This window comes from Pan paniscus, chromosome 12 (assembly GCF_029289425.2).
Source record: "Pan paniscus chromosome 12, NHGRI_mPanPan1-v2.0_pri, whole genome shotgun sequence".
NCBI lineage: Eukaryota > Metazoa > Chordata > Mammalia > Primates > Hominidae > Pan > Pan paniscus.
In genome coordinates this window covers 19,909,322-19,981,410 of record NC_073261.2, presented here as the reverse complement: position 1 = coordinate 19,981,410, position 72,089 = coordinate 19,909,322, and the positions used below count along the sequence as shown (strand labels likewise).

Genomic DNA, 72,089 nt, shown 5'->3' with positions numbered 1-72,089 from the left:
CTATTTTCCTTTCCTTTTATATTCAGCTCTGCTCTGGAATTCCCCAAGTGTTACTCCCCCCTCCAGTAAACCCCATGCAGAGCAATGGCACACAGGAGGCATTCTCAGCTTCACATTTGGAATGAGCCAGTCTAAGAGATCATCTTCTTAGGAAGGGACAGAAAGATTCTCCCTGAGGTTATGCCAACACAGAGATATTTATCAACTAGTTCTTACCACTAGAATTGGAAATTATATCAGAGCAGTTTCCTGAAGCTGTGTCTAACATGTGTAGTCACTGAACAAAACTTTGTTGACTACATGACTGGCTACTGAATGTATATATAAATAGGCATGGTAAATTTTACAACTTAACATAAACAAATGTAGACTACTTGTAGTCATGCCATCTGAAAAGGGTGAGCAGCTTTTCAAAGATTCCATCAAATCTCAGGAAAGCAAAAGCCTCACATTCCTTTTTCTCTATCCCCAGGGACTTGCTTGGATTTCTCCAAATCCATCGTTTGTGTTGTGCCAGGCCATGACTATTTCTCTCTGTGATAAGTACTTAATGCAAATGGCAAGCCATCCTGAGGGAGGCTGGCATCCGTACCTACTGAGAAGGCCAGCAAACAGTGTGTGAAGCACCGACGTCAAAGGCCATTAACGCAAATGCAAATTAACATTTTTCATCAAGGTCTAACAGTACACCAACAGGTAGGCCAACCACTGTGCTGCCTGTTTACAGAAACACGTTGCTAATCAGTCAGCACAATCCACTCAATACCAGTATTCCTCCACATTTGCTTCTTAAGCCTTTTGAGAGCATTAAATTAGTTTCAATTAGTAAAGCCAATGTGTGCAGAAATATTGAACATTTTAATTTAATGGAAAACACCCTGCTGGGTGAGAAATTTCATTTCTATCTGGAGCCCATTTTTGTAGCACAAGCCGCTGGCTGCATATCTTGAAAGGTTAACCACAGGTTCATTACAATCCAAAACACTGATGTTGACATTGTTTTGCATTTCTTACAGATCATTAAAAAGCTCGATATTCATTTCTTCAGTGATGAGGTTCATCTGGAAGTTAAGGATTTAATTTGTGGTTTTGAATTTTACCTTTTTCCTGTTAGAGCACAAAAGAAAAACTATTGCATCATGAAAGTTCTCTATCATGTGAATCATTTCCATACACATACAACAGTGAAATATTGCCAAGCAGCAATAATGGAACAGTCACCCTTTTCCTCATGATAGCCATATACATTCTCAGCTCTCCAATTTGTTGCCACCATTAGCTCTGTTTTATTTATTGTGCCTGAAGCCTGATTTCCAATGGGAGGCCTTGTATAATGGAATGCCAGTAGACTTCTAGCTCCCTGTGATTTAGATGCCAGCTTTATTCTCCATAATAAAAGGAGAGAACTAGACACGCATGAGAAAATACATTTTATCTACTGGCTGATGTTCACATGTTGAATGTTAGAAGGACTTTGGTTTTCAGCCATCACTAAATTTCACAGAGTTGCTGACATAATTTCACACCTTCCTGTGGACCATAATAATGACAGGAGAATTTTAAATGTGGGATTTGACATGGAGAAATACATGTAAAGTTTACTACAGCCACCAAAGAACGTTATCTCAGTGATCAAATACAAAACAAAAATTAAATACAGCATGATACAGAAGTAGTTATTTATCCTCACCCATCATATTGTGAAGGAAATTACTGTATCAATAAAAATGAAACAAAAAATAGTCTGGTGTTATAGCTGAAGGGGAAGAGTGAAGGTGGAGGGAGGGTGGGAATGAGAGACAGGGAGAAAAGATACTAGAGTGTCCCATGGAATTCAGAGTTTCTACTTTGAAAATAGAGAAATCTGAAAGTCTTGACACTGATTTGTGGTTGGGTTTGGACCATGGAGAGCAGCAGAAGGAGATCACAAGGAAGGAAAAGGGATGAGTGACCAACATGCCAAACAGCAGAACCAACTCTGAGATTTCACTTTTCACCATCCCCCAGGGGACCAGTCAGCCACATGGTGGCTGCTGAACATATTATACCCAAATCCTTGCACTTCATGGGTAGGCACATACTTGACTTAGAGATTTGATTTTCCTACCTGCAGTTCTTCTTTCACAACTACTATTCCTGGACTTACAGAATGCCATATTCATTGACACACAATGTTGCCTCTGCCCAAGAGATGTATTTTACGGCAAAGGAAGTGTAGTAATGGGCTTGCAACCTTGAGGTTCATGGGTTCTTACCAAGATCCTCATGCCTCAGAAGCATCTGGCCTGATGGAATAGTGAATGGCTTGCTGAAGTTTCAAACATGGCCCTAGTTAGAGCCCACACCTCATGATGTGGGACTACATTCTTATATGTGTTGCATATGCCTTTAACCAGTAGAGAATACATGGTGTTATGTCTATCATTAACACAATGCTCAGATCTGGTAACTAAGGAGAAGTGCAAATGGTCTCTTTCAGTATTCTTCCTGTTAACCTACTTGAATTTTTTTCCTTCTGTTCCCATAACCTAGGCCTTGTGTATTTAGAAGGCCTAATAACTAAGGAGTGAGTGCTTCCATCCAGTAATATTATCATCCTTCCATTGAGCTGGAAGCTGAGATTGCCACTTGCCATTTTGGCTTCCTCAGGCTATAAAACAAATAGATACAGATGTCACTGTGGTGGCTGTAGGGATTGATCTCAATTACCAAAGTAAATTTAGCTTGCTGTTATACAGTGGGGATAAGGGAGACTATGCCTGGGTCAGAGGATTTACTGGGGAGTCTCCTATTACCCTCTTGTCAAAAAGTACTGGCCAGTAAAATTATTCAACAACCCCCCAAAACAAACAAAAAAACAAACAAAAAAACCTACCACCACCAACAGGCCACCAAGGAATCAAATCCCAGTGAAACAAAAGTTTGATTCATTCCACTAAGTAAACAACCTCTGCAACTGCAATACAGCAGAAGGAGAGGGACAAAGAGGAGGTAGTGGAATATGCAGCTGCAATGACCACCAATTTAGGCTGCATGAGCAGCTGTAGGACTGGGGCTCCAAGAGCTGTTTCCTGTTAATGAACTTTTTCTGTTTTCCTTTCTAACAGTAGTGGCTTTGAGATTTCAAGTGTCGAATGACAGCATTGACATTACCTATCAACATTCCCCTTGATTGTTGCTGGCTCCAGAGTCCTTGTGGTTTTCCTACATTCTGCACACATCTTTGTGAATAGTCACTTATTTAAACTATCCTAAAATTATCCAGTTAATGTGCAGTCTCTTTCCTGCCTGAACTTTAAATAATATACCCCTTAAACAAGTATTTCAAGATTCTCTTTTAAATTTTTTGATAAATATTTTATAACAATTATATTCAATATTTGTATAATTATTTGTTATGTGAACTTCTTTTATACACATTATCTCATATATGACACTCATACCAATATTCGGAGAAATATATTAATGTTTCCACCTCATAGATAAGGAAAATAAGAATAGAACTGTCAAAATGTCCAGATTCGTAAACGTGAAGCAACAGAGCTGAAATTGATTTTTTTTCTTCTGGATCCTTTCCATTATACAGTAGCTGTTTTATAGACAATAGCTCGAGTGCTTTTTTTATTGTACACAATAACATTCACTTCTTCTGATATACAGTTTTATGAGCTTTAATACCTGCATAGAGCTATTTAGCCTCCACCGCAATGAGAACACAGAAAATCACATCATCTCCCCAAATTGTCTCATGCTATTTCTTTGCCATCCGTGTTCCCATTGTTCCAGCACCATTTCTTGAGAAGATTATCTTTATCCATTCAATTATTTTTTGTAAATTTATTAGACAACAATCGACCATATTACTGTGGATCTATTTCTGGACTCTATTTGGTATCTATATTTTTGCTCATAATGTCGACTATTGAAGTTTTGTATCTGGTGATGTGAGTCCTCCAACATTATTCTACTTTTTGAAAACATTTTGGCTATTCTATTTTTTTTTTGCTTTTCTATGTCATTTTAAAATCAGTTTATCTATATCTACAAAAATACTGCTTAGACTTTTATTGTAATCGAGATAACCTAGTATAAATTTGGTGAAGAGTTGTTAAATAAACTATATTAATTTTTCTGATCCATTAACACAGCATGTCCCTCCATTTATTTAGGTCTTTGATTTCTTTAATCAGTATGTATTAATTTTCAGCATGTAGATCTTGCTCATACAAGGGGTCTTCAAAAGGTTAATGAAAAATGCATCTTATCAATTTTTTTGCACCAAAATAAACTCTTATTAATGTAATATAGCATTTTTGAACATGATCTAGTTTGAGACACTAAGAAGGACAAGAACAACTTTCCTATGGAAAGCATTCTTATCAGAACAACATGAATTCTGCTAAAATTGAAGCAAGAAAAAATGTCAAATTTGTGGTGAAGATTGGATGAAAGAATGTGGAAATCATTGTTGCTTTATAGAAAGTTTATAGGCACAATGACCCCTCAAAAATCAGCAGTTTATATACGGTTAACTCATTTTAAGAAGTGACAAGATGATTTTGAAGATGAAGTTCACAGCAGCAGACAATCTACATTCACATTAGCTTGTAAGAAAAAAAGTTATCTTGTTTATGCTGTAATTGAAAAGCACCAAAGACTGGCAGGTGAAACAACAGCCAACGCCAAAAACATCTCAACTGGTTCACTGTACACAATTCTAACTATAAAACTGAAGTTGAACAAACATTCCACTTGATAGAGCATATGCCTTTAACCAGTGGAGAATACATGGTGTTATGTCTATCATTAACACAATGCTCAGATCTGGTAACTAAGGAGAAGTGCAAATGGTCTCCTTCAGTATTCTTCCTGTTAACCTACTTGAATGCCAAATGGTGCCAAAACCACTGGACCCACATCAGCTGCAGACAAGAGCAGAGCTTTCTATGGAAATTTTAAACACGTGGGATCAAGATATTGAAGCATTGCTTCAGAGAATTTTCAAGGGAGATGGAATGTGGCTTTATCAGTATGATCCTGAAGACAAAGCACAGTCAAAACAATGGCTACCAAGAGGAGGAAGTGGTTCAGTCAAAGCAACAGTGGACCAGTCAAAAGCAAAGTTTATGACAACACATTTTTGGCTTGCTCAAGATATTTTTTTTGCTGCATATCTGGAAGGTCAAAGGGCAATAACATCTCCTTATTATTAATAAGCTTTGAGACAGTTAGCCAACACATTAGCAGAAAAGCACCTGAAGAAGCTTCACCAGAGAGTGCTTCCCTATCACAACAATGCTTCTGCTCATTCCTCTCATTAAATAAGGTCAGTTTTGCAAGAGTTTTGGTGGACAATTATTAGGCATTCACTTACAGTCCTGATTTGGCTTTTGTGGACTTCTTTTTGTTTCCCAAATATTAAAACATCTGTCAAGGGCATCCATTTTTCTTCAGTTAATAATGTAAAAAAGACAGCACAGACATGGTTAAATTTCCAGGACCCTCATTTCTTTAGGAATGAAGTAATTGGTTGGTATAATCATTAACAAGTATCTTGATGTTCATGGAGCATATGTAGAGAAATAAAGTTTATATTTTATTTTTATCTTTTGATTTTATTTTTCTACGAACATTTTGAAGTCCCCTTGAGTGTTGTTGTATTTACACCTAACTAATTTTGAGCTATAATAAATGGTACTGTTTTACTAATTTTAGTTTACAATTTTTCAATTTAGAATTAAGTATATGGGAATATAAGCAAGCATTATAAGTTGACTTTGTATTCTGAAGCCATGCTAAATTCAATTATTTGTTCTAGAATGGTTTTTTTGGTAGATTCCTTGAACATTTCTACATGAATAATTATGTTGTCTGTGAATAGGAAAAATTGCATTTTTTCCATTTTGTATACATTTTATTGGTCTTGCTTTGTTGTATTGGCCAGAACTCATGATGTTGAATAGAAGTATAAAAAGTAAACATGCTTGCTTGCTCCTCAACTTAAGGGAAGAGCATTAAGTTCGATGTCATCTATATGAATTTTTGAGTTTCCTTTTATCAGATTAAGGCAATTCTCTCTTATTTGTAGTCTGCTGGGAGTTTTTATTATATAAATCTATTAGTCTTTTTCAAATGTATTTATACATCTGTTGAGATACTTATGTGGTTTTTCTTTTCAATCTGTTAATATAGTGAGTTACATTGATTGCTTTTCTTGGGAAATTGACCCTTTATCATTATGTAATGTCTCTTGTTTTCCTTAGCAGTTTTTCTACTTCTTAAGTCTACTTTTTTTGGTGTTAATATAACTACCCTAGTTTTATTTGATTTAGTGTTTTAATTGCATCTCTTTTTGTTCTGTTTTTACAATATATCTATATCATAATACTTAAAGAAGGCCTCTGATAGGATTTCTTGAATATAGTGGATGGTTTTCTTTGTTTGTTTTGGTTTAAATTCAATATAGTTGATGTGTTTAAACTCTTTATTTATGTTAAGTATAATTATTAGCACTGTTAAATTTTGTTCTAATATTTTATTATTTATTTTGTTTGATTTCTTTTTCTTTCATCTATTTTTCTTTCCATTATGTCATTTGTATTTCTTGAATATTATGCACTATTCCATTTAAATTTATCTGTTGGCTATTTGTATCTTTTTGTACAATATTTTTAGTGGTTGATTACAATTTGCAACTTAACTTTTCAAAGTTTGCCTAGAAGTAATATTTACTGCTTCAAGTGCAATGCAGAACCTTGAAAACATATGGGTACTTTCATTTTCTCCCTTTATGCTATAATTGCTATATGCATTATATCCACACACATTGGAACTTCTATTAAACAATGGTATAAATTGCCAACTGTCATATACATTTTTTAAAACTTAGAAAAATAAATATCTTTTACTATATTGATTCAGATATTTACCATTTACTATGCTCTTCATTCTTAAAGTATTAGATTTCTCTGGTATTATGTACTAGTCCATTTTCATACTGCTGATAAAGACATACTCGAGACTGGGCAATTTAAAAAAGAAAGAGTTTTATTGGACTTACAGCTCCACATGGTTGGGGAGGCCTCACAATTTTGACAGAGGTCAAGGAGGAGAAAGTCACTTCTTACGTGGATGGCAGCAGGCAAAGAGAGAGCTTGTGCAGATAAATTCCCATTTTTAAAACCATCAGATCTTGTGAGACCCATTCACTATCAAGATAAAAGCATAGGAAAGACCCACCACCGTGATTCAATCATCACTCACCAGATCCCTTACACAACATGTGGGAATTATGGGAGCTACAAGATGAGATTTGGGTTGGGACACAGAGCCAAACCATATATTATTTTCCTATTCCCTGAAGAGTTTCCTTTATCATTTTTCCCTTTTCTAAAGAGATGAGGTCTATGTTGCTCTGGCTGGTCTCAAAGTCTTGAACTCAAGCCATTCTCAGCTTCCCAAGATGTGGAACTACAGGTGCACACCACCATATCTGGCTAGCATTTCTTTTAGTGCAATCACTCACAACACATCTTCTTAATTTGCTTTCATTGAGATTGTCTTTATTTTGCATACATTCTTGAAGAGTATTTTTATTGGACATAGAATTCTAGGTTGACAGGTCTTTTCTTTCAGAGCACTTTTTATTTTTAATTTTACTGTTTTCTGACCTCCCTGATATCTTATGAGAAATATATATTCGTTCATTTTATTTTTCCCCATATTTAATGTGTCACTTTTAGTGAGCTCTTTTCAAGAATTTTTATTCAACTTTGTTTTTTTTCAGTAGTTTGATTATGATGTTATAGGGCATGAAACATTTTTAGTGAAAAAAACTTAAATCAGTGGTGAATTCTTTTTCCTTGTCAACCATGTCTTCTTGTAGACTCTTCAGTGTTTCTTCATGGCATCTCAATTTACTACGTAGTAGACTAGACATGTGAGTATCATTTCTGATGCCTTTCTTTTTCTCCCATTCTCATTTAGTTTTTTTCTCAAGCCTGCCTGTATTTTCATCGCAATTTCTGTCTATTAAATCCCTTCCACCTATTCATTCTATAGGTACATGAACATTTTTTGAGCTCTCATAATGTGCCTGGCATTGGGTTAGGTATTAATGCTACAAAGTTGAGTATGGCATTACATAAGTCAAAATTCAAACAGGAAAACAGAGCTACTCTGAGTATTAAAAATTAAGGGACTTTCATGCAGGAGCTGATTAAAGAGATGATGGAAGAACTGAATATTTAAACAGAAGACAGTGAATTGAACAGAGATTAGCAAATGCCAGATGCTACTGCAACCTATAGGTAGGAGATAATGTCATCAGACCTTTGAGGTGGGATCATCAATGGAACCTGACCACCTGTTCAAGAGAAAAGGAGCCATGAAGGAAGCACAGGTGTGACTGAAGATTCTACTAGAGGAAGAAAGTCATGGTAAGTACTCCGTACTCCTCCTACCAGGGAAAGGTGGTAAATGGATCTACAAGAAAGAAGCCTGGGACTTACACAGACATTGAACCTTGTTCATGAGAAACTTTCAGAGCAGTATAGGATGTAGACAGCTAAACAGGTAAGGTGTGATTCAGACCCCAAAATACACTGAAAAAAAAATTGTACATACAACTGAGGAGCTGATTCTGCAAGGGAGGTTCAGGGTAATGTTTTAGCAATATTTAAAGTATGAATATGTTTGATGTCAAAGAAAGAGACAAGCCATCCCTAGAAATGGGGATAGTGTATGAAATGCACAGAAGCCTAAAACAGCAGGCTGTGTTTGGGGATCTGCCAAGCTTTAGGACTGCTGTCTGGTGAAGTTTGAGGTCATCAGTGATGCGGAGGGGTGTTGGCTGGGGGCAGAAAATGGTGGATTTTCTAAAACGTAAAAAACTACTTGGGTGTTTATAATCAGGAGATTTGGAGCTTTCAGGCAATTTGAAGCAGATGAATGACATCACTGGCTCTAAATTTTGGAAAGCTCTTTTTGATAAGAATCTAGAGTATAGATCCGAAAAGTTAAGACTTAAGAAAATGGCCCAGGTGTATAATGATGAGACATGGAATTAAGTCAATGGCACTGGGAATGGAGAGAAAGAACAGCTGAGGAGAGAGGACAGAAATAACAGAAGGGCCTGGTGATCATGCACATGTGAGATAGTTTTGGTGCCTGCAGGGACATTGGTGCCACAAATTAAGAAAGAATATCCAGGAAGAAGTGTATGCTTGAGTAGGAGGAGTAACACATGAGTTCTGTTTCAAATGGGCAGTAATTAAAATATCTGCAAAAAGTTCACTGAAGCTGGAACAATCAATGATAAATCTGGCTTAAAAATAAGGATTTGAACCAACCTTGCATCCTGGGAATGAAGCCTACTTGATCATGGTGGATAAGCTTTTTGATGTGCTGTTGGATTCAGTTTGCCAGTATTTTGTTGAGGATATTTGCATTGATTTACATCAAAGATATTGGCCTGAAGTTTTTTTTTGTTTGCTTTTGTTTTGTTTTGTGTGTGTGTGTGTGTGTGTGTGTGTGTGTGTGTGTGTATTTCTGCCAGGTTTTGGTATCAGGATCATGCTGGCCTCATAGAATGAGTTAAGGAGGAGTCCTTCTTTTTCACTTTTTTTTTGAAATAGTTTTAGTAGGAATGATACTAGCTATTCTTTGTACACCTGGTAGAATTCAGCTGTGAATCCATCTGATCCTGAGATTTTTTGGTTGGTAGGCTATTTATTACTGCCTCAATTTTAGAACTCATTATTGATCAGTTCAGGGATTCAATGTCTTCCTGGTTCAGTCTTGGGAGGATGTGTGTGTCCAGGAATTTATATAATTTCTTCTAGCTTTTCTAGTTTATATGCATAGAGATGTTAATAATATTCTCTGATGGTTGTTTATATTTCTACAGGGTCAGTGGTAATATCCCCATTACCATTTCTGATTGTGTTAATTTGACTCTCTTCTCTTTTCTTCTTTATTAGTCTAGCAAGAGGTAAATCTATTTTATTAATTTTTTTTCAAAAAACCAGCTCCTGGATTCTTTGATCTTTTCAATGTTTTTTTTATGTGTCTCTGTCTCCTTCAGTTCAGCTCTGATTCTGGTTCTTTCTTCCGATATCTTTGGGGTTTGGCTGCTCTTGGTTCTTTAGTTCTTTAGTTTTGATGTTAGGTTGTTGCCTTGAGATCTTTCTTGCTTTTTGATGAGGGCATTTAGTGCTATACATTTCCCTCTTAACGCTACCTGAGATGTGTCCCAGAGATTCTGATACATTGTATGTTTGCTGTCATTAATTTCAAAGAACCTCTTGATTTCTGTCTTGATATCATTATTTACCCAAAAGTCATTCAGGAGCAGGTCATTCAATTTCCATGGAATTGTATGGTTATGAGTGAATTTTGTAGCCATGATTTCTAATTTGATTGCACTGTGGTCCAAGAGACTATTTGCAGATTGGCTTAACATATATAAATCAATAAATGTGATTCATCACATAAACATAACTAAAGACAAAAACTACTTGATTATCTCAATAGACATAGAAAAGGCCTTTGACAAAATTCAACATCTTTTCATGTTAAAAACTCCCAATAAACTAGATATTGAAAGAACAAAACTCAAAATAATAAGAGCTATATATGACAAACCCATAGCCAATATTGTTCTGAATGAGCTAAAGCTAGAAGCATTCCCCTTGAAAACCAGCACAAGACAAGGATGCCCACTCTCACCACTTCTATTCAACATAGTATTAGAAGTTCTGGCCAGGGCAATCAGGCAAGAGAAGGAAATAAAGGGTATTCAAATAGGAAAAGAGGGAGTCAAATTATCTTTATTTGCAGAAGACATGATCCTATATCTGGAAAACCCCATTGTCTCAGCCCAAAAGCTTCTTAAGCTGATAAGCAACTTCAGCAAAGTCTCGGGATATAATATAAATGTGCAAAAAGTGCTAGCATGCCTGCACACCAAAAGCAGTCAAGCTGAGAGCCATATCACAAATAAACTCATATTCACAATTGTCACAAAAAGAATAAAATACCTAGGAATACAGCTAAAAAGGGAAGTGAAGAAATTCTACAAGGACAACTACAAACCGCTGCTCAAATAAATAAAAGATGACACAGACCAGTGGAAAAACATGCTATGCTCACAAATAGTAAGAATCAATATTGTGAAATGGCCATACTGCCCAAAGGAATTCATAGATTCAATGCTAGTCCCATTAAACTACCATTGACATTCTTCACAGAACTAGACAAAACTATTTTAAAATTTATATGGGACCAAAAAAGAGCCCAATAGCCAAGGAAATCCTAAGCAAAAAGAACAAAGCTAGAGGCATCATGCTACCTGACTTCAAACTGTACTACAAGACTACAGTAACCAAAATAACATGGCACTGGTATAAGAACAGAAACATAAACCAATGGAACAGAATAGAGAACCCGACATAAAGCCACACATCTACAACTATCAGATCTTTTACAAACCTGACAAAAACAAGCAATAGGGAAAGGATTCTCTATTTAATAAATGGTACTGGGATAACTGGCTAGCTCTATGAAGAAAATTGAAACTGGACCCCTTCCTTACACCATATACAAAAATCTACTCAAAATGGATTCAAGATCTAAATGTAAAACTCAAAACTATAAAAATCCTGGAAGGCATACTAGGCAATACTACTCAGGATATAGGCATAGGCAAATATTTCATAATGAAGACACCAGAAGCAATTGCAACAAAAGCAAAAATTGGCAAATGGGATCTAATTAAATTAAAAAGCTTCTGCACAGCAAAAGAAACTATCAACAGAGTAATCAGACAACCTACAGAATAGGAGAAAATTTTTGCAAACTATGCATCTGACAAAGGTCTTATATCCAGCATCTTTAAGAGTCAAACCTATGAAAAAAAAAAGCTCAACATCACGGATCATTAGAGAAATGCAAATAAAAACCATATCATATCACACCAGTCAGAATGGCAATTATTAAAATAAAAAAATAACCTGCTGGTGATGCTGTGGAGAAAAAGGAACACATTTGTACTGTTGGTGGGAGGGCAAATTATTTCAACCACTGTGGAAGACAGTGTGGTTGTTTCTCAGAGACCTAAAGACAGAAATACCATTCAACCCAGCAATCCCATTATTTGGTATATACCCAAAGGAATATAAATCAGTCTATTATAAAGACACATGCACGTTTACATTCATTGCAGCACTATTCACAATAGCAAAGACATGGAACCAACCTAAATGTCCGTCAATGATAGACTGGATAAAAAAATGTGGTACATAAACAGAACGAAATACTATGCAGTTACAAAAAAGAATGAGATCATGTCCTTTGCAGGTACATGGATGGAGCTCGAGGCCATTATCCTTAGCAGACTAACACAGGAACAGAAAACTAAATACTGCATGTTTTCGCTTATAAGTGGGACCTGAATGATGATAACACGTGGACACTTTGGAGGCAAGAACACACACTGGCCCTACCAGAGGGCCAAGAGTGGGAGGAGGGAGAGAATCAGGAATAGTAACTAATGGATACTAGGCTTAATACCTGGGTGATGAAATAATCTGTACAACAAATCCCCATGACACATGTTTACCCATGTAACAAGCCTGCACATCCAGCTCATGCACCCTTGAATTTAGAATAAATCTTAAAAAAAAAAAGGGATTTGAAGAATATGGTGGTGTAGGTCATTGTAAACTCCCAAAAGGTGGATGGAATCACACAGTGAGGATATTTATGAGGAAAAGGGCCAATGGCAAAATTTTGTGATCAAGAAGTAGTGAGAGGAAGGGACTCTAGCAAAAAAGGGGCCCACAGCATAGAGTATGGGGTGTTCAGAAAACCTGGAAGATGGCGTTTAAGGTCAGTTTCATTTTAAAAGCTCCTCTAGAGAGTCTAATATGCAGTTACATTTGAGAACCACTGGACTAAAATGGTAGAGCTCAAACTTTGGTGTTTGTGAGGACTATCCAGGGAGCTGCATAAAATGCAGGTTGTGTTTCATTAGGTCTAGGAAAGGCTCAAGATTCTTCACTTGGACCAAGTTCTGTAAAGCTCCTGGTTTAAGGGCCACATTTTGAAACACAAGAGTTTACTAGACAATCATGTAATGTCTTCCACCATACCCTTAGGTTGTGGTATTTTATCTACCTTAAAGAATGTCTTCCTTGGCACCTGTCCCAGTAGATGGGTGTGACTTGTCACCAGGACCTAGCATCTCCTGATGTGGCCTCAAGACAAGGTTATGCTTTGTCCCTACATGCTGCCCTCATTTGGTCTCTAGCCTAGGCATCAGGCTTCTCTGGTTCTCAGAAACACTGCCCATAAAGATGAACTTATTCTTGAGAAGCCAGTGGGAGAAAAAGTTCTGGAATATCCTTTTATTTTTTCTATGATTGAGTTTCTTCCCCATTACTGGTCCTTTTGCCCTAAGTATTATAGGCATGAAGGTCATGATAGAATTTTCTTCTGCAGGTAAAGCTACTTTGGTCTTTCCTCTGGTTCTAGACAACAACCAAAAATGAGTTTTGTCTCTGCCTTGGACAAAATGCAGAATTGAGCCCTGCTGCCAGGGGGCATCCTTGTACAGCACATCTAACTGGATCCAAGACCTCTCTTCATCTGACTCTCACCCACCTCTATCTATGGTACTATCAAAAACAAAACAAAACAAAACAAAACAAAAAACAAAAAAAATAAAAACAGAGGAAAAACCAAAAACACCTTTCCCATTAACTGTCCATGGCTTAAGTCAGGGTATAGGCACACACTAGCAAGGCCTGCCTCAAGGAGCTAAAGGCAGCAAACTTCATGCTTTCCACTTCGTTGCAGAGAGTCTGCCCTTGAACTTTGATGTACATGATACTCAGGGTAGGGAAGCTGCTGTCCTGTGCTTCTGGAGTCCAAAGCAAAGATTCTGGAGGCATGCAAGTTTTAATTTTCCTGTGTTTGTTCCTAGAAAACATGTAGCATCCAGCTCACTGAGACCTTTTAGTCACACAATGCATACATAGCACATGTGCCCCTTGAGGACTGGGATTCCTGAGGGTTGGCTCTGCATGGGCTAGAATTGAAGCTGTTTGGCACCTCCAAGCAGGAAGGTGAAGATCCATGTAACCTGCCTCGTAGACCCCCAGGGCCCCAGTTCATGCTATCAATTGTTAACCAAGAGTAGGAGAGACAAACTGTATTATTGATTACCTGTGTACTGGTTGAGATGGGTTTTAGCCAAGTTGGAACGTATTAGGTTGGTGAGATTTTGACTCACAAAGGATTTTCTATAGGCACTGGCTATATGCTAGTAAGGTAGTGAGTAGGCACTTAAAATTTCAGAGAAGACTCTAAGTAATGCCGCCAGGAACTCAGCAATGTGGCTGTGGATGTTCTTGGAGTCACAGCCATGGGTGAGAACAGTCAGAGGTAGTCCTGGTCTGTGTGCTAAAGAGAAAAAGGGATCCGAAGTCTGTCTGAGACTTGGCCAGCTGCAGCTCTAAAGAGCCCAAGTATGAAAACTCAGGGAGTTTATCCAAGTGCCAGGGTGGACCCAAGAAAAATGAGATGGGGCACGAGCCTGCAGAAGAATGGGGGAATTTCTTGGGGTCATGGAAAGAGGTGGGGATGCACCTTCTGAGAGGTCATAGTTTGGAAACTACAGGAATCTTATGGGCTGCTGCCCACGGCCGATTTGTACAGCGACCTTACCATGCACTGGGTGCCGACTCCTGAGGCTCCATCCTGGTGCCCTCATTTCCCAGCTGTGTGGCCTCGGGGAATTCCTTTAAGCTCACTGCCCTCCAGAGTCTCATCTGGAATATGGGTTACAGGGGAGTGTTTAAGAAGTTAGGGATATGTGAAGGATGGAGCAGTGTCCCGCATAGTGTGATTGCTTAATAGATACTGCTTGTTTTTATTATCGTGGGTTGTTATTCCTTACAAAAGATAAATAATAGCTATGATTGGCTATAATAGTGAATTATTATCTTGCTTCATAAAATTCCATACCCCTCAGTGTACCAGTGGAAGTGGTACACTTCCTCCTGGCAGGAATGGGCAGTTGGATGATAGATAGAACTGTCCCCAACATCTCTTACCCCTGAGCTCACCTCTTCTATCACTCAGACCCCAGGAAGACGTAGTATAGGGACGTTTCCTGTACGATCTACCTCTGAGACAAGAGCGGATCCAAAAGTTCTCCGCTCTTACAGCAGAAACAGTAGAACCTATGAAACTTCACCTATAGAATAATAAAGGGGAGATAGATCATGAATGTAAAAAAACACAGATATCTTAAAAATATAATTTCCCTTCTGAAACTTATGGGTCTCCATTTTGAGTGAAGTCTCCACCATGTTAAGTCAGCTCTCAGAACAAACGAGATCTTTGTGCCCACTCCTTATGGGTGCCCTGCCTCCAATGCCTTTTTGATTTCTCATCTCTCCAAAGTCCCTTCAAAGATATCTCTAGGAAGTCCTCCACCCACCTGCACCCTTCTCTCCCGATTTCCCCTTTTTATTCTGAGCTATTTTTCATGCAAGTGACCTCTACTAAAATATAATGAGGGCATTCTCCTGTACACTCCAAAACAACTGTGTCAGAATGTGTCTGGGATTAGCGAGTTCTTTGTCTGACTTCAGGAACGAAGCCACAGACCCTCATGGTGAGTGTTACAGTTCTTAAAGATAGTGTGTCTGAAGTTTGTTCCTTGTGGTTTTCGGATGTGTTCGGAGTTTCTTCCTTCTGGTGGGTTCGTGGTCTCACTGGCTTCAGGAGTGAAGCTGCAGACCTTCACGGTGAATGTTACAGCTCTTAAGGAGGCACATCTGGAGTTGTTCATTCCTCCCAGTGGGTTTGTGGTCTCGCTGGCCTCAGGAGTGAAGCTGCAGACCTTCGTGGTGAGTGTTACAGCTCACAAAGGCAGTGTGGACCCAAAGAGCGATCAAGAGCAAGACTTATCGCAAAGAGCAAAATAACAAAGCTCCCACATCATGGAAAGAAACCCATGCGGGTTGCCGCTACTGGCTGGGCAGCCTGCTTTTATTCCCTTTTCTGACTCCCACCCACATCCTGCTGATTGGCCCATTTTACAGAGAACCGATTGGTCCATTTTACAGAGAACTGATTGGTCCGTTTTACAGAGAGCTGATTGGTCTGTCTTGACAGGGTGCTGATTGGTGCATTTACAATGCCTGAGCTAGACACCAAGTGCTGATTGGTGTATTTACAATCCTCTAGCTAGACATAAAAGTTCTCCAAGTCCCCACCAGATTAGCTAGATGCACAGCACTGATTGGTGTGTTTACAAACTTTGAGCTAGACACAGAGTGCTGATTGGTGTGTTTACAAACCTTGAGCTACTTTGTGCCAGGCATTGTGTGAGAAAGTGGGTAATGGAGAGGACATCAGTCAGACCTTTGTGGCTGCCCCACATCTTTTGCAAATTACCTGTCCATTTGACAGTCTCTCCACCTCACCCTGTGGAAATCCAACCCATAATACAGAAAATATGTTTTCTAGCCTTCTTGTGAGCACACACCTCCTTTTAGACTTTCCTGGGAGAATCGGGGGCTTGTCCTCTTCACACACATGGAGTATTTCCCATTTCCGTCTTCCAGGGGTGCTGACACAAAGCCTGACAGGCCTCTTGGAATTGGGATCAGGGGACCCTTGAGCCCCTTAGGCTTCTCATACCTAAAATATCATTCCCCTGGGGTTTTGTGCTTCCTCCACCAAATTCCTTCTTCTATTCTGTGCAGTTTAAGTATATTTCATTTATCTTGTAATCTGTTGTAATCCTTTACATTTTCAGAAAATTAACCCTGGTTGTTATTTAAAGACCCTATATTCTTTTTGGTTTTCTAGATTGGAAGCTCCCTGTTCACCCACACCTCATGTTGTAAGGCCTAGAGAATCCATTAGGATTATCCCACTCTGCATCTCCACTTTAAAACATTATCCTTCCTCTTCAAAGCATTCTTTCTCTTTGAAGATCAAAGCCTTCCTCTTATCATCATTCTTGTTGCAAAAACTGACAAAAACTTCCTCTGACTCGCCCTCATTCATTAAGGACTTTGGCAATAGGCTTTCAATCTTTCTCCAATGAACCAATGTGTAACTTCATTTTAACTTTACATAATTTCAGCTTCCTGCTTTCATGGCTACATTCTGGATTTGTAATGGCCCAGAACTTTGGCACAACTTTTTAGCCTAGACATTTACACTGAAATGTTGCAGGACCATATTGTTTTTTCTAAATGTCAACCGTTTTGGCCATCTGTCTGGGAACTATTAGTCTACAATCACTGTGCAAACTTACATGAACCAAGATAACATCTCCAAAATATAATTAGCCTCAATGTTTTATTTAAAAATAAAAGTAATATGTTTTTCATAAACAAAGTGGGCTTATTTTTACGGCTAGTTTCCAAAGAAAGTCATACTTTAAGGCTTACTGCCAATATTTATGTATCATAATTTTGCTTTCTATTTTATATACTGATATTATAGGCTGTAGTGTAGAAAATAAAACAACACATCTGTTGTTTTCTTTCTTTCTGCCTCTTGCCTTTGGGATTAATATACATGCTGAAAGGTAACAGTCAGCACATGCAGAGCGTGAGAGCAATTTGAATGTGTTTGCACAGGCATACATCTTCATGCCTAACAAAAGATTCCCTCTGGAGTGCGTGCGTGTGTGTGTGTGTGCATGTGTGCATGCATGTGTGTAGACAGTCTTATAAAAATATATTCTGCAGAAGAAATTACATTTTGAAGAGAACCATTCTTTTCATTGCCCTGGAGGAGGATCAGGGTTCAAAATGTATCCAGATAAAGAAGGCTGACTTCTTCCCTTGAGCCATTTGCCATCTCTATGCTAAGCTCCCTTAGTATTTGACGCTGTTTTGGGCAAATGCAGCCTTAGCCTCACTCAGCCCTGCTCTGTTGCCCCTACCTCCTGGGCAGCAGTCACCCATGATTTTGGCCTTCATCCTGGGAAGTTATACGAGAAAAGAAATGTGTCCATGTGACAGCTCTGCCATTTATTTGTCTGTCCCTAGGCCGGTGTTTAGCCTCTGCAAGAGATGAGCCTATTAAGAATATACTCTTTCAATGTCCCCCAAGAAACATTTTTCTATCTCTTTGCCATTCTCTGTTAAGTATATAAGCGTTAAACAGTTCATATTTAGCCAAGCTTCTAGTTGTGTGTTCAGTGGTGTCCTTTTATTTTTCTTTAAGCCTACACACCAGCTCACGTTGGTGAAGGTGCCCTTTAGTAAGTACAGTCATTAGTGCATTACTGGAGCCTGTTGGTTTAGTGAGTGATTCACACAGGCACTTGGGTCCTTGGGCTGACTTACTTCAGGGTGAACCAAAAAAAAAAAAAAATTCAAGAAACTGCAAAGGCCCCTAGTTCGGAAAATACTTGGAGGTGGAAGACATCGACTCCAAAGCCTTAAGTTAGGGCTGGGGCTATTTATGGATTTTAATTTGCTGTTAATATCTCCTGCCTCCTTGCCATTTTGGTGTTTAATGCCGTGGCAGAGTTCCAGGCGTTATAGGAGGTACACTGCTGTTGGAACCCCAGAAAGCCGTATGCTATGAGTTTCAGCAACAGTATTACTTCAGATTTTCTGAAATGTGTCAAGTGTCAAAAAAATACATACCATATTAACATAATGCAAAATTGGCCACAGAAGCAGGTAGATCTTTAATGTTTTCTCCTTTAGGCTAAAGTTTCAGTTTCTCAATAAATTACCCTTGTGGAAGAAAATATATTGCCAGTGTCTCTATTTTGATTCATTGTCAATAAGCTAAGAGCCCGAGATGGATAAATAATTACAGGAGTACCTCTGTATCTTTATCTTTTTGCATTACTGAGAAAATATGAAACTATAACAGTTTTCTATACACATATATTGAAATAACCACAATTTTATATTTATATAAATTATATTTCTGTGCCTTTAGGTTGCAATTATACTAGCAGAAGCATATGTGTGCAATTTTTATAACAAGTATTACATAACAAGAGAGTGAGACTTTAATACAGTAGAAAATTAATAGAGGACTAAAAATTAAGATTATTCAGGACGAAAGTGGCTGATAGAATTAAAAAGAAACTTGCAACTTCTATTTGTCAAATGATAATCGGCCTTACAATCTCATCCTTTCTGTAAATTGAACAAAAATGTTCCAGCAAGAAATAACATCTGAATTAAAGGGTGTTTGTAAGCCCAGAGCGCTGGTATCTACTTCAGGGTTCCATTTCAGTAGAGTAGGTTATTAAATTTGAAGAACTAGCCAGCAGGAAGCTACAGTATTTTCTGAAGAGTTAACTGAAGAGTCAAGTTTTTTTTTTTTAATTTTGCACAAAATTATGACCTATAGGTCTATCTAGCATTTACTGGAGGTGAGCAAGCCTGATTGATAGGCTCGTTTAAAAGGGAGTTTCATAACCTGTTGGTGAATGGAACCAGCAGCAGGAGGCTGGGGGAAGGACTTGGGGCAGGTTTGTCTTCCAGGACTCAAAAATAATTTCCTTCTTGAATCATTTAAAAATATATTTAACTATTAACTGAATTAAATTACCTAGATACAGCCGGCCCTCTGTATCTTTAGTACTGCAACCTCCTGTTTCATATCTGTGGATTCCACATACTAATGAAAACAATAAAAAATAATAATACGAGAAAAAACAATACAGATTAAAAACAATACAGTATTACAACTATTTACATAGTATTTATGTTGTATTAGATATTTTGGGCTATTTAGAGATGATTACATAGGTTATATGCAGATACTACATCATTTTAGATCAGGGACTTGGATTTTACTATCGTGGGGGTCCTAGAAGCTGATCCCACATGGATACCAAGGGACAGCTGTATTTAATCTTAAGGTTACTTCTCCAGTGGTATTAAGTCCATTTACTTTCGATAGTGAATTTAGGGAGCTTTATATTAAAAAGGGCTGAGTACCCAGGAGGTGCTTTCAAAGCACCACCTTCCCTGGAGGATGCAACAGCTATGAGCCACCCCCAGCACCTCTGCAAAACCATGATATATCTACAGACTTGCCTATCATCACAATATAATTTTAGATCATTTTAATCACTTCAAAAAGACAACTGTGCTCAGCTACAGTAGGCCCTCACTGCCATTCCCAGGCCCAGACAATCACCAGTCTACTTTCTAATGTACATTTGACTTTCTGCATACAATTACTATAAATCAAAGTACACAGTGCTTTATTTTTTAATATGGATGATAGATTATTATTATTGTGGATGTATATTACATGTTTTTATATGTGATACAGCTCTTAGTAAATAAATACAAAAACCATAAAAATAAAACAGTCATGTGTTTATGAGTTGAAATTTTCAATTGTTAATTATTTTTAGTAATTTTTTTCAAATTTGCTTCAATAATTCCCACTGGTAATGAATGCACTATGCACAAAGCAACTCACAACCTCTTAGTTTTGTCTGTAAAATGGGATGCTGTGAAGATTAATAAAAATAGTGCTATGTACAAAGGACATTGCAAACAGTAAAGAATCATTATGACAAGGCTGTTGTATTGCTTCTATATTTTTTCATCGACAAGGCCAATTTTCAAACTAGAAGGTTGGAATAACATGATTAAGAGAGATGTGGAAACCAGGAACTAATCATAGAAGAGTATCCATCTCTTTTAAAAGAATTATAACTCAGGAGGCTAAAAAACAAACATGTGATCAAAGACTGTGGTCAGGCTCTACCCTACAAAACACTGTTACTCTGCATTTGAATGAAGAGACACAGGAGGTATTTTACCTAATTAAATTGAGCCCTGAAACTGACATTACATTTCAGGGTCATGTTTTTATCTTTCCTTTTATGAATCTAATTAACAGAAAATAATCACTCATTTGCTGACTGTTCAAGCCTTGCTCATGGAGACCTGGGAATATGGGTATGTAATAAATATCTTTGGTGATTCTGGTTATTAGAGACATTTGGGACATGACGCCTAAGTCGTATTTGTAAGGTGAATTTGCTGACTGGGGGAAAAAAAAAACAGCACTCTAATTATGACTCATTCCAAGAGTCAAAGCATTATATTGCAGTAAAAAGGAAACACAGGTATTTGGAAAGTGTCTCAAAGAAAATGCTGAGTCTGCTACTTAAAACTTTTGTGTGGTTGGGAATGGTACCTTCACTCCCTCAGCTATTTAACAAAGGTGGATACTATTAACTCTCTCTGCCAGCCTCCTCAAAGTTATGAAGGTAGATACTTGGCAAAGACACAGTGAGATCAGCATTTATTTGATTATTAAAATGACAGTTTGCTTGTGGTATAGATGTGATTGGATTGTATGTACAGCAGAAAGGTCACGGACCAGAGAATGTAACTATGTTAGATTGAGCCAGATTTGGTAGTGCCTTTGGAGTTGACAATTATTACTTGTCAGAAGAACAGAAATATAAGCTTGTTTCTGTTGCAAATGTTCTGCGGTTTTTGAGGCATCTCCAATCCTTTCCTCATTGATGGGGCCCAAGGCTGCTGCTCAGTTGAGTGAGGAGACAGGCTCCACTTGGGAGTCACTGCATAGTCTGAGGCCTGGGTCTCTTGCAAAGGACTGATCATGGTTTTGCAGAGGTGCTGGGGATGGCTCACAGCTGTTGCATCCTCCAGGGAAGGTGGTGCTTTGAAAGCACCTCCTGGATAGTCAGCCCTTTTTAGTATAAAACTCCCTAAATTCACTATAGAAAGTAAATGGACTTAACTAAATACCACTGGAGAAGTAACCCTAATATTCAATACAGCTGTCCCTTGGTATCCATGGGGGATCAGATAGTAAAATCCAAGTCCCTGATCTAAAATGATGTAGTATCTGCGTATAACCTATGTAATCATCTCTAAATAGCCCAAAATATATAATTAAAATAAAAATCATTGAATTGTACAATTCAATGTACAATTCAAAACAACACTCTTGGGAAGCAGAGTGGAAAAATTGGGAAAATTAGTAGTCCAATACCATGTCAGCACTGGAGAGGCTGATGATGGAAATCAGCCTCAATTAACGATTAAATGAAGGAAAATTTTGAAATTATTATAGCAAGGAAAATAATTTGAAAATGTTAACAAATTCTCTGAATGAGTAGCAGATTAACAAAAAGTTTTCAAGAAAGGACATTTTTAAAACTTCTAACTCACATCTCCTTGAATGGTATTATATGCTCTATTTATAAACACAATAATTGTTTATAATCCTCTTACTTAGCAATAGGTAAGAATTTTTTTTTTTTTTTAGACGGAGTCTTGCTCTGTGACCAGGCTGGAGTGCGATGGCGTGATCTTGGCTCACTGCAACCTCCGCCTCTTGGGTTCTAGGACTCTCCTGCCTCAGCATCCTGAGTAGCTGGGATTACAGGCACGTGCCACCACGCCCGGCTAAGTTTTTTTTGTATTTTTAGTAGAGACGGGGTTTCACTGTGTTAGCCAGGATGGTCTCGATCTCCTGACCTCGTCATCAGCCTGCCTCAGCCTCCCAAAGTGCTGGGATTACAGGCTTGAGCCACCACGCCCAGCCTAGGTCAGAAATTTTAGCAGTCACTGTAATGAACATCCAAGTCACAATAGTTTCTCTACAGCTTTAGCCTTTCTATGCATCACAAAACTATTTAAAGAAAAAAGCCCCCCAGAAGTGTGCCTCACACTTATAATTCCAGAACTTTGGGAGGCCTAGGCCTGCGGATCGCCTGAACACAGGAGTCAAGACCAGCCTGGGCAACATAGTGGGATCTTGTCTCTAATTTAAAAAAAAAGAGAGAGAGAAAGAAAAGCTAAATTACATAGTCTTATTTTAAAACTATATTTTAATAAAATTATTTTTCTCAATTAAGCAGCTCTTATTTTTTTCTAATGATGTAAACTAATCTGTTGGTGAAATTGTACCTATCATTGCTTCCGAATGAATACTATTTAAACAAGCATAAATGTATATATTAAAAGTCACTGAAGAAGGTAATACATTATAAAACCTTAATTGATAAAGTGCTTGAGGCAATGCAGGGAGTAAATGGTAAAATTAGTCATTTTGTTCAGAATATTTTTTTTAGTATGTTTTATTAAATAAAATCAGAATGTGTTTCCCAAAAAATAAGAACTCTCTCTTTCACAACAAATACTGTTGGAAATATTACTATTGCTTGATCTTTGATTTCCACCAGTACCTAATAAAGTTGTTTTTCAGATTCATAAAACTTAATAAATGATTCTCTTTCAATCCCAGAAATACTCTTGCCAGCCTTAGGGGCTTTCTTGCTTGGTTAACCAAGTATGGCGTGTGTTTGTTGGAAAGTACCTGGACGCATGTTGCCAGCCTATGAGCTTACTAATATCTCATTGAGGAAAGCTATCTGAGGTCCTTGAATCTCTACACATCTCAACGTTTTCTAATGACTGTGTTAATATGAGCAAAGGTACAGGGGCTGGCTTCTGTTCACATTTGTCTCTGTATGATCAAGAACCAGTGGAGAAAACATGTTCAGTTTCATTTCTTCTTACTTCTAATTGGCTGAAACATCTCTAGTAAGCAACTATATTCATTTCTTCTTAGTTCCAATTGGCTGAAACATCTCTGGTAAACAACTATAAAGACAAAGGCAGGGAATCCTATGCATTGCCTCCATCTTCTTATTACATTTTTGACGCATTTAAAAGGATCACAAATTAGGACACTTCCCCTGAATTATTTGAAGGTTTCTATACAATCTGTCTGAAATCAACAGCCTTTTACTATGGGCAAGGGGCCAGACAAGATAAGTAACCTCCAAATAAATGATGGATGAGTTCATGTGCTTATTGAGGCTGTTCCCTTGGTGAGGAGGGAGGATTAATGTACAGAATATGGAATTCTATAACTGTATGGGTGAGGACAGTAGTCAGTCTTGGATAAGCAATGCCTTTTACCTGGAAAGTTAAAAGCATTCCTCTAATTTGTTTTCATCATTCTAATTTATTTTGTTAATTGTTTGGATTTTGTAACCATTTCTAAAATATGGTTTTAGAAAATGTGAGAAAGTTGTACTCTAGAACATTAGCAGAATTGACATGCCCAAGTATTGGGAAAGTAGGTTTTGACACAAATGGAAGTGGGCTTTTTTGTAGGCTTACCACTTTCATCCTACTGATCCGGGGTACTGGATGAAGATACGGGGTTGAGGCAGACTTGAGATTACAGAATCCTTTCAACCTAAGGAAAAATAGGCAAGACAGGTTTGCAAAGAAATCCTGGTCAGATAATTTGAAAGGAATATGTGGAGTGGAATATAATTGTCTCTTTGGGTAAATAGTAAAAATGCAATTGCTGGAACTTTTTTTTTTTTAACCAGAATTATGGAAAAGGAAGGTATAATTTGCACTTCGTATGTAAATAAAATTTTTATTTAAAGTTTATGGGAAATGCAGATTTTATTCAATAAAGTCAATATGCAGGAACTATGTTGAATAGTAGGAACTGTTTAATATTTGAGTAAGCTGACTCAAGGTGGTGTGTATCCTTGACTGGTATGCTCCAATGTGAACTGGAGGACACTTGGAAAGAGGGACTAGGCAAGAATTACTTAGGAGTCTAAACGGTCATAGCTTTAAGTGACCTCCTTCAGGGTCCCAGTGGACCTCTTCCTGGGGATAGACTTAGAAGAGGAAAGTCCCCATCACTGAACCCAGTATCAGGGTCAAAACTAATACTCATTGTTTTCCTTCTCTGCTGTCCATTATAAATTCGCTTCATCCTCAGCTAGCAACTCTGCTGGCTTTGGTGGAAAACTTTGTGAGGTACCCAGACTCTCATCCCTGAGGGGGTCTAAGGAGACTGCCACATCCTTTTCAGGCTGGTGTGTTGCATCTGCCCATGTGTTTTCACAAGTAAGCAAGCGAGTACCAAAGACATTAAAGGAATCACTTTGGTTCCAAATGTATTTATCTCTGTTCCCACTGAGTAACAGCAAACCCACCTCCTTCTGATGACCAGGGTCAGAAACCCCAGTTAGGATGGTGATTCCTCTTCCTGCCTGGGATGACTTGGATAATGGGAGCTCAAAGTGTCCAAGTGGCAGTGTGGCTATTCGTCCGATGAAACTCTTGGGAAGAAGAGTGGAAAATTTTGAAAAATTAGTAGCCCGACACCATGTCAGCACTGAAGAGGCTGATGATGGACTGGCTGGGATCTTGTCCACTCCATCCTTATGGTACAGTGTGGCAGCAGCCTCTCCAGTGATGGAAGCACTCTCCTGGGATACAGGGTGTTACACCTTGGCAAAGATTCCTGAAGATGATGTATACTCACTGCTAGGACAGCTCCTAGAAACATGAAAATGTTTTGGCCCAGCTCAGTGAAGTTGAAGACACCAGAATTGTCATGTCAGACAATGAAGGAAGGGGCCAAAACACTCGGAGTAGAGGGCTTGCTGGAGTGGACATGCCAAATCGTGCTGGAAGAGCACTATATGGTGTCTCACGGAAGGTTCAGAGGATCACAACTATAAAGAGTGTGCTGGTGAGAGAGTTACCAGCACCATTAAGAAATTTAGTGATGATTTTCTTTGTATGACAAGGAGGGTGGTAGCAAGAGCCCACTAGTAAGCAGTAAGGTTGATAGGACACCAAAACAGTAGAGTCCAGGTGGAGATGCTCAACTATCAGAAGGCAGGAGACACAATTATTGCAATAAGCAGCTGTATCAGTGGCAGTGAATGGCTGTTTCACTTGAAGAAAGGCATGGAGGTGGTTTCTGGAACAGTGTTCCTGTGTGCTGGATGCTCCATGGATGATGGAGGAGAAAAAAAAAAATGATCTTGCTTTGTTTATAGAGGAGAAGGAGGAAGCTGTGCTCCTCACCTCTTGAGTCTCCTTGGAAACGTAATGGGTATAGGTCCTAATTTCAACCCTTTAGTATTTAAATAAAATCTCTCTAAAATTCAGATATACTGGTGTGCCTTGGCTTTTCTGACCTAGAGGTGCCTCAGATTTCTGGAACTTTATAAGTGTGTAGGAAGGTAACACTCCAGTCTCCCTGACACGCTCGAGTGTACATTAGAGCCCTTGCTGGGCTGTGGTCATTTGACATTCTCAGGGGAATGAGATAAGCTTTATTATACTTTCAGATCAGATCAAATAACTGGAAACATGGTTCCAGAGCTAATTATCATGCTATGTGGCATCTTAGAACACTAGGTCTCTTATAAGAACTTTCTCCAGGGAAGCTGGTTCCCCAGAGTTCTATGCAATTAGATCACATGTATAAATTTCTATAACCACCAGTAACAGTCAAGATACAGAACAGATTCATCACAAGTTTCTCACCAGCATTTCCCTCCAGGGTATTCTTCGTCAAGACTGCTTTAACTATTTCAGTGCCTGTGTTCACTTGTGGGTCACTTGAACATTTTTAGAGTTATTTTTTGACTTGCTTATGGTGTTCTTGAGTACATCAATTTGTAGAGTTTTCTAAGTGGTGTTCTAGGTGTTATAATATACATATACCTCATGAGTGTGATTCCAGAGCTTTGGGAGGCCAAGGCAGGAGGATGGCTTGAGCCCAGGAGTTTGAGACCAGACTGGGCAACACAGTGAGATTTGTCTCTACAAAAAAAAAAAAAAAAAGTTATCCAGGCATGATGGCACAAACCTGTGGTCACAGATACTCAGGAGGCTGAGGTAGGAGAATCGCTTGAGCCCTGGAGGTTGAGGCTACAATGAAGAGTAATGAAACCACTGCACCCCAGCATGGGCAACTTGAGTGAGACCTTGTCTCAAAAAAAAAAAAAAACCCAAAAAGCAAAACAACAAACAATATACATATGGATTTCATCAGTACACAGGTGTTGACATTTTATGACATAGAGTGAAATAGGTAGAAAACTTACCTCTATTTAGAACCCCTTACCCTCCACATATTAAATATGTAGTTTTCTTAAACTATTCCCTCTACACATGGTGGGCACTTTATTAGATGACTTACAATTTTTGCTTTAAACAATCAAATGAAGAACACTTCATTTGAGAATGTTTTTATTTCCTCATCATTAGTAAAGAATATTCTCCAGGTATATAGGTCAAGGTTGACACCTGTTTTTTTTTTCTAGCACTTGAAACATGTAGTGTCATTTTCTTCTGGCCTCCATGCCTCCAGGTGAGAAATCAACCGCTATTTGGATTGGAGTTCCCATGTAGGTAGTGAATAGTTTATCCTGTTGAGAATTTGTTCAACTTTTGAAACTTTAGGTTTATATCTTTTGTCACGTTTAGGAAAATTTCAGTTATTATTAGGCTAAAAGTAATGTGAAAAACTGCAATAACTTTTGCACCAACATAATATTTATGTGAATACATTTGCAACTCACTCTTTTTCTTCTCTCCATCTATGCTCCAGTGATATAAGTGCCAGATCTGTTGTTATCATCAAATATGTCTCTGATACTCTGTTTAATCCTTTTTCTGTCCATTTTTCTCTGTTTTGCAGTTTCAGTAATTTCTATTGTTTTATCTTCAAGTTTGCTGATTCTTTTTTCTGTCATATTCATTCTGCTATTGAGCTCAACCAGTGAGTTTTTGTTTTGATTAATTTAATTTTAGTTCTATGTTGCCCATTTGGTCATTTTAGTACCTTTTATTTCTTTGCAGGCATTTCATGTTCTCATGCTTTTCATTTGTTTCCAGAACATTTGGGTTTGCTTGTGGGAGCCATTTTAGGATGACTGCTTTAAAACCCTTGTCATATAATTTCTACATCTTACTCGTCAGCCTGTTGGCCTTTGTTGATTTACCTTTTCTCGTTCAAGTTGTGATTTTCCTGGCTTTTGGTATGACTGATTTTTTTTTTTAATGATATTCTGGATAACTTGAATAGTATGTTTGCAGTCTCTGGGTTTTATTTTTATTTTATATTTTAGCAGGTAGTCACCTTGTTTGGGTTTAGAGTTTAGGCCCTGGCCTACTTCTATGAGCTGTGGATCCAATGGCAATTCAGTTTTTAGTTGTTGCAGCACTGTTCTGTCTGGCTATACTTAATTGGTGCAGCTGGGTCTTCTGCTTCATCACTGTAAGTGCCACCTGTGCGTCTCAAGTGTGTGTTCTACACCTGGTGCTGCTAGGTGGGGGAGGAAAGATTTCCCCTGGCTGCCCTGCGAGTGTGGCCCATGGGTAGATACAGTTGCACTTCCCTGGTTGCTTAGGGAAAAGGGCAGGGGTAGGAGGATGAGAGAGACTCTCATAGGGCAAATGGCCCACTCTCTGGCTCAGTTGCCTTTTTACGTGATCTCAGTGATCTTTGGTAGTTTCTTTGCTATCTATTATGCAAAGATATTCCAGGCTCCTCTTAACATTCCTTGCCACAGACTGGAATTAGCCATTCCCTATAGGGAGTCCTGATATTCTTTAATGGGAAATGGTATTTGGAAACAATCTGAGCAGAGATTTAATGTTTACTTATTATATGAATGGCACTTCATCATTTCACGTATTAAACAACTGAGGATGTACTTGCCCAAATGCACAGATTAGATTTGTTCCCCTTTTTAGGCACTCATACATGCCCCATACACTCCCTTTCACAACATTTTTAACCCTTAGGCTTCATTGTTCAATGTTTATTCTTCTTGTTAGATGAAATCTGTAATGCTCAGAAGTCATCTCTCAGACAAGTAAAGAAAGGGGAAGCTATGCTTTCATTTCCTGTCTAGGCATCAGATTAGTGATTATGAGTTCTTTATATCCCAGAGATACAGACTCTAAATCAATTTTTCTTAACCTTGGCTACATATTAGAATAATTTGAGAAACTTTTTGAAAAATACTGATGCTAGTCCCTAATTCCAGAGATTCCGAGTCAATTGGTCTAAGATGGACCCAATACTTTTCAAAAGCTTCTCAGTTGTTTCTAGTGTATATCCAGGACTGAGAACCAATGATCTAGATTAAAGACTCATTCCTGAATAAAAACTTAATCTAGAATAGCTCCAAGCATGTGAAATACATTTTCTAATGCATACTATATTCCCCCTCCTGGAAACTGTGTAAAAAGCTCAATTGAGTATATAAAAAAGCAAATTAATAACTTCTCCCCAAGTCAGCTCCCCCCAGCTCTCTCATGCCTGTGAGTGGGCTCACAATATAATAGGTTTAAATCCTTGGAATCAACCTTCTGAATCTACTGGAGAATCAACTTTCATTAATCTCTCAAGTCCATTTTGTTTTTTGGGGGGTTTTCTTGGGTCTTTGTTGCCCAGGCTAGAGTGCAGTGGCATGATCATAGCTCGCTGGGCTCACACAGTTCTTCTGTCCAAGCCTCCTGAGTAGATGGTGTTCAATAAACATTTGTTGAATAATACACAGATAAGTGGATGAAACTCATATAAAAAATAACCAGTTTTGGGGGGCGGTTTATGGGTCTTAGAAGGCTCAACATAGAGTAGGAGGCAGAATTTCAGAGGCTACTAGAATAGTCCAGTGATTCCAAGGGGCTGCCTGCTGGGTAACTTGGAGTTGTTCAATACCTTAGGCTTTTACCAACTACCTGGACAAAGTGAAGGGTATATTTATAGTGAGACTCGATCGTATGTTGTTAATACCACAAGATGGGCTGAATTCACAAATAGAGCATTTCTGATGGTAAGAAAATAGGACTTGGAGGGGGCAAATGCGTGTTATTTTCCTTGATAAAAATATTGTGTCCCCCCTATTTCCTAGAAAGAGAAAATGGATAATTCACTAGAGAAGTTGGTATCACTAACCAGCTGGCAGTGGCAATGAGGGAGAGGATAGGACATGAGATCTTGGGGTAATTCGAATAGCGTTAGTGTAAGTAATAAATTACATCTGATCTGACATGGAGGGGAGGTGTAGACCAACATAGGATTAAATTTCAAGACAGAAAGAGGCCTTAAAGAGCCTTTATAGAAATTTATATCATTTATAGAACATGATTTGAGATGATGAAAGGTCAATTAAGTCATCCAAGACCAAACAGTTAGGAGGAAAGCCAGGACTGAAGGCAACATCTCCTAACACCTAGGGTCAGCAGATGATGAAAATAAGAAAGAAGAATCTCCAAAGTAGACTGTAACAGGCCACCAACATGAATGCTGAAAACTTGCTTCTACTTCAGATTTTAAAGTCTTTTATTAATTAGGATATGGAGTGAACTAAAATTACTTTTATGGATTTTTTTTAGCCCCTCTAAATAACTGTGATACAGGAGACTGCACCAAATGTGTACAAAGTCATAATCAGCTCTTTTTATTTTATATTATGTTTTAAAATCTGCAGTTTTAAAAATTTATTTTTCTGGGACTTTGTAGGTCTCTCTGGAAAATGAAATGTGGGAAATATTTACTATGTATGTTATTATTTAATGGAAATTTTGCTATACAAATGAAAATCTAAAAAGGAAGTTATTATAAAATAGAACACTATGTAGGTTAGTTTTTTTCTTCAGGATAAATTTGGACTTCATGTTGATGAACAGAAACCAGAACATGTGGCGTTCATTGTGTATGTTCAAATGCTGTGAACACAAACAAATGGGTTTGAGACAGCAATTGCTCTGCATGGGTTCAACCCAAATTGTTCCTTGCACTTAAGTCCTAGCTTACGTTTTGTGCCCATGGCTATCATCTATGCCTGGGACATTTTAACCTACATAGAGTAGTGTGGTTTGCAATACTTTCTCGACCTTGATGTTTTCAAATTTCATGTTAATTTTTATTGGAACCCATTAGCACGTATTTCCCACCCCCAATTCACCCTCAACATACACATTTATGAACTTTGAAGGCCAACTTTGGATGATTTACACATTGAAAAAATAATTTTGAATATCCTATCATTGTTATTACTTCTTTAAAAATTATTTCAATCATGTGGTATCTTCTAAGGAAATGATCAGAAAAACACATGGCAACCAAGCTAAAGAAATTTTTCAGACTTTCCCAAGCCTGCAAAACTGCCATGGGCTTTTCTCTTTCTGTTCTTTACTCTGGGCACAAAGTACTCTTGATAAGTGGTATTGCCCAAAAATTCCAATATAAATGCTGAGGTAAACTGTACCATGGACTTAGCCACGTCTAGTTAAACCAATGGTAATGTATGGAGCACAATTTGGGTGCATGCAGCACAGCATAAAATTTGTGTTGAATGAAGTCATTGAAGAGCCACATAAAGCAAATATGACTTATAGGTCAATATATTTTAAAACATATCACTTTTTCTTCATCCTTATCATAGAATCCGTGCTGATAACTAGTTGAACACAAGATTCAAAGTCAAAATGATTTCCCAAAAGCTAGATAAATTTTGTCACAGTTTTCCCAGTTGGAAAGACAGTTTCAGGAAAGCTTGCATGCATCATATAATGTACTAATAGCAAGTAAATACCATCTACATCTGGGAAACTGAGGCCCACAGAGGTTAAGTGACTTGGCTAAGACCATGCAACTCTTGTGGCCCTCAATCTGATGCTGAGCTGCTTTTCAAAGCCATGTGTGTCTTGTTCTATAGTCCCACTCTCAACTACTGTCTACCAAGCTACGCTACAATTCTCCGAAAAAGTTTCCTAACAGGGGCGTAATGAAAAATCTAGAGCTATAAAAGATCTTAAAGGTTATCTAAATAAGAAGCCTTACAAAGATGAAAGAGATCCAGAGAGTTTCAATAATTCTCCCAGCTCCGTCCATTTTCAGACCCCAAAAGAGTGTGATTCCTGGCCCCATCCTTCTACTGTATTCTCTTCAGCTCCACATGTGGCACTGCACTATCAGAAGCTGTTTTCAATTAATTCTTTCAGTAATACCTACTGCTCTAAATTCTATCACTGGACTTTTAGTCTTACCTGGTTTATGCTTTTAACTGCCTCTATATGACAAACTGATAAATCAGCACAGCAGTTTGGCTCCAAAATACATAATACAATACCTCTTTTAAATAGATAACTATAGTTTTCCAACCAAAAATAAAAGCAGAATCACCACATATTCTCTGACTTTAGAGAATTTAAATAAGATACAATGACTGTTTTTACTGTTTTGGAACTTTTCTTGAGGTGACAGTATAAAAATTGTAGAAACAATAATTATCATTATCCCATAGCTTCCTGGATCTCTCTCAAGAATGTCTGTTCTAGGAGAATGTTAGTGATCAAATTTAAGCTCTCTAGATACAATGGTTAAAATGAAGATAACGTCCACAGGCCCTAATATTATATTCTGATACAGTCTCTTTTCTGGCTCTTAATAATTCCCCCCACACTATAGATTTGTGATAAAGCAAAAATGTATAATCTCCAGAAGTGTGTCCACAAGACGACAACTCGATGTGATGTTGCCCTGGCATACCTACTTATTCTTTCCTTCATTCGTCCCTACACTCATTATAGGCCCTTCTGCCCTATATACATCCAAAGGCACTAATGCTTATTATAATTAAGGCATGAAAGGCCAAAGTTCTTCTGAGAATGTATATAACTGCATGTCTAAAGACATCTTGAAAGAGTAAGATGAGAGATACAGAGCACATAATTGGAACACAATGACAGCCACTTGTCACTTAGAGATTGACTTCATACAACAACTGTTGGTCAGCTGTTTGGTTTGAAAAATGCAGATCTTCTTTATGTGATTGGAATGAATATAATTGGAATCACCTGGCTGACTCAGTCAGTAAGCATGAGACTCTTAATGGATATTATTCTATTGATTTCTTTGAGTTACAAAAGACCTGTGTACAATGGTAGAATGTCTTTTCCAAGAAAAACAATTTACATTTGTTTTTGAGCTATGATATATATTGCCCCAAGACTTACGTGAGGTGCAGCATTTCCACTTGGCATTTGCCTATCCTCCAGTAATGAGATGGTTTATTTTGATTTCATTGCATAATTGTCTTGAAGCACCATATATACTTAGTTTAAGAGAGGGCCCCCAAAAGCCAAATTTAGACAATGATACCCTAAATTGACCAGCACAATTTAATACATTGCCATTACACTTAAAGCATTTACACAGTTGCAAATATACTTATTTTAAGCATAATTTTATATAATAATTTGACAGACAAAAATATATGTTCTAGAACCATTATATGCATCTGTCTATGAAGTAGCAAACGTACAATAAATTACACATCATACCAGTGTAAATTTACATGAAGGCTAAAACAGAAAAAGAAATCATAATTTATGTTTAAAATATAATGTTAATTTATTATTTCCAAGTAAAAAGAGGAATAGCCATTTTATTAGATTCACTTATTTTAAGCTTATATTCGTTTCATAGTCACATAAAATTCATTACTTGTAAGTGTAGCAATGAAGTTGTATTTTGATGCTGAGTGTTTGAAACAACTTGTTGATATTGCAGTCCAGCTACAAGCTTGCTGATTTGAATATGTGTGGGAAAACAAAGCATTTAAATTACTCAAGAAATATGTTACAATCATATCAAAAGTATGAAAATAAAATATATGTTTTCTTCTAATGTTTTATCCACAGGTGTTGCCTTCCCACATTAATATAGCCATTGTATAAATGTTTTGTTTATTTTATTTTCATTTGAGGGCCGATTTTGAAAATCAGGTCTACTGATTGAAGCTGGAAGAACATGTAAATGTCTGCATTACTCATTATGTCAAAACAGAGCACATGATGGGTACAAAGTATACTCTTGCACATTTCACAGCTTTGTGATACAACTGTCTTGGAAATTGGGTGGAAATTTATGCACAAATGTGCATAAGTAAAGACCTTGTGACTATTGTTTCCTTCCTTGCAATCTTAAACTTTTTTGTACTTAAAAATCATCTTGCTAACATTTAGCACATCTGTGGATTAATAACAAACTAGTCTTTTATATACCTACTTTGAGGGTAGGTGAGGAATAATGGGTTAAATACAATATATTAATTGTTGGCTTAAATTATTTAAGTTATCTAGTTTTAGTACTTTGAACAGGGCAAACATTTTCCCCCTGTTTCTGTCTATTGTGAGAAATTGAATTATGTGGAAGAAATTTTTACTGTTAACCTTTTTTTCCCCACTGGATTTAAGTGTGGTTGTTGGGACAATTGTTGCCCAACAGAATGGTACAATGTAAAGAGAGAGACCTGTAGAGAGACTATGCCTCCCTGTTGCATTATATGACAGTATGAGTGAGGTGTTTCCTGACGCACATGGTGGAAGTCTGTGCCTCAGCAGGTTGAGACAGATGCTCAGGGTGACAGGATGGATAAAAACCACCATTCAGGTAGCATGCTGGGTAGCATGGTGCATCTGGAATAATGGTGTTTGCCAGGAATTGTAGTCTCCAGCAATTAATTACTTTTATGTGTCAAATGTTTTAGTATCTGTGGTTTTTCTTTAACAAATTTCTTGCCCCTTTCTCTTTTTTCAATCAATACCTGAGAATCGTGGACTCCCATACTTACTGGTTCCAAAAATATACTTCTTCCATGTACTCCATAGGGTACTGAATAGATTCTGAGAAAATAGATGAATAAAAGTAATTCTCTTTTCATTTAGATATATATGATATTCAGTGAAGATTTTGAATGCAATGTAATATTCACCATCAAATTTTGAGAAAGCACTGAAAATATGAGACATGTAAAATTATTTAATTTCCTCTTTTAAAAATTATCCTAGACATTAAATTCATGTTTAATGATAAAGATGTATTATTTGATGCTTTGAGACAATTACAATTAAATCTTATAAAAAGAATTCTAGGGTCAAGATACAACTTTTATTTTTAATGCTAAACACTAAGTTAACTTCATTTTGTTCATGAGTTGCAAAAAAGAAGTATTTTTGGAAAAGAAGTGCTTTAGTTTCAACAATTCAGACTCACTTTCTTTATGGGATCAGATTCCCTGATCACTTTTCAGCTCATCACTTCACTTTGCTTTTGTAGACATGGCTCCAGTTATTTCTATAATGTGTGACTGGTGTGAAAACACTTGAAATGGACACAAATCATTACACATACACACACACACACACACATATGAGTGTGTATGTGTAACACCAGAAAAGGAGCAAAATAGTATTTAATGACCAATCTCATGAATGTTATCTAGACATCAAATGTTAAAATTGATGGCTTCTTCACTTTAGGACTTATTTTATTTTTTGCTTTCTTCTACATTTTAAAATTCACTATGTACTTTTTGTAGTAGTTATTTGTCTAGTCTCTAAGGCTGGCTTATGTGAAAAAGTGCCAAAGAGTAGATCCTGTAACATTAAATCTTTCCTATTAATGAATATCTAAAAATTAATAGAGTTTGTTTTTTTCTAATTTTACTACTATCAGGAGGTATTGTGGGGGCTTCCCATAAAGTATTCAATGAAATATACGTAAATTTAGCAGTGTGCCTCTCATTAACCGTAACAGATGCTGTGTAGCTACCTCTCCTTACATAAGGCCTAATTTCACTTCCAATATTAACTTATGTATTAATTTATATATTACTTATTTTATCATGGGGTAAAACTTTATATACTTGAGATAAAGACAAAAATGTACTGTTCTTCCTATTACCTTCTGTTTAATGAACTTATTGCTTTAAGGTTGCTTAATAATCCTTCAGGTACTGTTGTTTATGCATATAGTAGCTATGGAAACATACAAATTAGCCCAGTGCTCTTCTACAAAGATGGATTCAGTTTTCCTATCACCTTGCACATAAATAAATGCCAATACATAATTTTTTTGTGTTTTCTTTGCCCGTGCTCAGAATATTACATGCCATTAATAAAAGAATAAAAAATTGCATATTCAGCAAATGTTATAGCTCAGAACATGAAAGAAGGGGTTAATCATCACACTAAGAAAAATCAGCTGGTTAATTCATTGCACCATTCAAGGGAGTGACTGAAGTTATTCTCATAGCTTCGTGCTATAATGAAACTAGACTCATCAGTGCATTAGCAAACAAAGTTTGTATCAAAACTGTCCAATTTCCTTTTTTTTAGGCTTTTTCACATCTACTTCCTTTTATCATAACAAATATAAAAACTCTATTTGGCCCTTTGTTCTCTAAGTGGAACTTTACTTATTTTTTATACCTAGCAAAACTATCTAGCATCAAAATCAATACTACTATGGATGAGAAACAAAGTTGTTGCTTTCATAGGTGCTTCCTTCTAGCTTGGCTTGTATTTGTGCAATTGCACTTTATATGAATTTTTACTCTCCTGAATATTGTTTATATTTTAAATATATTTTTGTATGCTGCATACCATCTCTCCAGAACTACCCTATTATAGTGTTCTGTTTGCAAAAGCAGTATTTTATTTAGATGGGGTCACTGTAAATTATCTTCAGTCCCAGACCCTTCTGGACTGGAATCAACATCAAGGAAGTCCTCTTTATTGGTGAAAGTTGAGCTGAGGGTCATGCTCTGTCGTGGCTTCACAAGTGCAAGTTCATCTAATTTAATATTTTCATTTTTGACAAGAATTGTCTTATCCATGTTTTCTTCACTGTGTCTTGCAACAACAGCATCAAATACATCTAATTTAGGTGGCAAGGTTCCACTTTCAAATAGATATTTGGCTAGATAGGAGATGCAAATGTTGGTTAAGAATGACGTAACCATGGCAAGTGTTTTAAACGGAAATTTCTGATTATATATACCATTATCATCAGGGTAATAGCCAGGGTAGAAGATCAAGGGCTGAAGATACAGATATGGCTCCCCTCCAGTTATTCTCAGGAAGAGGCCAGAAACATAACCTGCCACAGCCCCATAGGTGTTGGTTCCCTTAACAAAGAGTACACAAAGCAGCTGGGGGAAGATAACGATGTAAACAAGGTCAGAACTGAGGTACCAGAGCCCATACACAGTCTTCGTCAGCAAGGCCATGGCTGTTGCAGATGCTCCAAACACAAACACTGTGATTCGCATAACCCAAACGATTTCTTTGTCCGAAGCCTGTAAGAAATTGCCACAGTGTCAGCTTTTTGCACAGTGTCTTGGCTCATTTAGGCAAAGAATGAGACACATTTTTTGCTTCAAAACTGGTCTAAAGAATTCTCCTGGTTCAAATGGCTCAATCTATGGGAAAAACCAACTACAGCTACAGCACCCAAAGCAAACAATCAAGGTGACTTCCTGGGTGGACCTTTGGGAGGGGTTTCTGTGTACCAGATGCATGACACACAGGCCACCTGAGCCTTTTCCTGAATGCACAGGGGGAAAGGCAGGATGAGCTAACATGGTGTCAGGGAGGTATAATAAAGCAAGGGAAGATTTCCTCACTTTACATATTAGGGAACAGTTCTTATGTGGCATTGACAGAGCATAGGCCATCCCTAGTTTATCTCTTTGTAGAAGTGCTACCATCCTTAAACTAACCACCTTCTGGTGCTCTTGAAAAGACACATGCACACGTATGTTTTTTGCAGCACTATTTACAATAACAAAGTCATGGAACCAACCCAAATGCCCATCAGTGATAGACTGGATAAAGAAAATGTGGCACATGTATACCATGGAATATTATGTGGCCATAAAAAGGAATAAGATCATTCCTTTGCAGAGACATGGATGAAGGTGGAAGCCATCATCCTCAGCAAACTAGCACAGGAACAGAAAACCAAACACCGCATGGTCTCACTCATAAGTGGGAGTTGAATAATGAGAACACATGGATACAGGGAGGGAGCAACACACACTGGGACCTGTTGGGGGGCGTGGGGGGCAGTGCAAGGAAGGAACTTAGAGGACGGGTCAATAGGTGCAGCAAACCACCATGGCACACATACACTTATGTAACAAACCTGCACATTCCGCACAAGTATCCAGAACTTAAAGTAAAATTAAAAACAAAATCAAATAAAATCAAAACAAAACAAAGCAAAAGCAAAAACACTGGGATTGTTTTGTTAACTAAAACCTAGAGAGAGGAAAAGCTTTAATCAAGCAAGAAGCATGCTGTTTTGCAGCCACTTTGATTCAATAAAGAAAATCAAATTGAGAGGATATCTTCCTGCAAAGGTGGACTTTGGAGTGCAAGCATAAAACAGTTCAGAAGTTACAAAAATATGTGTCGAACAACTTACCATGCCCTGCTTCCACCAAGATTCTCCAGTGTCATAGAGAATTTAATTATACTAAAAGTTTTGCTGAATAGTTTAGGTTTCATTACTCTTTCATCAGAAAGACAAAAAGGTTAAATGATAGCCCTGTGACTGTACCTCTTGGGAAATAATTATATTGATTTGTTCCCTTTAGTATTGACATGAATAAGAACATGTACTGATAGCATCCATTCAGCATAGGTATAATTTGTTATTTAATCTCGTATGCTTAAAGTACAGTCAGATTTAACATAGAATATTAATAAATATATAATACTGTATATACAACAAATACAACATCAGAAGCAGCAAGAGCAATGCTAGTAAATGTCAGGTTGAAAGAAACTGTTCTTACATTTTGTCTGAAGGAAAGCTGGTAGATGTTCCGTGCAAACATGGAACTTGCTGACAAGATGGAAGAATCTGCTGATGACATAACAGCAGCAGAAACTGCACCAAGACCAAAGAAAGAAATATACACAGGGCAGAGATACTGCAGAACAATTGGTAAAATCATGTCTGCCTCTTCTGTAGTCTTGGGATCTGGAAGCCCATATGCAGTCTGGTTCCAGTCTGTTGAACAGAATCAACAACCATTACAACCACCAAGGAACCAAATGTTCTTTATCCATCTGGGGTCATCCTATTTACTAGGTTGTTTTGAAATAAACTCAGAATCATATACATTAGTCTGGTGTGAAGTCCATGTGCTGGTCAAGTGGAAATGTCTTATATCTCTTGGCTTCTAAAAGGTATTGGTTATAGTTAGTGTTATTCACAATGCCTGCACAGACACTGGTGGTAAGATATATATTTCCTTTCTGCAATGATGGTGTTACATTGCCTAGAATCATAGAAAACAAACTCTCATAAACAGAATTCTAGAGTATTCCTTCAACCACTTGGAAATGTGGTGGGACACTCACTGTTTCTTCTTTAAGGCTCAGTTATTCATGTGTAAATGAAGAAAGACAATAGTAGGGCTATTCTCAGCCATCATCTCTCTGCACATAAACTTGGTTTTGAAGCTGCCTCAGCATTACTTTTCTCCTATTTCCACATTGCATAGAATTTCACTAGGTTAAGAACAGTCCCTTTTTATTGAATAAAAATTAACAGTCATGTGGCTGAAATTTTCAGGAAGTTTTGGTTGTGGGTAGGGTAAGAAGACTTGAAACACAGATTTATCTTTGAATACATAGTTTCTTTACTGGTTAGTTGTAGCATGTGTTGAAGAACTATGGAATCCTTAAATGTTCATTAGCACAGTCGGCTTTTTATTTGCTGAACTTTTTTAATATCATGATCATCGGACCAAATAGGAATTGTTCCCTTTGGATCCTACCATTTTTTCTTCCCTCATTTTCTATTACAATTGTCACCAAAGCCTGCTTACATGCAGGCAACTTTGTGGCCTTAACTGAGATTTTATGATAACAGAAATAACAAACAAGAATGTGTATCTAATCGAAGAAAAAATAGGCTTAATGCTGTTTCTGTTAGCCTGTGTTCCTACAATAAACACACACACACAGAGACACACACACACACACAGACACACACACGTCCATATATGTTTTCTGCTTGTGAGAGAAATACTATCTTTTTTTTTCAAAGACAAACACTACATACCACCTTCGTCAGTCATCTTTACATTTTTGAAGTGTTTGTCTCCTGGATGAACAACTGGAATGGAGAGTGTACACTATGAACCAGGTCTGCTCTCCTAAAAGTTAAACAATCCAATAAAAGACTCTACTAATCGAAAGTCAAAGTTGCCGTAGGAACATCACCCTGGATCACCTTTACAGAATACCACAGGGCAAAAGGTGAACTTTAATCTATTTTATTACCTCTACGTAGAAGATGCCTTTGAATTTGGATTAACATGATGTATTTTCATTAAGTGCTCTTAAAAGTTACAGCACAGGAACAAAAAGGTCAGGAGTAATTAATACATTTAATTAAATTAAAGGTGAGCTTTTGAACAGGTTCTACATAGAGGCTAACAGGGAGATAAACATTTCATAATGCTCTTTTTTCAAAACCATTTTTTAATGTTATTCTCTAAGTGACTTTGTTTGTTTGTCTTGACCTAAATGCTTATTCATCACTTTCTTCAAGAAAGAAAACCCCTAATTAAAAACTACTAAAGGTGTAAAGCAGAAATCTCAAGTTCAAAGTGATCTTTAGGGAGGTCATGAGGATGACAGGTAAACGTCTCTAAGCCTGTGACTCTCAACTCTGGCTCTCAACTCACCTAGGGGTTTTAAAAGAACACTAGTGCCCATCTCTATCTTCAGTTATTAAAATAAAATTCCTGTGAAGTAGGCCACATATCCGTATTTTTAAAAGATCTCCCCACCATTCCCCAGATGATGTCAGCATGCACCTTGGTTGAGATCCACTGCTGACAGGAGTGCATATAAACAATGGATAAATATACCAAAACTGGGAGGAGGGTGTGCTCACCAATGTTTCATAGTGGAGTGAGCAATCAAAAAAATTGGAGGCTGGGTGCAGTAGCTCACACCTATAATCCCAGCACTTTGGGAGACCGAGGCAGATGGATCACCTGAGGTCAGGAGTTTGAGACCAGCCTGACCAACATGATGAAACCCCGTCTCTGCTAAAAAAAAAAAAAAAAAAAAAAATGGAGGCCGCTGAACTATAATACAATTTACTGAATGCTATAACAAATCTATAGATATGAATGTGATGAGAAAGAATTCACTATGTGGAGGAAAGAGGGGAGTGGGACAGAAGGGTGTCTGGGTGGGGATTGGTAAACTAACTGGCACATGTGGTGAAGCTGCAAGAGATTTACCTGTTGATGCTCCAATGGCCCCAATGAGTATGGCTGGGATGGCCATCACCAGGCACCCGAAAGCTGCCAGGAAGGACAGCACTTGAGCATAGGTGGCTGAGGAAGAAGAGAGAACCCTCTGAAAGTATGCTTGCCATGGGATTCCACCCAGCATCTGTGCGGAAAACACAAGGATGGAGAGTGAATTAGAGGCAAACATCTATTCATTTTTTTAAAGAGTTTTATTGCAATCACATTTAGAATAGGCCTAAGTACAACTTAGAAGTAGTAAAAAAAATGTGGCATGTAGCCACAAATATCAATTAGTATCATTATGTTTGCTATGATCTGATGTTTATGTTCCCCCTAAATTCATACATTGAAATTTTGATCCCCAAGGTGATGGTATTAGGTATCAAGTTGGCAACTTTGGGAGATGATTAGCCCATGAGGGTGGAGTCCTTATAAAAGAGAGTCAAAGGAGTTTTTTTCCTTCCACCATGTGAGGAGGCAGCAAGAAGGTGCCTTCTATGAGGATGCGAATCCTCACCAGGCAGTGAATCTGCTGGCACCTTGATCTTGGACTTCCCAGCCATGTGAAAAACTGTGAAAAATAAATCTGTGTTGTTTATAAGCCACTCCGTTTATGATGCTTTGTTACCCAACTGAACTAAGACAATGTATCATCAACTTTCAATTATGCAGAATTTCCTGAAGTTTTCTCTATAATTACATACAGCAATTATTTCTTTTCATTAATTTACCTATTTTGAACTGTATTTAAACTACCCCAGAGGCCTTCAATTTGTTATCATCTGGTGGTTCTAACCATCATAAAATATTCTCAGAAAATAATTAAGATTTTGAAAGTATGACATTTAACCTGAATCAATGCAACCCAAAAATATTTATACACTCCAATCATGTGCCAGGCAATGTAATGGCTGTAAGAGCAAAAACATGAATAAGGCATGGTCTTTCCCTGGAACTTACTTTCTACTATGAGAGTCAATGTATGTGGTGTTTTCTGCAGTGAGCATTGCAGAGTGCTCAAGACAATACAGCCGGCATCAAATAATAAATACTAGAACTTCTATGTATATTCATTTTACTTTGTACCTAAATATTGTATGGTTGCTTTTATTAAATGATTTACATCATACGTTAGTACAGAATATATAAGCAACTGATAGATATACATACTTATATTGGAATGTGCTTAAATTTCTTATTGAGCATATACAATAAAAAATGTTTAAACTATAATGCAATTTGTTGCATGATATAAAGAGGTCTGTATGGGAATTAAAATGATAAACCATTAATTATTTGTGATGAGAAAAAGGTGGTAAGAAGAGAGAAAGGGTAGCTGCATGTTAACAGGAAAACCTGCAGAAATGAAGTGCAGATTGTCCATAGGCTTTGAGAGCATTTCCACAGGTGGAGATGGAGGGAGAAGAGAGTACCTGAGAGAGAAACTAATAGGAAAAAAGAAAATAATGACAGCGACCAGGCAGTTGAGACCACTGGGTATTTGGTATGATGAGAGTTCAGTGAGTGAGGGAGTGGTTGGAGGAGAAGCTGGAAGCATACTTTTGGCTAGATTACTGCTACTTCTCTTTCTGGCATAAAGTCAATATTCAATAAATATTGGTCACATGAATGAATGAATGAATTGATAAATGAGCTTGCCATAGCACAATGTATTAAGGTTTCATTAACTGCCTGTCTCTCTCACTGGGCTCTGGGTTCTGGGGACGTCTGTCTTATCATGGTCTCACCTGGGCTAAGCAGAGTGTCTGTTACATAGATACCATAACAATCTCCTTCTTATAAAAGCCATATATGTTCAAAAGTAATTAAAGGAAAAAATTCTAAAATTCATAACCCCATTCCTGAAGTCTATATTCTTCCAAAACCTTTTCCTTTCATTCTGTGACCTGTTTTATCAATATATCATTAACATCTTGCATGTCAATGACTTGGATGGATTGATACATCATAAATTACATATTCATCACCCTGGACATTTAGGTCATCAGAAGTTTTTAAGTAGGGTAAAGTCTGACTTCATCTACAAACAGAAGCTCTCAAGATACAATGGACTGAATATTTGTCCTCCTAAAATTCATATGTTGAAACTCTAATCCCAACATGATAATATTCAGAGGTGGGGTCTTTGGGAAATAATCAGGTCATGAGGGTGGAGCCCTCATTATGGGATTAGGGCCCTTTTAAGAAGAGGTCAGAGACCTCTCTCACCCTCTTTCCACCATGTGAGGGCACAACGAGAAGTGTACAGTCTGCAACCTGGAATACTGCCATCTTTAGAACCTAATCATGCTGGTACCCTGGTCTCAGATTTCCAGCCTCCAGAATTATAAAAATTATATTCTGCTGTTTGTACATCACCCAGTCTATGGTAAATTGTAACAACAGCCCAAACTGACTAAAGTAGGTAGTAATATGGAAAGTGGGCATGGGGGAGTAAGAGGTGGGCAGGCTGCCATCAGAGAGATGAGTGGAGGTTATCATAGTAGACCGGTAAGGAATGCAGTCTACCTAATAGAGAGCAAACATGGGTACAGTGGGAAGGTTCCAAGTGTGACCAGGAGATACACTGACAGTATCACTAGCAGGACTTGACAAGTCATCTTCACATAGGGGATGTAGGAGAGACCACTGGAAGATCAAGACCATTGATGCAACATTTCAAGGCCAATTTCTATAGTTCATTCATTTATTCAACATGTGCTACTTCATTTTAACTTGTCTTATAATTTGAATCATGAATATGACTAAGTCATATAATTTTTTAGAGCTGGAAGAAATTTAGCCATCACTTTACAAAATGTCTTATTTTAAAGATGAATAGTCTGAAGACTAAAGTGTGCTGTAGGGGAAAGGACTTTGAGGTCTTAATATTCTATATCAATCTCTAACTCAGACAATGATGTGATTATTGACAAATTGCTTAATTGTTCTAAGTCTCATCCTTTCTATGATGTAACCATAAGCACATCTACTATGCAGGTATAGTTACATATACATATTTACTCTTACTCCTTCAGTTCATGATTTTAAGCCATACCAGAAAAAAGAGAGCCAACAGATTTCTCAACAATCCTTAGGCAAAGAAGCCCTCCAGTCCACTACTGGAAACATATTTTTGCCATATTTTCCTGCCCTTTACTTGAAAAATTTTAACTGGAAAAGACACAGTCACTTTGAGTGTTGAGGTAATGCTAAAATTCAGCCATGTGCCACGATCACAAAGTCATACAATATTGCCAACCTTCTACAGAGAAAACAAAAATAACCAATTTCCCTTTAAGCTTAATAGAAAAAGTAATCTATTTCTTTTTTTAAGAAGATTTTTTTTTATAGAGATGGGGTCCTGCTATGTTGTCCAGGCTGTTCTCAAACTCCTGGCCTCAAAGTGAGGCTTCCACCTCAGACTCGCAAAGGGCTGAGATTACCAGGGTGAGCCACCACACTCTGCCATAATTGATTTCTTACGTTGAAATCAAATACAGTGTGTTATTTTCAGGCCTAACTCCTCTAATTAGCACAGTCGTAAAATCTGGTCAGTTCTTCTGGTTGTTCCCTCTTGCCTCAATGGGATCGGCCATTATCTCTTCCGTGTCCTCCTCAAAGTGCCTGCACCTTTGCCCCAAAGTTCTGCCTGTTTTCAAGCTTCCTCTGGCTCCTGAGGGCCTCTCTCTTGGCATCTTTCCTGAGTGACATGTCCCTTTCCAACCTGCCTCACTTAGGGCCTCTAGCACTACTAATTCACTTACTCTGTAATTCAAGAGTGAATGAGAGACTTATTTCATAAGTTGGGTTTCATGCCTTAATTCAAAACACAAAATAAAGCTTTTACAAGGTTTTGCCTTCAGGTTGGGGAAAGTCTTGGGGGTAGGGCATGTTATTCCTTGACTTACATCACAACGGAAATGAGGACCCACCACACAGAACACCTCATGCTGTCCCCTCAGGGCCTCATTTGTTCTCCACCCTGACACTGCCAGCCACGATAGTCCGGCCCTGGCTCCACCCTCCCGATAGAGAGTCCTCAATTCAGAAATGGCCATGAGCCCACAAGCACATTTTTTACTATGAATATGAAAATCGTGAAAATAAATTTGATTTTAGGAACAATTAAATCACATTCTTCAGGTAAGAGCATTACTTACCAACAACAGAAAACTATCAAGCCAAGAGTAGACTTCAGATGAGTCAACAGTTCCCAGCCACGGCTTTTGGTATTTGGCATGCACAGCAGTGAACCCGATGTCTGCGACTGCAGGATGTGACAATGCAAAGGGGACGCTGATCCACTGCAACAGAAAGTGACACTGGAGCCCTAGGCGATGGTTTTCAACTGTCTGATATATGCAAGATTTGTACACCTCACACACTGCACAGCTCAGTAGTTCCTCTAGTTCAGACAGAGAAGGATCGGAAATCATGTTCTCTGTTTTTTGTTGGGCACCATAAAATACTGATTTAGATAAATTAAAATAACACATTGACTATTTCTATGCTTGATTATACCATGTTATACAAACTATAGCAGCAGCAACATAAAACCTCTAGGAAGAAAATATTATATTTGAAATATCTGTCAATCTATCTATGTATCTATCTGCCTACCTATCTATCATCTATCTATCTCTGACTGTCTATCTACACACACACACACATACATAAATAGATAGGTAGCTATTGAGATATATATCCCCTTGTGTGTGGGTGGGGGGAGGAGGGGAGGGATGTGGATTGTTTTTGTTTTCCCCTTCTGTTAAATGTTGGATAACACAAACTTGAGTTCTAATAAAGAATTGCATTTCTCAGCTGCTTGGGAGGCTGAGGCAGGAGAATTGCTTGAACCTTGGAGGCAGAGGTTGCAGTGAGCCGAGACTGGACATTGCACACCAACCTGGGCAACAGAGCAAGACTCCATCTCAAAAAAAAAAAAAAAAAGAATTGTATAAATAAATAAATAAATAAATGGGTGCCGAGCACTGTGGCTCAGGCCTGTAATCCCAGGACTTTGGGAGGCCTAACTGGGTGGATTGCTTGAGCTCGGGAGTTCTAGACCAGACTGGGCAACTTGGTGAAACCCCATCTCTACAAAAAATACAAAAATCAGCCAGATGTGGGGGTGTACACCCGTAGTCCCAGCTACTCAGGAGGCTGAGGTGGGAGGATTGCTTAAACCTGAGAGGCAGAGGCAGCAGTAAGTGGTAATTGAACCACTGCACTCCAGCCTGGCTGACAGAGCCAGATCCTGTCGCAAAAGAAAAAGAAACTGCCAGGCACAGTGGCTCATGCCTATAATCCTAGCACTTTGGGTAGCCACTGTTAGAGGATTGCTTGAGTCCAGGAGTTCAAGATCAGCCTGGGAAATACAGTGAGACCTGGTCTCTACAAATAATAATAATAAACAAAATAAAATAAAAATTTTTTAAAAATTATATTTGAAATATATATCCATATAAAAGTGTGTGTAGGCACACACACTTTTATGTTTTCTGTGAATTAGGGAAAGATATCCATTCCTTAAGGGAAAGATATCCATTCATTAAAGTAATAAGAAAATATGTGATTGAGAAATACATGGGTGACATATAAGCCTTCAAAGATGGGCCCAATACTAACAGGTAGAAGAATAAAGAATTGAAGGAAGAGATGTTTAGATGGAGCAAGTCAAAGAGCAGAAGAATATATGGGGGGTGTGTGTGTGCGTGTACACTCACACCCACATCTGTTGGTGACAGGCTTTGCTGGCAAGGGAGTAGCTTGGGGAAATGGGAGAGATAAAGATGGATGTGTGGAGAAAACTCAAATTGCAAGCTAAAGGATTTGTATTTTGTTTTTGCAGGCAACTGGAAGCTAGAAAAAATTCTTTTAAGTCTTAAAAAGTTTTCAGTGGAATTTATTCTGAAATTTAATAACATAGACATGAATGGTGAGTTTAGTGAAAAGGAAGAGTCAGGGAAAGTGGTAGGTGATTTCAATTCCACCTAGATGAAGGCCTGAAGCAAAGCAGTGACATTGGGAATGAAAAAATATTGGTACTAAAAAGGATTATGAAGAGTGAGCCAACAACCCTTACAAGAAGGAGAGAGAGGTCAGAGAGAGGGAAAATGAAAAGAAAAACCTCAAGTTTACAGTTTTGGAGCTCTAGGGGTGATGATAAAATCAATGACATTAGCGAATTTGAGAAAAGAAGGTGGCCTAAGGGGTAAGTTGATTAATTACGTATGCTCACACAGCAATTAAAGTTTGGAAAACAACATTATTTAGTCTTTTATTCAGCCAATTCAATAGGGCCTTCTCTAGTCACCAACAGAACTTCATTCCTTATCAATTTGGCTACATTTTGTGGCAGGAAAAATATTCTAACATATTTGCACTGTCATCTTTACACTTGTATACTTGATTTATGCACCCGTGGGTTTTAAGTTCTAGTCTCATACAAAGCAATGAGAAATCACATATATCATCAATAACAGGTTCATTCCCTGGGGTTGTGTTTCTTGGAATACCTAGTGCATCAGTTATGAGAGCTGTCATTGCCAAACCAACCTGGCTCCTGACATTCTGAAGAGGGATTTATTTCTATGTTCCCTATTTTATTTCTGGAAGTTTATGTTGATGGTAGGGAAAAATCAGAATTTCAGCACGGTCCACTTAATTTTGGTAATTTAAATACAAAATAGTGGGAGTCCTTGAGCAAATTAAATATTCTCATATTCAGTTACAATATGAATGGACGAAATTCCACGAAATGCAAATAAAATGTCTAAGGAGAAAAGAGAAAATACTACAATCTTTGCTAGCGTATGTAAATTTATAGTTAAACTGCACATCTAATTGTAGTCTGTTTTTACAATTTTTCCTCTAGGATATTATTAGAGATGATGGAAAGTTTATAAAAAGGAGAGAAGGGCATGAGATTACTTCTTCATTTTTAATTTCTAAGTGTCTAGTGTCAAAAGTAAAATATAATGAAATGCTTTACATTGTAAGATAAATAAATAAAGATGAGGAGAATCAAGAGTACTTAACCATCCTTGGGAAAATGAATCATGATCTCTAGTGTTAGGTTGCTCAGTCTGTGGCCTTTGCAGGAGGGCATTGCCCCTAAAGAATCTACAACTGGGATAATATATGTGTATGGTGAGATAATGTACATGAACCTATGATGACCCTAGCCCAGCATGGACACACCAGTTTTTATTCTTCTTTTGATACATCTTAGGTATTGAATATTATATGCATAAACTGTACTCTTCACATTTCTTCAACATTGACTAAAATATGTTCAGACACACAAAAGTGCTTTTAATATAGTGCTAACCATACTAATAATACTCATGTTTCATAATTATAATAAAAACAATAGATAATAAATCTTTCTGGTGCCTTGTATAATTAAGAATTTTCTTTGTTTTTAGACCACAAATAGTGATGATTAATATTTGAAATCCACAGTTTTCCAATGGGATCATTTCTATGTCTTATGAGCATTCTTAGGATTCACCAACTAACATAAAGGGAGACTTGTACAAGTTGCCACTAAGGTTTGAATTTTGTTATCTCTGCCGAGGGAAATGGATTGCCTTAAATACTAAAAGCAGATCATGCATAAGTTTCCATCAAATCTAGGCATTAAGGAAAGGAAGACCTAGACCTTTCTAACAGTCCAATGGAGAGCACAATTTTCTGTCAAATTTTATCAAAATGACGAGTTTTTCATCTAATTAATTTATGGAGAAATTTGAAATTTCATGTATGTGACTTAGTATGTATTACTCATGAGGGAAAATAATATTTCTACTCATTTTTAATGAGTTAGTATAAAATACATTACCTTTTACAGAAAAAAAGGAGGAGAATCTTGGGTGCTCCCACTTACCAGCCCTACAAAAATGCAAAAGAGCTGAACGACATCAGTGTAGGCCACAGAATAGAGCCCTCCCACCAGTGTGTACAGAGTGGCAATGAGTGCAGAGATGATGACAGAAATGTGCATATCCACATCGATGATCACGCTGATGGTGGCTCCTGAAACAAACAAGAGAGTTCTGTGGTCAAGGTGCCCAGACAGATTCTGCTCTTTGTATAAGGACATAATGAAAGTTCAGTGATAAACAACATTTTTCTCTCTGTCATATGAAATGCAGTGGATGATAACACCTAAAGTTAATTTTTATATTGAAATTTGTATATCTTAATAAATTCAGTGAGATACATACTTTTGCTTTCTGAAATTACTGGTTTGCTAACTTATTTATTTGGAGGACACACAGATCCATGGTATGGTTATAGAAGACCCTGAATTACTGAGAAATTTAATTACATTACAAGAACTCAAAATAATTTCACTATCTGGAACTCTGACTCAATCAAATACAGCCATGTGTTGCTTACCAATAGGGATGTGCTCTGAGAAATGTGTTGTTAGGTGATTTCACTGTTGTGCAACTTCACAGTATGTATTCACTCACAAATCTTGATGGTGTAACCTACTACACACCTAGGCTACATGGTATGGCCTATTGCTCCTGGGCTACAAACTCGTGCAGATTGTTACTGTACTAAACACTGTAGGCAAGTGTAACATGATGGTAACTATTTGAATATCTAAACATCATATCTAAACAGAGAAAGTAACAGTAAAAATATGCTATTATAATCTTATGGGACCACTGTCATATATGCAGTCCATCATTGACCAAAACGTCATTACATTACCAAACGTCATTAGTCACATCTATGAAAAACACAAGGCTTTCTGAGAAACATGATCACCCATTTCCACATTTTACAATTGACATTCATTTGCCATTTTGCATTTACTCTGCCCCCTACTAGGCTTTGATAGCTAACAAATGGTTAAGGCAGCAAAGAATTGAGAAAAATTTGTAGGAACAAATTATCAAATTGGTAAATGTTATTAATCAATCTCTCCCTCTTTAATTTGCGACAGATCACTCTTCTTTTATTTAATTGGTAGAACATACCAGTCCTGCTCCTAGGATACCAGTATACTGAAGAGCCTAAGATTTGAATATCATATTTTTAAGTAATTTTCATCATCAACATTTTAAACTTCTCTTAGAAATCAAATTTATGTTTCTCTTTATAACATTGTTTATTGTGTTTGTTGGTCCCTATATTTCCACTGAACATATTGAGGTATGACCAGTTTGGGCCGCTGTGGTTCTTGGACTGACAGTTCATAATTCACTTGTTGCTTTAGTAGCCTTTTCCCTATTGTTCTCAAAACTATACAGTTTACATGTCACATTATTAAATGCATACATGTAATGGATCTGTGATTTTATGTATCACCAGTTGCAGCCAGCTGAGTTGTCTTACACCCTGCCCCCATTCCTCAATTGGCATGCTAGTAGTATATGCAACCCACTGGAGATGAAACTACATTATCTCAATATAAGATGTGTTGATCCAAAATATCAGTAAGAAATATTTTTCAGTGCTTTTGCTATGGTGATAAACTAGAATTATTTTCCAGAGTAAAGATCCATTGAAAAGAAAAATCTAGTAAGAAGTTGGAGAATGAAGACAAGGATGAGAGATAATTATAGATGAGTGACTTCAGATAACAGACTGAGTTATTGTTTTATAGATATTTGAAAAGTTATTTTTTCCTGAGATCATTTACTTCGAATCAAAACTTTACTTCCAACACTTTGTTGTTCTTTTTTTTTGTGTGTAGTTCTCCACTTTAATAACGCTTCTAAGCTATATACCATGAATTATGAAAAGTTCAATTATAAAATAAAGATTAGCTGGCTAAAATCTCAAAGATTTGGGGTCCTAGTAGATGCTGTCACTTAACTGTAACTCAGAGATATTAGAGACGTCAATCACTTCTCCATTATCACTACTAAAATTGAGATAAAATTTTCTCTAAAATATTTTCTGAAAAATTAAATCAATTGTAAGTAAAACAAAGTGATACTTTGAGGTATACCAGGAAATATTAGTCTACTCATGAAGCTATAAAATAAGTATCCTGCAAAGTTATGAAAATCCACTAAACTTGAGCTGTTAGAAGTGTAAATACACATTTCTTCAAAATGTTGTAGGATGTCAATTTCTACCAAGAAGATAGTTTAAGATTCTCCTATGTTTCAATGGTGAACTATACACATTCACAGAAAGGTGGTAATAGATCTTATATATTCTTGAATATACCAAATTATTTGTAATAAACACTAAATTTTAATTAAGTCCAACTATTACTTTTTATTTGTGTAAATTTAAAGATTACAGGTGCAATGATGTTACCTGGGTATACTGCATAGTGGTGAAGTTTAGACTTTCAGTGCTTTCATTACCCAAATAATGTACATAGTACCCAGTAAGTAACTTCACACACACACACACACACACACACACACACTCTCTCTCTCTCTCTCTCTCCCCCAAAGAGTTCAAGCAATAGCAGCAATGTTTTTATATATGTTGTTTGATATATGTGAGTGTTTAGAAAGATACGGACAATAACATATTTTACATATGTAGTCATGGATTAGGTAATAATGTTACCATCAATGATGAACCACAAATACATAAATTCTCATAAAATCATAATGAAGCTGAAAAAGTCCTATTGCTTAGTGACATTATAGCTATTGTATTACAATTGCCTACAGTATTCAGTGCAGTAACATGTTGCACAGGTTTGTAGCCTAAGAGCAATAGACTATACTATATAGCCTGTGTGTGTAGTAGGCGCTACCAACTCGGTTTGTGTAAGTACACTCTATGTTCACACAACATCAAAATTGCCTGCTGATGCATCTCTCAGAATGCATCTACATCCTTAAGCTGACTGTATATTGTAATACAAGCACAAACACAGACACACATATATACAAAACTAATTATAACAAAGTTCACAGTTTTGTTACTATATTTTATATTTCCAAAATACTTTAGAAGCATTTGCTTATTAATTCTATTCTTTCTTCAGGGCTCTGTTATATAAGTTGATCTTTACTCAATGAGTGAACGTTTTGTATTTTGTTATATACTCAGCCCACTCCTTTTTTGATACCTCAGCAGGTAATTTGTTCTTAAAATTAACATTTTTTGGTGTTCAAAGCAATGGCAAACAAGCGCCCAATGCAACTCAGCTAATGAGAGTCAGGTGGAAAGGGAGGTGTAGTTTTACACATAATAGCATTAGAACATAAGAGCAGCAGTGGATGTGGAGTATTATTATCCAGCACCAGAGAAGTGCAGCATTTTCCACCTAGTTGTTTCTTTTTTTTTCTTTTTGAGACAGAGTCTCGCTCTGTCACCCAGGCTGGAGTGCAGTGGCGTGATCTCAGCTCACTGCAAGCTCTGCCTCCCAGGTTCACACCATTCTCCTGCCTCAGCTTCCTGAGTAGCTGCTGGGACTACAGGCGCCCACTACCACGCCTGGCTAATTTTTTGTATTTTTAGTAGAGATGGGGTTTCACTATGTTGGCCAGGATGGTCTCGATCTCATGACCTCGTGATCCGCCCGCCTTGGCCTCCCAAAGTGCTGGGATTACAGGCGTGAGCCACCGCGCCCGGCCCTCCACCTAGTTCTTGCTGTATTTTATAACGATCAAATACTCTTGTTTCTGCAACAGTCACTCTTTTTTATAGTTGGGAATCAGAAAAATCCTGACTAACCTGCGGGATGAAATTGGATGTGCTGAAGGCGGGGCAGTGCACACCTTTATGGGGAGCTTCCATCTCCCAGCTGCCTCAACAGCCTCAGTCAGGTCCAACAGTCTCAACTGGTCCCATGTGGTACACATCTAAGCCTGTGTCTCTAAGGGTAGATTGGAGTTGAGGAGACGCTAAGGCACGGGCAAGCTTTCTCATGTAAGTTATTGAGAAGACATTTAAACTGAAGGGGAAATTCTTGTTATATTCTACCATTCTCATGTAAGTTATTGAGAAGACATTTAAACTGAAGGGGAAATTCTTGTTATATTCTACCATTCTCATGTAAGTTATTGAGAAGACATTTAAACTGAAGGGGAAATTCTTGTTATATTCTACCATACTTAAATTTTTCCACTACTAAACCATAACATTGAACTTTGTAATATCAATTTATGGAAATATTTCAAGTTTGTAGTTTTGCTGTGTGACTTACATTATTTACCTATTCTGTCAGCAGAGGGTTGGTGATATCTCACTTCTCTAGGAATGTTATTTACTGCTGGAACTGACTCTGTTTTATATATGTTTTTAATTAAACATTTTATTTACAAAGTCAACATCTCTGAAAATATCAGTGCTTTTAGAATAACATGCAACACTGTTGTCTCAGGAGTTTAGATAGTTTTATATCTGTGTTTATGCCAATTAACATGGCAGTTATTAGAGGGAAAACAATGGGAGGTAAAAAGTTCTCAGTTTGCAGGAAGAACACTTATTGGAAGAAATTAAGATATAAATCATTTATTTAAATTTATTCAACACGAAAAATATATATTAGTATTCTCACTAACCCCTGGTTCATGAATCCTTGTTTTAAACATTTATGTTAAGTAAACTGCACTTTTTAGCTATGCTTAATTCATTATTCTTTGTTCAAAATCATATATGACTCATAAAAGCAAATTGATCATTATAATTCATAGTTATTGGTCTAATGAGGCAATTCAAGTATGGAAAGTGTAGTTGAGGTTTTATTTAACCTCTGCCACCATATTGCAAGTAAACGTAGAATTTCCATCAAGCTTTTATGCATATAAATATGGTTCAGTATATGGTTTTAATAAAAATGTCCTCAGAAGCCAAGGCTGAAGAAAGTAAGGTTGTGTATCTGATGTTTAGTTAACTACAAAGATGCAGCTAGAACAACTTAGCTGGTCCTTACCCAAAGCAGAGAAAATTGCTGCAGCCCAGAACATTTCTCCCATCAGTGCAGGAATAAACAGGAGTCCGCCCATGCGTTTTCCATAGATTTGCTGAAACGGGTCTAACATGGTCACATACCCCTTTGAACGCATAGGTTTTGCAAAGAACAGGCCACCTAAAAATTAAGCAACTGTTTAGGAGAAAATAAAAACAAATGTAATATAATAGTCTTTTACTATCCTGCCATTTATCAAGGAAAATGCATTTTCCAGAACACCTGTATGGATTGAGGAACAAGTCTGCACACAGTACCAACCTACTAAAAATATTAGGTTTAGCAATCGAATATAATTTATTTAGTACACTTACCATTGTATGTGTCCAAAGGATAAATGGATCATGTTGAGGTATGTGAATTGAAAAACATGAACCAGCACATTGCTCACTTCAATGCCTCAATGCATTTCTATCACTCAACATAGCATTTAGAGGTTTTGAATAAGCACAGATTCAATAAAAGCCTTTTGAGTGCCCCCAAAATGAGGTACCTTCTGTTATATAATACTTTTGACCTCTTATTCATTTGACTTGCTAAAAGAAACACAGGTACATTTCAAGTTGATTCATTTTTAATGATATATCCATACTTGTTTTGAAAGAAATAAAACATGATTATGTTAAGAAATTCACTGTGCTGATAGCCACAGGTCCAGAGGATTTTTAAAATATATTCCTAACCAAGAGATCAAATAATTTAAGCATTAGTGTTCTGCTACTTACCAGTTTCTGGTAATGACTCCTTAAAGATCTCTGGGGACATTTTTTTACAATGGTTATTCAGAGTGTTTGACTTGTTATTCCACTTGTTATTTATACTCTTGTTCTGTATACTTTACTGAGTGAGTCACTGAGATTTGCACGTTCACTTACCTAAAATCAGACTAAGAGAATATCCAATTGGTGCCTGAGCCCAAGCTAGGCCATAACCTGGTACATAAACTGCTTCAGCTGTGCCATTGATATACCCTCCTCCGACCCAGGTAGCTGAAACAGAATGAAAAGTGAGGGAGTGATACTGTCTTACCTGTTATACCTACATCTGCCTGCCAAACCAGTGGCTACTAGAAGTTACTGAGCACCTGAAATGTGACGAGCCTAGATTGAGTTGTTTTAGGAATATAAAATAAACACCAGATTTCAAATGTTTTTTCTTTCATTAATCACATGCTGAAATGAAAACATGTTGAATGAATTGAGTTATATAAGTTATACTATTAACATTCATTTACCTATTTCTTTTTGTTTTTAGAGGTTTGTAGAAAATGTAACATTATGTTTGTGGCTCATATTATATTTCTATTGGATAGTGCTGCCCTAGATGTTTTCTAAATGCATTGAGTCAGCAGCATTTTCATGATATTATATGTAATATAGTCTGAGGTCAAGGGGTAAATTTTCTTTATTTCAAGGCCCTTTCATTTTAATTGTATTGATGTTTTTATACTGTCCTCACGGAGTGGTGTGCGTGTGTACGTGCATGTGTGTACACATGCATCTATGTAGGTGAGTGTATGTTTGTAGAAATGTGCTTTTCACTAATAGAGTCTTTTCTTGAACACTCTGGGGATATCAGAGCTTGCAAATCTTATCTCCATCACCACTAAGTTGTACTTACGACCTTAAATTATTAGGAGTGAAGAGAGGATCGAGATGACACTTCTACTACAAGGTGTCCAAAGTGAGTTTAAATGTTACCTTAAGGCCTAGACTACCTTACTGCACTCAGAAGAAGGTAAAATGTGAACTGCATACATACTTGCAATTCTATATTTTAATATGGATCTTTTAGTAAGATATTTACTATTTGACAAGAAGTAATGAAAAATGTCTTATTCAGATAAATAAAATTTCTGTAGCACAATAGCTGAGGCAAGGAGGTCAAAGAACCAAAGAAAATGAGTTTTGACTTAACAGGTTTGAGCCAAGAATGATCTACAGATTAATATTTTTCTCTGAATAGACAATGTAATGCTAGCACCATTTTCTCTGAGGAAACAGTATAATATTGAATCCTTGCTGAAAAACTAATGTTGAAGAGAACACTACATCTTTGCAGTTTACACCTTGTTGAGGTTACAGTACAGTCAAAATATTCTAAGCAATCCTTATACAGAATTTGTGTAAAGTTATGATGGTCACAGGTTGGTAATAAAAATTTATCAGATATGAGGCTGAATTCTGGATTGCATCATCCCATTAGGAATAAAATTTAACTCTGATGAATTTTCCAAAATCTCACAGTTAGAATGTAAGTAAATGAAATAATATCTATACAAAACTACCTAGGATGTGTTTCTATTGTGTTTATGGCAAAATTTATCTGGCTTTTAATCTAATACAAAGCAAAGAAGAGGGAGTCTTAGGGTTGACATAAAAAGATTTTCCTACATAGGAATTTTGAGTACATTTAAATGAAAAGTTTATATACAAAATCCTGGAGACAAATACATATTTAGCAATCACTCCCACCTTTGCTGTAGCTTTTATCCTCAGTGTTAACAAATAACAAAAATAACAAATGGCATTATTTGTTTTCTTATTCTAAGCCCTGCTGAAATTTTTAAAATGGCTTTTTTTTTCCACTGTGTGTGTAACCATGAGCCGAAGAAATGAATTCTTACAGGCAGAAAACTTGAGACTTTATCTTTCTACTAGGCAACTGGAATTGCTAACACGTCAAAGTTTTACTGCATAAAGTAAATGGTCTAATGGTCTTACAAGCACAAAGCTCATTAGTGATCATTCGTCATTGTGTAAGTCTACTGTCCCTTGTCCAAAAAGAAAATTGGTGCCTGAATCATTGCAACTATTGTGATATAGAAGTGAGGGCTTGGCTACTTACTAAGATTTAAAAGTTCCCTTTATAATTGAATTTAGTCTCTTCTATAACAGTATTTGCTCTCCTTGTTTGTATATTTTGTGTCAGATCCATGAGTGAGAACACAACCTCTTAAAATATATTCATTTTTAAAAGAATCAACATTTTTTATCTCTATTCTTTATAAAATATATCCAAGTCAATCAATCTGACAAGGTTAGGTAGTATGGTTCAGATTTTAAATGAATTATGACATTGACCAAGGTTATTTTGAGTTCTGAGAAAGAAAAAAAAAGTTTTACGAACTGAGGAAGATCATGGCCCTTTATAAAAAACAGCATCATTCAAATATTTTCCGTACCTTTTAATAGCTTGTTAGGTTGAAAAAAACCATTCTAAATAGTAAAAACAAAATATATAATATTATTTTTATGACCATATTAGACAGAATATTAAATGAGAATAGTAGAGGGCTATAATTATTTTCAATAAACAACATATTTTGATATACAGTAGCTTTCTTATTCTTTCTACAGTGTTTACAAACTGTGCACCTTTTGAAAGAAATAAAGTGAAACTAGTTACAGGGCTGCATGTGGCACAGCATGGGGTGGTCACCAGCATGACGCAGTATTTGCATTTTGGAACTAAGTTACCGGAGACCTGTGTTAGGTTCTGGCTCCAGCCCTGGTCCTTGTTAACCTTGTAACCCGGGATCTCCACTTAACCCCAGATGCTCATCATAATGCCGTTATAAAGACCAAATGAATCCACGTACAGTGGGTGAAGAGTTAAACAAAGATAAAATGTCAATGTCTGAAAGATAAAACTGATGGCTCACATAGAACACTGTAAGTTTCAGATTGCCAAAGTCAAGGGGTTCAGAACATGAATGGCCTCTCCCCAGACTGGTTTGGTAAACTATCTGATATACACGGTGAATCATTTTAAAATTGCCCTTCGGGACTGAAATTGGGCATCACTTGATATCATTTCCCATGGGATATTTTTCCAATGACCACTCACAGTTCTTGCTATGTTGCAAATGTTTAAAAACTCTACCAAGACTGTATAATGAAATATGTGTTGTTAGTGCAACTGTATTAAATATTAAACATATAATTTTAAGTTGATGTTTTTCAGAATTATTTTCAACGACCAAGAAGAATATAAAAAAGAAACAAATCACCCTTTAAACAGAACCACTTTAGTGCAAAGTAAGAAAGAATATCAGCTCCTGCTAACACAAAGAAGGCTTGAATGAGAGATGACTGCAGATGGTGGCCTGGGGATTCCTATGAGGACACGCCCTAGCTTTTCCCTTTTATAACAAGGTTCATGAAATCTCTTTATTAGTGCTGTGGACTCATAACATGTGATTGTCTTCCTGTGAGGAATTAGTTATTAAATGAAAGAATTAGGTTTCAAAACAGGGAATCACTCAATTGGGAATATCATCACCCCCAAATTTATTTATGCAGATTAAAAACCATCACTAGATGGTATTCATTGGCACTTATTTAAATCTCAAAGTCACAACTTTATGCATGTATTACCGGACACGTTGAGATGCTGCCTATCACATTAATTAGCAGATACATAGCTTGTAATACTAGGACAGCTTCCCATTCCCCTACCTCTTTGTTTTTACTCTGTTTCCACCCACTCAATAGCCCAGAGAGCCAAGATTTGTTTCATGGCTGTTCAGTCCAGTGATTTATTATAAAATCATTTTTGTTCAAGTACTACTGAGTTGAAACCAATTTATTTTTAGGTTTTAAATGAATAGAAAATTATTTTAAAATATATATAACTAGTGAACATAAAGAATCCCCAAAGGACAAAGACCAACATTTGCTTTGTCACTCTGAAGCCACACGCTGCACACTCACAGATGCCAAGGAAGGGAGGACTGCATGGAGCCGGTGGCGTCTGAACGTACCTGTCATGGTAAATCCACCAACCAATAAACCAATATCTCGGCCACCAACTATGATGGCTTCGCTGCGCTCTTCTGCGCTGCCACTGTTTTTGGTTCTCCAGGCAGCCCATATTCCAACCAGCAAAATTAGAAGGTAGAACACGATGATAGCTATCAGTCCTTCCACATGGAAAGCCATTTTTATCTAATGATCCAGATTCTTCTGCAGCTGGCTACTTCATTAAGACTTCTGAAGAAAATACAGGGATGCATTATAAATCAGTCAAGCACTATGCACATGTAGGCAGCCAGGAATAAACCAGCTGGCTCATGCGAGATCCTGTGCCACTCACAGAAACAGTACAACCCTGAAACCACACGTGAAACGGGCAGTTACCAATAAGTGTCCACTACATTATCCTATTTCTATTTGACAATTTAACATTATTTTGAGTTTGCAAGAAACAGAAAAAAAATGGGAATGTAGTTTAGCAAATGGAATCATAATCCTTGTGTGTTTCATACATGTTTTAAATTTAAAATTAACCTTGTCGTGTATATCTTAACTCGGTAACTGTCAAATCATTTACAAATAGTAGGGCTGTATTTGCGTTTTGGAACTAAGTTACTCTTCTAGAATTATTTATTCTAGAAGTGTTAAATGTTTCATAAATGACCATTCTGAAAATTTAAAAATATCCATTAATTTATTCATTCTTTTATCCGTCCTTTCAAACAACTTCAGAGAATGGCTTCAGTAGTAATCTGATGTAAAAATATCTGAAAAAAATCTTTAGAAAAATCCATTTCAAAAACACATCAAACTCCACATTTTCAACAAGTTTCTGTAGTTCAAGTTACTATAGCAACTAACTATGTTTTTTGTTGTTGAAAGGATCCATTCTCTTGATCTTCTTCGCCCAATATCCTTCATTCAATTCATCACCCCCCATTAATGGTACATACAGGAAAAGGTTTTGTTGTTGTTGTTGCTGTTGTTTTAAACACAATTGCCTAAAAGCACATCAGAAGCGTCAAAGATATTAAAATCAAGACTCTTAGAAGACAGATGTCAAGTTCGAAAGCATTCACCTTCTGAAATTCTTGTTCCTTTCTATTTTTATTTTTATTTTTTTACCTTTGTGACCACAGCTGTTCCATGAACCCAAACTCTCAAACACAAGTTTCTGGGGGAAACTCCGATATTTGTGCATGCAGGTGGGTGAAGAGCCTTTGGGGGAAAGAATCAGCCTCTCTGGAATTTAAAGGAGGCAAAAGAAGCGCCCGCGGGCTGGGTCTTCTCTGCCTTTGTGAGCAACCAAGCAGGCAAGTTCCTCTCCGCAGCAGCCCGATGCTCTCCCGGCCCCCTGCGGCCCTTCCTCGGCCCCCTCTACCCATTTCCTGCGCCCAGACTTTGTAGCCTCTTGCACCCTGACAGCAACGGTGCCAGACAGCAAACCCTGCCTTGCATCCCACCGAGAGGGAAAAACGCCGCGTCCCTCCCCTCTAAAACCGCCCGGGCTCGGTGCCCAAGGCGTTTCCGAGGGTGCGGGCCCGTAGGCGCAGGAATGCCCGCTCCGCTCCTACCTGGAGTGGTAGCTGCACGCGAAAGCGCTCCGCCCGGGGCCGCCGCCCCCTGGAACCGCGAGGGGTGTGGGTGCGAGGGTGCAGAAAGGGAGGGTGCGGGGTGGGTCAGGGGTGCAGTGCGGAGGGGGGCCGGGCGGTCAGGGCGGCTCCTCACTCGGCGTCTCCAAGAACCTGGGAGCGCGCAGAGTTGACAGGTGTTGGCGCCGGCGGAGGGCGCGCGGCGCAGGGCGAGGTGGGAATCGATCGAGTATTGGGAAAAGTCGCCTTTATAAGGGCGGCAGGCGGGGGCGATCGTCAGAGATCCGGAGGCGGACGTCAGAGGAGAGTGGTGCTGGGGCGTGTGCTGGGGACGCTGCCCTCGCGAGGAGGGTGGGTGTGCGGGATGCGAAGGAAACGGGGCCCAAGGAGCCGGGGGGCAGGCTGGGCTCTGGTCCGCGCCGCCAGCCACGGTATCCCCATCCTGAGGCAAGTACCTGCCACTCCCATCTCCTCCTCCAGAAAACTGGGCGGAGATCCCTTAGGGTGATTCCCAGTCTAACTTCTCATCCCTCTGGTTGGAAGCTGGGAATGGGGAGGGTCTCAGAGGATTATATTTTCAGAAGCAGCAGCTGGAAGCCTAGAGGAGAGAAGTGTCCTGTTCTTTTCTTCCCAGGTCAGAGTCTGGAATTGTTTCCTGACGAGTCTCTCTGAGAGGGAAGGGGTCCTCTCCCGCGGCCTCTCCTGGGCCCTGTTGGAAGCTGTTCCTGGCGTCCCTGGTGATGGGCTCCCTGAAGGAGACATTTCAGGAAGATTTAGAAAGTCCTTTTTACATTCATACCCCTGCCACTTAAAAGTAGGGCTACCATGAAGGACACTAGGCGTGGTCCAGATTAACAATGAGGTTATCACAGAAGTCAGACAAGATGGCTTTCCTGGTAGAGCCCTTTGGGCAGCTGGCCTGCTGAATATCCTATTCCAGCTTACAAAAATTTGCTGTGTTAGTTTACAATATATCAATATACCTACCTATTTTTATAGATTATTTATATATTACACATATAAATATGTATCTATAGATGTATTTCTACATCTAGGTATACATGGATAGATGCAGATACCTGTGTGAATGTGAATGGAGGAAGAGAGAAGGGTGGGAGAAAATAAGATAGAAGAGTCACAAGCCACAAAGCTACAAGCACTCTGGCCACTTTCTCAGTTCTTTCCGCATTCCACCATGAGAGTGTATTTAACAGTGAAATACGCAAGTCTAATAAGGGATAGAATAAATAAGAGTGCCTCTGAACTACTGTTCACCTCTCCAGGCCAATCAGACCATCTCCCCTTTTCTTACACTGGATTTTGAAATTAACTTTCAAATTTATATTACTACCCCTTTTCTTTCTTCTCTGTATAAACAATAACTGCATCCAACTACCTCTTTTGAGGTGAGAAAGCCTAGGGAGTTCAAACAGAAATTAAGACGGGCCAAAAGGCCTGCAAAGATAGTTATTTCCCCTGGGTAATATGACTAGTTCATTGATTTTCTGGAAAAGACTCAGGTTGCCTTTTAATATAACCCCATTTTTACATACAAATTTTATTAATTTAAGCAATTTTTAAGGAACTGACAGAGCGAAACAGAGATGGGATTTCATATAATTACCCATGTGTTTTACAAGAGCTTCATTCATTCATTCATTCATCCATTCATTCATTGTTTTTGTCTTCTATAACTCATTTTCTGATTCTGGGCCTTAGCCTCAGGTTAACTGATGTATTTCCTGCCAGAATATACTAATGATGATGATGACACACAGCTTATTGCTGTAGCAGGGCAGGCGTGGGCAATTGCAGTGTCTGAAATAGTGCACAGGCCTAAGGTCAGGGAGCTTGACTCAGATCCAAAGAGAGACTGAAGAGGCAGCCGTCCTCAGAGAACATCACCAGCCTTTCGGTATGAGAATTGGGAGTGCAGCCAAAGCACACCTCCCAGAGCCCACCTAATCCACTTTGACAAGCCAGGCTTGCCAGACTCCGGACTCAGTGCCAGATCTGAGAATGGACAATGACCTTGACAGTGGCCAAACAAATTCTGGCCTGGCAGAGCAGCTGTCCTCCATGACAAGAAACACCAGTTGAAAATGACAACTGCTGATGTATTGAGTCTAGTTCTGGGGAGACATTTCCTCATTTGCTGAGTCCTTTGCACTCCGTGTCTGATCTAAGGATGAAGCTGCATGTGAATTTCTGTGCCAAGGTGTAATTTCCCAGACACCCATTTCTCTTTTGTCTTTAATATTGGTGCTTTACTGTGTAGCTCTTCCTCCACGCTCCTGAGAATATGTTATCATGCATGGACTTAGGGAATTACATGTCAGTGGGAGATCAATTCCCGCTTTTGGGGAGAAAAAGCAGGTTTTGCATTTATAAATCATTTATTTTTTAAAAACACATTTTCTAAGTGCCTTTTACATTCTGAACACTGTCCTCAGTACTGAGAATACGTGTAGAAAATTATACAAACCTTGCCCTCAAGTAACTTATCCATGAAAAGAAAGAAGGAACAAACAAGCAAAAGCTGCACTTCTATATACTATTGTAAGTGCTGAGAAGGATGTAGCATATCTGTACACACAGATTCTAGGGAAAGTTCAAACAAAAGGTCTTAATCAGATGGAGGAATTCTTCTTGGAGGAGCGGGGAGAGTCATTTATTCAATAAATATATAAAAACACCTGGCTGGGCACGGTGGCTCACGCCTGTAATCCCAGCACTTTGGGAGGCCGAGGTGGGCGGTTTATTTGAGGTCAAGAGTTCGAGACCAGGTTGGCTAACATGGTGAAACCCCGTCTCTACTAAAAATACAAAAATTAGCCGGGCATGGTGGCACATGTCTGTAATCCCAGCTACTCGGGAGGCTGAGGCAGGAGAATTGCTTGAGCCCTGGAGGTGGAGGTTGCAGTGAGCCGAGATCGTGCCACTGCACTCCAGTCTGGCTGACAGAGAGAGACTCTGTCTCAACGAACAACAACAACAACAACAAAACACCTGCTGCTTTGTGCTAGGTATATACTCAATTGATTGAAATGAAAAGATCCCTGTCTTTAATAGGTTAACACTCTCTGACCTTGCCATTCAAAGTACACTTCATGGAACAGCAGCGTCAGCATTACATTTTTCTTTTTTAATAACAGCTTTGGTAATTTGAGAATGTCATCACTTGGTCTATACATTTTGAACATGCTTCAAATGTGATCCAAATGCATATTGAGACTGTGGGGGCCCATTTTGCTGAAGTTATTATCCTTCCTAATGCTCCAGTTTCCCCATACAATGTTAACTCAAATCTTTCATACTTTTTAATGGATTACATTTAGCTTAAATTAAAATTGGCCAGTCATTTCCAAACCAGGGTGACTATCAGAATTGTAGAGTTCTTTAAAAATTGCAGATACTAAGGCCCCACAGCATGAATTCTGACTTTGTATATCTTGGGCAAGGGTTTGAGAACCTAGTTTTCTTTCAGTCCCTCCCCAATGATCTTGATGACAAGCTGGGATTGGAAGACTATGTTGAGTTTCAGAGTGGAAATAACTTTGAAAGTCAAAACAGACAACTTTAGCTCAGGTTTACTAATTATGGAATCTTTGTCAAATTAAGTTATCTTCACTGTGTTTTAAAGTGAAAATAAAAAAAAGGTCATTTCAATCTCTTAGGAGTGTGAGGATTCATTGAAATGGCATACAGTGAGCCCTTTGCACCCATGGGTTCTGCATCCATGGATTCAACCAATTGGGGATTGAAAATATTTGGAACAAAAACATGTGTGTACTAAACTCATACAGACTTTTTTTTCCTCATCAGTTTCCAAACAATATAGTGTAAGAACTATTTATATAGCATTTACATTGTATTAAGAATTGTAAGTATTCTAGAGGTGATTTAAAGTATACGTAAGGATGTACATAGGTTATATGCAAATACTATGCCATTTTGTAACAGAAAATGACCATCTGCAGACTTTGGAATTGGAGGGTGATCCTAGGTATGGAGGAATGACTGTGTTTCGAAACATTGAGTGCAATGCATATTTTCCCTTTGGTACTCAATATATGGTAAGCAATTGCTGCTGCTGCAATTTCTGTTACTGTTGCTTTGATTCATTATCGAAGCCTGCTGATGTTCTGGCCTCTGGTGGCAGTCAGTTATTAATACATTGCTGGTGCTGTGGATAAATGCATCTGACCTTTCTTTACCTAATGGTAAAGAAATATTTTGCTAATAACCTCAGGGGTGCATCAGAGGTTCATATATTTGGCAAACCACACCGTAGACTAAAGTCTAGATTCTATTTCTTAACCAAATTTTAACATAATCCAATTTATGCCTTTGTAGATCAGGCCAGGAGTAGTGTCAGTCATCCACTTTCAGAGAGATACATGTGGAAGAGTCCTCTCACTGCTTCTTTCTCAGTCTTTTCTCCCTCAGCTTCACACTCAGTCCTTAGCAATGGTTCCCAGCTTTCTTTTTAAATGCACTTTTTTTCCCCAACTAGTATGAAGCTAACCCTTTCTCATTCTTTTAGACTCAACTCAGATACGGAGCGAAGAGAAACTTCCCTGATTTCTGTCTATAACCAGACTGGGTCATGTGTTCCTTTTCTAGGCTGTTCGCCCATGGTACCTACTTGTATATAACAATGGTCTACAGATCACGCGCCTGTTTCTCGATTAGTCTGTGAACTCTGTAAAGGGGACTACCCCATTCCATTTACCTTTACCTACAGAGCACTTAGCACTGTGCCTGGAATACTACTAGACAAAAACTTAGTTATACTGTATTTGTTTTACAGAAGGAAAATAAGAGACTCAAAATGAGTAAATATCTGAGAAATCATTTACTCGAAATCTAAAGTAGAAAACTGAGATTTGGAAAAGGCAACATGACCATTCTAGTTATTAAGTACATGTATGTCATCGTGGGTTTAAATTGCATTGATTTGTACACGGTCACACAACCAGTTAGTGGCAGATATAAGACGGAGTTCTCATGCCTTCCAAATGAATGATTTTTAACTTTGGGTAAACAGTGCTTTTACACTCAATTTGATATTACACTATCCCGAAATTGTACATAGTCTTTATTTAAAAATTTACATTTATATTTATTTTTGCAATTACTATAATTTAAAAATGCAGTCATAAGAATGATGGAGAAAAAAATAGCATAGGGATTAGAGCTGGTAGGGGGAAGACTGACATTTTTGGTAAAAATTCTATTACACCAATCTGAGCATGTTAGAACAGACCTCTATGTCATCGCTACAACAATAACACTAGAATTAATCACTTGAGTGCACATCAATTTAATTGAAATGCAATTGCCCAACAAATGCCAAGTTATTTTCTTGTGTCCTTATGATAAATGACATATGGTGACTAAAGCCTCATACTTCTAAAACAAGCAGTTATATAGGAATTATGCAGTTGTAGACCTTCATCGTTATAAAAATGTATGACAGTGGTAAAGTGTATCTCAGAGTCAATGATCTCTCTCCATTGGTAGTATTAGAGTCATTCTGTGCAACACTTCTATAGTTCTTCATATCAGGATAACATATTTTTCCTTCTGGTTATTATTCCAGTATTTTATTATGAAAATATTCAAACAAATATCAAATTTAAAACATATATCAACGTTAACATCCATATATTCACCGCCTAAATTCTACCATTAACATTTATCAGTCTGTCTATCTTTTTAACTATTCATCAATTCATCTCATTTATTTGATGCATTCAAAGTAAATGGCACAAGTACAATTCCCCTAAATACTTCAGCAAGTGTATTATTAACTAGACATTAATAATTTTATATATATATATATATAGTTGTTGTTGAGGTAAAATTTATATAGAATGAAGTACAGGACTCTTGAGGGTATGAAATGAGTTTTGATATATTAAATAAGTTTTGATAAATGCAAGTGTCATTTTAAATCAAACCCTGATCAAGATATAAAGCATTATTTTTGCCCCAGAAATTCTTTTATATATTTTCTGAGTCCCTGCCATTGCACCTAAGAGACAAAGAATGTTGTGATTTTTCTTCCACTATAGATTAATTTTGTCTATTTTAGAACTTTATATAAAGTGAAGCATACAATGCATATTTGTACTTCACATATTTTTGAGACTCATTTATAGTGTCGAGTGGAAAATTATTTCTTTATTTTTTCCTGTCATATTCCATTGCGGGATTACACCACAGTTAATTGTCTATGTTCTAATTGATAGGCACCTGGGGTGTGTCCAATTTCTCCTGATTATATATAAAGCTGCTCTGAACAAGTATTTCTGTGAACACAGGTTTTTATATCTTCATATCCTTGACAGCATTTGGTGTTATCAGTCTTGTTTGAAAACATTTTTATGTATTTTCTTTTAATTTTCATTATTCTGGTGGTTATGTAGAGATATGTCATTGTGAACTTAATTTGCATTTTCCTTATGCCTAATAATGTTAAGCACATTTTATGTGTTTAATGATTAATTCTAGGCCTTCTTTTGTGAGGAATATATTCAAAAATTTTCCCCATGTGTGATGAGTTGCTTGTCTCTATTACTGAACTGCAAATATCATTTATACATCAGGGATATCTGCATCCTACATATGTTTTGTGAATATTTTCTTCTACCCTGTGGCTTGCCTGTCCATTTTCTTAATGAGACTCAGAAGTTTTCAATTTTGAATAATTCTAATTATTTTCTTTAGTTTCAGTGTCCTCTCTGTAAACCTTTGCTTATCTCAAGTCAAAAAATGTTTTTTTCTTTTAAAAACATATAATTTTAGGGTTAACATTTTGTTCTATGATCGATCTCAAATTAACATTTTTGTATGGTAGAAGGAAATATTACATCATTCTTTTTCCAAATATTTTCTGTCTCATTCTCTTTCTCCTCCTCTTCTATGTCTTTGAGCATATACATAAAAGACTCTTTGAATTTGTCTACAGAATCTTAAGGTTATTTTATTTAATCTTTTAAAAATGTTTTTCTGATTGGATAATTTTTATTGATATATCTTTAAATTCCTTGACACTTTTTTGTGATCTCCATTATGCTGTAACCTCATCCAATTCTTTTTAAAATTTATGTTTTTTTTTTAATTATTACACTTTGAGTTCTGGGTTACATGTGCAGAATGCACAGTTTTGTCACATAGGTATATATGTGCCATGGTGGTTTGCTGCATCTATCAACCCGTCACCTACATTAGGTATTTCTCCCAATGCTATCCCTCCCCCAGCCCCCCAGCCGCCACAGGCCCTGGTGTGTGATGTTCCCCTCCCTGCATCCATGTGTTCCCAACATTCATCTCCCATTTATGAGTGAGGATATGCGGCGCTTGGTTCTCTGATCTTGTGATAGTTTCCTGAGAATGATGGTTTCCAGCTTTATTCATGTCCCTACAAAGGACATGAACTCATCCTTTTTTATGGTTGCATAGTATTCCGTGGTGTATATGTGCCACATTTTCTTAATCCAGTCTATCATTGATGGACATTTGGCTTGGCTCCAAGTCTTTGCTATTGTGACTAGTGTCACAATAAACATACGTGTGCATGTGTCCTTATTGTTGAATGATTTATAATCTTTTGGGTATATGCCTAGTAATGGGATTGCTGGGCCAAATGGTATTTCTAGTTCTAGATCCTTGAGGAATCGTCACACTGTCTTCTACAATGGTTGAACTAATTTGCACTCCCACCAACAGTGTAAAAGCATTCTGATTTTTTCACAACCACTCCAGCATCTGTTGTTTCCTGACTTTTTAATGATCGCCATTCTAACTGGTGTGAGATGGTATCTCATTGTGGTTTTGATTTGCATTTCTCTAATGACCAGTGATGATGAGGTTTTTTTCATATGTTTGTTGGCTGCATAAACATTTTCTTTTGAGAAGTGTCTGTTCATATCCTTTGCCCATTATTTGATGGGGTTGTTTGTTTTTTTCTTGTAAATTTGTTTAAGTTCACTGTAGATTCTGGATATTAGCCCTTTGTCAGATGGATAGATTGCAAAAATTTTCTCCCACTCTGTAGGTTGCCTGTTCACTCTGATGATAGTTTCTTTTGCTGTGCAGAAGATCTTTCGTTTAATTAGATCCCATTTGTCAATTTTGGCTTTTTTTGCCTTTGCTTTTGATGTTTTAGACATGAAGTCTTTGCCCATGCCTATGTACTGAATGGTATTTCCCAGGTTTTTTTCCAGGATTTTTATGGTGCTAGGTCTTACGTTTAAGTCTTTGATCCATCTTGAGCTAATTTTTGTATAAGGTGTAAGGAAGGGGTCCAGTTTCAGTTTTATTCATATGGCTAGCCAGTTTTCCCAACATCATTTATTAAATAGTGAATCTTTTCCCCATTGCTTGTGTGTGTCAGATTTGTCAAGGATCAGATGGTGGTAGATGAGTGGTGTTATTTCTGAGGCCTCCATTCTGTTCCATTGGCCTGTATATCTGCGTTGGTACCAGTACCATGCTGTTTTGGTTACTGTAGCCTTGTAGTATAGTTTGAAGTCAGGTATATTTTTTGTTCTGAAATTTCTACTTGTTCCTTTGGAATTGTTATTTGTGCTGAATTTCCTATCACTTCTTTCAGTATGACATATTTTCCTTATGTAGTCAAGCATAGTTAAAATAAATGCCTTGTCTGCTTATGGCAACATCTGTGCCATCTAGGGTTTGTCCCTGTTATTATCTTTTCTAATGGGAATTGGTCACATTTTTTCTGTTGCTTCCATGTAGAGTGATTTAGCTCGTATCCTCATAATATGAATCATAAATTTTGGATCCCAACATATTCTTCTAACCACTTTTGCTTTATTTACCATTTTATTTTCATCTAAATACTGAATTTTGTCTCATTTTTAAAAGTAATTTATTGAGGTAAAGTTTACATAACATAATTTCAACATTTTAAAGTGAACAATTCAGGGGTATTTAATGCACTCACAGTGTTGTGCAACCATCACCTGTATCTGCTTCAAAAGCACTCCAAAGTAAAAACTCTTACTCATTGAGCAGTTTCTCATCACTTCCTCACTCCTTTCAGCCCCTGGCGAAACCAATCTGCACTCTGTCTCTATAGATTTATTTACTTTGACTATTTCATATAAGTGGACTCAAACAAACTGTGATACTTTGTGCCTGGCTTCTTTCACATGGCACAATATTTTGGAAGTTCATCTATACTGTAGCATGTGTCAGTGGTTCATTTTACTGCAAAATAACAGTTCATTGTATGTGTATATTACAATTTGTTTATCCACTCATCGTCTCATTTTCTTGTTGTACTCTTTGCATGAAATATCTGCTTTATTCATTTCCCTTGGGTCTAAAGGGAGTCTCTTGTACACAGAAGACAGAGAAAAAAATTAAAAAAATATTTTATTCTGGCACTCGCTGCCATTTTTTGGATAGTCTAATCCAATTACCTTTAAAGTAATCATTAATAAGAAAAGATTTATTTTGGGCATTTTGCTATTTGTTTCCTGTAGATTTTATAACTTTTTTACACCTTATTTCCTCCATTACTTTCTTCTTTTCTTTAATATTTGTGTGTGTGTGTGTGTGTGTGTGGCTTTATCTCCTTCTATTATGGTCTGACATTTGTCTCCCCCAAATTCATATATTAAAGATCCAACGTTTGATGTGGCTCTATTTGGATAGAGAGGCTTTAATGGGCTAATTAAAATTAAATGAAGGCATAAGGGTCAGGACTTATTCTGATAAGATTATCCTTACTGCTTCTAGTATAATGCAAGAGAAGAAAAATAAATTGAAGGAAATATTAAGCAAAACAAAATTCAAACGTGAATTTTACGCACTTGTTTATAGTGTGAAAATAAGAGAGTATGTTCTGGAGAGAACACCAAGGGTGTAGCTGAAATACCATTCTATAGAGTGATTATCCATGTATTTAATCAGCTGTCTTAGCTGAATCTAGAAATAGAGATCAGATTGTAGCAGCAGAAATATTGTCTGCTGGCATTAAAGAGTTGATAGAGACACAGGACATAATAAAAGAAGGCTACCCGATTTCTGAAATTCTACAGGATGGGACAATAGGGCTAGTGGCATTCATCCATTCATTTCTAACTTTTGTAATTTAAACTTTCTCTTTTTTTTAATTTAGGCATATACACCTATAAATTTATCTTTAAGAATTGATTGTGCAGTTATCCTACAGCTTATGGCATTTTTTAAATTTTCATTAATCTTAAAGTATCCTTTATTCTGTAGCCCTTTGGATTTTTATTAGTGTGATGTTGAGTTTTCACATATTTATGAATTTTGCAGTTTTTCTTCTAATATTGATTATTAGTTTCATTCCATTGTGATTGCAAATGATACTATATATGATTTAAATTTTTAAAATCTATTAATAGTTGTTTTGTGCTTAACATATGACCTATGCCATAAAATGTTGCATATACACTTGAGAAAAATGTGTATTCTGCTGTTGTTGAATGCAGTGTTCTGTACATATCTGTAAGGTACGATTGGTTTATAGTGTTGTTCAAGTCCTCTCTTTGTTGTTTTTTTTTTCCTGGTTATTCTATCCGTTAATGAAGGTGACGTATTGTTTTATTATAATTGTTCATATAACTATTATTTTAGTACTAATTTCCCCTTAATTATGCACATGTTTGCTTCATGTACTTTGGGGCTTCCTGTTTGGTGCATATATATTTATAGTTGTTATATTTTCTTGGTAAATTAGCCCTTAAAGTTATGTAAGGTCCTTCTTTGACTCTTCTAACAGCTTATTATAAGTCTATTTTGTCTGATATTAGTATATACATATGTTGGTTCAAATGTTTGATGGTGTCTCCCATGTCCCTTAGGCTCTATTTAATTTTCTTTTTTTTTTTTTTGATGTAAATTTATTTATTTATTTATTTATTTTTTTGAACAATTTCTTTAATTTATTTTTTTTATTGAAAAATTTTTTTTTTTAATTATACTTTAAGTTTTAGGGTACATGTGCACATTGTGCAGGTTAGTTACATATGTATACATGTGCCATGCTGGTGCGCTGCACCCACCAACTCGTCATCTAGCATTAGGTATATCTCCCAATGCTATCCCTCCCCCCTCCCCCCTCCCCACCACAGTCCCCAGAGTATGATATTCCCCTTCCTGTGTCCATGTGATCTCATTGTTCAATTCCCACCTATGAGTGAGAATATGCGGTGTTTGGTTTTTTGTTCTTGCGATAGTTTACTGAGAATGATGGTTTCCAATTTAATCCATGTCCCTACAAAGGATATGAACTCATCATTTTTTATGGCTGCATAGTATTCCATGGCGTATATGTGCCACATTTTCTTAATCCAGTCTATCATTGTTGGACATTTGGGTTGGTTCCAAGTCTTTGCTATTGTGAATAGTGCCACAATAAGCATACGTGTGCATGTGTCTTTATAGCAGCATGATTTATAGTCCTTTGGGTATATACCCAGTAATGGGATGGCTGGGTCAAATGGTATTTCTAGTTCTAGATCCCTGAGGAATCGCCACACTGACTTCCACAATGGTTGAACTAGTTTACAAATTTACAAGAAAAAAACAAACAACCCCATCAAAAAGTGGACGAAGGACATGAACAGGCACTTCTCAAAAGAAGACATTTACGCAGCCAAAAAACACATGAAAAAATGCTCATCATCACTGGCCATCAGAGAAATGCAAATCAAAACCACTATGAGATATCATCTCACACCAGTTAGAATGGCAATCATTAAAAAGTCAGGAAACAACAGGTGCTGGAGAGGATGTGGAGAAATAGGAACACTTTTACACTGTTGGTGGGC

The 72,089-nt window shown here is 37.4% G+C and overlaps 1 protein-coding gene and 1 long non-coding RNA gene across 2 annotated transcripts in view; one reads left to right on the top strand and one right to left on the bottom strand.

The window, feature by feature from the left end:
* The window catches only part of LOC130541200 (uncharacterized), a 6,625-nt gene extending 4,521 nt beyond the window's left edge, over window positions 1-2,104 (top strand). The window contains exons 2-3 of the long non-coding RNA XR_008955246.1: window positions 473-696; window positions 1,017-2,104. This is a non-coding gene — a long non-coding RNA (uncharacterized LOC130541200). The remainder of the gene's footprint in view (window positions 1-472; window positions 697-1,016) is intronic.
* A 30,713-nt stretch (window positions 2,105-32,817) lies between these two features.
* Window positions 32,818-60,354, bottom strand: SLC5A7 (solute carrier family 5 member 7). The gene is made up of 9 exons (XM_003807427.5): window positions 60,232-60,354; window positions 58,666-58,894; window positions 54,776-54,889; window positions 53,865-54,020; window positions 48,882-49,030; window positions 45,151-45,294; window positions 40,976-41,129; window positions 38,504-38,721; window positions 32,818-37,000 (listed from the first exon to the last, which is right to left on the bottom strand). The coding sequence occupies exons 2-9, from the start codon at window positions 58,841-58,843 to the stop codon at window positions 36,371-36,373; spliced, it is 1,743 nt and encodes a 580-aa protein (XP_003807475.1). The 5' UTR covers window positions 58,844-58,894; window positions 60,232-60,354; the 3' UTR covers window positions 32,818-36,370.
* Window positions 60,355-72,089: the final 11,735 nt, after the last annotated feature.

Coding starts and splice junctions, on each gene's coding strand:
- SLC5A7 (XM_003807427.5), bottom strand. CDS start 58,843: ATGGCTTTCCATGTGGAAGGACTGATAGCTATCATCGTGTTCTACCTT. Junction 54,021..54,775: donor TTCTCTTAGTCTGATTTTAG/GTAAGTGAACGT, acceptor CTTAATTTTTAG/GTGGCCTGTTCTTTGCAAAA. Junction 38,722..40,975: donor GGCCATTGGAGCATCAACAG/GTAAATCTCTTG, acceptor TCTGTTCAACAG/ACTGGAACCAGACTGCATAT.